The sequence below is a fragment of the Amblyomma americanum genome, chromosome 7, assembly GCF_052857255.1.
Source record: "Amblyomma americanum isolate KBUSLIRL-KWMA chromosome 7, ASM5285725v1, whole genome shotgun sequence".
In the NCBI taxonomy this organism is placed as follows: Eukaryota; Metazoa; Arthropoda; class Arachnida; order Ixodida; family Ixodidae; genus Amblyomma; species Amblyomma americanum.
The window spans coordinates 148,384,506-148,455,793 of NC_135503.1; positions in this window are offsets into that span (position 1 = coordinate 148,384,506).

Sequence of the window (71,288 nt, forward strand, 5' to 3'; positions counted from 1 at the left end):
TCGAACTGCACAGGTTTACAATCGCCATGCATGCAGGCAAAAATCGCCCTCCAAGTTCACAGCGTTAATATTTTCCGGCGCGCAGGCAAAGCTCGTCCTCCAATCAGCACAGCGTTACAATCGTTCTACGTGCAGGCGAAACTCGCCTTCCAAGTTCCCAGCGTAACTATTTCCCGGTGCGCAGGCAAAGTTCGTCCTCCAAACTGCACAGCGTTACAATCGCCCTGCGTGCAGGCAAAACTCGCCCTCCAAGTTCACAGCGTTACTATTTCTCTGCGTGCAGGCAAAGCTCGTCCTCCAACTGCACAGCGTTACAATCGCCCTGCGTGCAGGCAACACTCGCACTCCAATTTCACAGCGTTACTATTTCTCTGTGCGCAGGCAAAGCTCGTCCTCCAAACTGCTCGGAGTTAAAGTCGCCCTGCGTGCAGGCAAAACTCACCCTCCAAGTTAACAGCGTTAATATTTCCCTGCGCGCAGGAAAAGCTCGTCCTCCAAACTGCACGGAGTTAAAATCGCCCTGCGTGCAGGCAAAACTCGCCCTCCAAGTTCACAGCGTTACAATCACCCTGCGTGCAGGCGAAGCTCGACCTCCAAATTCACAGCGTTGCTACTTCCCTGCGCACAGTCAAAGCTCGTCCTTCAACTGCGCTGTTACAATAGCCCTGAGTGCAGGCGAAACTAGCTCTCTAAATTCACAGCGTTAGTATTTCCAGGCACGCAGGCGAAGCTCGTCCTCCAACTGCACAGCGTTACAATCACTGTGCGTACAGGCTAAACTCGCCCTGCAAGTTCACAGCGTTACTATTTCCCTGCGCACAGGCAAAACTCGTCCTCCAACTGCACAGCGTAACAATCGCCTTGCGTACATGCAAAACTCGCCCTCCAAGTTCACAGCGTTACTATTTCCCTGCGCGATTGGCTAAGCTCGTCCTCCAAACTGCACGGAGTTACAATCGCCCTGCGTGCAGGCAAACCTCGCCCTCCAAGTTCACAGCCTTACTATTTCTCTGCGCGCAGGCAAAGCTCGTCCTCCAAACTGCACGTAGTTACAATCGCCCTGCGTGCTGGCAAAACTCGCTCTCCAAGTTCAAAGCGTTTGTAATTCCCTGCGCGCATAAAAAGTTCGTATTCCAAGCTGCACAGCGTTACAATCGGTCTTTGTGCAGGCGAAACTCGCCCTCCAAATTTACAGCGTTAGCATTTCCCTGCGCGGAGAAAAAGTTCATATTCCAAGCTGCACAGCGTTACAATCAGTCTGTGTGCAGGCGAAACTCGCCCTCCAAATTAACTGCACAGCGTTACAATCGCTCTGCGTGCAGGCGAAACTCGCCCTCCAACTTCACAGCGTTACTATTTCCCTGCGCGCAGGCAAAGCTCGTCCTCCAACTGCACGGCGTTACAATCGCCCTGCATGGAGGCGAAGCTCGCCCTCCTTATTCACAGCTTTGCTACTTCCCTGTGCGCAGTCACAGGTCGTCCTTCAACTGCGCAGTTACAATCGCCCTGAGTGCAGCCGAAACTCGCTCTCTAAATTCACAGCGTTAGTATTTTCAGGCACGCAGGCAAAGCTCGTCCTCCAACTCTACAGCGTTACAATCGCTCTGAATACAGGCTAAACTCGTCCTCCAAGTTCACAGTGTTACTATTTCCCTGCGCGCAGGCAAAGCTTGTCCTCCTATCTGCACAGCGTTACAATCGCTCTGCGTACAGGCTAAATTCGCCCTCCAAATTCACAGCGTTACTTTTTCCCGGCGCGCAGGCAAAGCTCGTCCTCCAAACTGCACAGCGTTACAATCGCCCTGCATGCAGGCGAAACTCGCTCTCTAAATTCACAGCGTTAGTATTTCCCTGGACGCAGGCAAAGCTCGTCCTCCAAACTCCACAGCGTTACAATCGCCCAGCGTAGAGGCGAAACTCGCCCTCCAAATTCACAGCGTTAGTATTTCCCTGCGCGCAGAAAAAGTTCGTATTCCATGCTACACAGCGTTGCAATCGGTCTGTGTGCAGGCGAAACTCGCCCTCAAAATTAACTGCACAGCGTTACAATCGCTCCACGTGCAGGCGAAACTCGCCCTCCAAATTCACAGCGTTACTATTTCTCTGCGCGCAGGCAAAGCTCGTCCTCCAACTGCGCAGCGTCACAATCGCCCTGCAGGCAGGCGAAGCTCGCGCTCCAAATTCACAGCGTTGCTACTTCCCTGCGCACAGCCACAGCACGTCCTTCAACTGCGCAGATACAATTGCCCTGAGCGCAGGCGAAACTCCCTCTCTAAATTTACAGCGTTAGTATTTTCAGGCACGCAGGGAAAGCTCGTCCTCCAATCTGCACAGCGTTACAATCGCTCTGCGTACAGGCTAAACTCGCCCTCCAAGTTCACAACGTTACTATTTGCCGGCGCGCAGCAAAGCTCGTCCTCCAATCAGCACAGCGTTACAATCGTTCTGTGTGCAGGCGAAACTCGCCTTCTAAATTCCCAGAATAACTATGTCCCTGCGCGCAGGCAAAGCTCGTCCTCCAACTGCACAGCGTTACATTTGCCGTGCGTGCAGGCAAAAATCGCCCTCCAAGTTCACAGCGTTACTATTTTCCGGCGCGCTGGCAAAGCTTGTCCTCCAATCAGCACAGCGTTACAATCGTTCTACGTGCAGGCGAAACTCGCCTTCCAAGTTCCCAGCGTAACTATTTCCCTGTGAGCAGTCACAGCTCGTCCTTCAACTGCGCAGTTAAAATCGCCCTGAGTGCAGGCGAAACTCGTTCTCTAAATTCACAGGGTTAGTATTTTCAGGCACGCAGGCAAAGCTCGTCCTCCAACTGCACAGCGTTACAATCACTCTGCGTACATTCTAAACGCGCCCTTCAAGTTCACAGCGTTACTATTTCCCTGCCCACAGGCAAAGCTCGTCCTCGAAACTGCACGGAGTTACAATCGCCCTGCGTGCAGGCAAAACTCGCCCTCCAAGTTCACAGCGTTACAATCACCCTGCGTGCAGGCGAAGCTTGACCTCCAAATTCACAGCGTTGCTACTTCCCTGCGAGCAGTCAAAGCTCGTCCTTCAACTGCGCTGTTACAATCGCCCTGAGTGCAGGCGAAACTCGCTCTCTAAATTCACAGCGTTAGTATTTCCAGGCACGCAGGCGAAGCTCGTCCTCCAAATGCACAGCGTTACAATCGCTCTGCGTACAGGCTAAACTCGCCCTCCAAGTTGACAGCGTTACTATTTCCCTGCGCACAGGCAAAACTCGTCCTCCAACTGCACAGCGTTACAATCGGTCTGTGTGCAGGCGAAACTCGCTCTCCAACTTCACAGCGTTACTCTTTCCCTGCGCGCAAGCAAAGCTCGTCCTCCAAAGTGCACAGAGTTACAATCGCCCTGCGTACAGGCAAAACTCGCCCTCCAAGTTCACAGCGTTACTATTTTCCGGCGCGCAGGCAAAGCTCGTCCTCCAAACTGCACGGACTTACAATCGCCCTGCGTGCAGGCAAAACTCGCCCTCCAAGTTCACAGCCTTACTATTTCCCTGCGCGCAGGCAAAGCTCGTCCTCCAAACTGCACGTAGTTACATTCGCCCTGCGTGCTGGCAAAACTCGCCCTCCAAGTTCACAGCGTTAGTAATTCCCTGCGCGCAGAAAAAGTTCATTTTCCAAGCTGCACAGCGTTACAATCAGTCTGTGTGCAGGCGAAACTCGCCCTCCAAACTAACTGCACAGCGTTACAATCGCTCTGCGTGCAGGCGAAACTCGCCCTCCAACTTCACAGCGTTACTATTTCCCTGCGCGCAGGCAAAAGCTCGTAATCCAAAGTGCACAGAGTTACAATCGCCCTGCGTACAGGCAAATCTCGCCCTCCAAATTCACAGCGTTACTATTTTTCTGCGCGCAGGCAAAGCTCGTCCTCCAACTGCACGGCGTTACAATCGCCCTGCATGCAGGCGAAGCTCGCCCTCCTAATTCACAGCTTTGCTACTTCCCTGTGCGCAGTCACAGGTCGTCCTTCAACTGCGCAGTTACAATCGCCCTGAGTGCAGGCGAAACTCGCTCTCTAAATTCACAGCGTTAGAATTTTCAGGCACGCAGGCAAAGCTCGTCCTCCAACTGCACAGCGTTACAATCGCTCTGAATACAGGCTAAACTCGCCCTTCAAGTTCACAGTGTTACTATTTCCCTGCGCGCAGGCAAAGCTCGTCCTCATATCTGCACAGCGTTACAATCGCTCTGCGTACAGGCTAAACTCGCCCTCCAAGTTCGCAGCGTTACTATTTCGCGGCGCGCATTCAAAGCTCGTCCTCCAATCAGCACAGCGTTACATTCGTTCTACGTGCAGGCAAAAGTCGCCTCCCAAATTCCCAGCGTAACTATGTCCCTGCGCGCAGGCAAAGCTCAACCTCTAACTGCACAGCGTTACAATCGCTCTGCGTACAGGCTAAACTCGCCCTCCAAATTCACAGCGTTACTTTTTCCCGGCGCGCAGGCAAAGCTCGTCCTCCAAACTGCACAGCGTTACAATCGCCCTGCATGCAGGCGAAACTCGGTCTCTAAATTCACAGCGTTAGTATTTCCCTGGACGCAGGCAAAGCTCGTCCTCCAAACTCCACAGCGTTACAATCGCCCAGCGTAGAGGTGAAACTCGCCCTCCAAATTCACAGCGTTAGTATTTCCCTGCGCGCAGAAAAGTTCGTATTCCAAGCTACACAGCGTTACAATCGGTCTGTGTGCAGGCGAAACTCGCCCTCCAAATTAACTGCACAGCGTTACAATCGCTCCACGTGCAGGCGAAACTTGCCCTCCAAATTCACAGCGTTACTATTTCTCTGCGCGCAGGCAAAGCTCGTCCTCCATCTGCGCAGCGTTACAGTCGCCCTGCATGCAGGCGAAGCTCGCGCTCCAAATTTACAGCGTTGCTACTTCCCTGCGCACAGTCACAGCACGTCCTTCAACTGCGCAGTTACAATTGCCCTGAGCGCAGGCGAAACTCCCTCTCTAAATTTACAGCGTTAGTATTTTTAGGCACGCAGGGAAAGCTCGTCCTCCAATCTACACAGCGTTACAATCGCTCTGCGAACAGGCTAAACTCGCCCTCCAAGTTCACAGCGTTACTATTTCCCGGCGCGCAGCAAAGCTCGTCCTCCAATCAGCACAGCGGTGCAATCGTTCTGTGTGCAGGCGAAACTCGCCTTCCAAATTCCCAGAATAACTATGTCCCTGCGCGCAGGCAAAGCTCGTCCTCCAACTGCACAGCGTTACAATTGCTTTGCGCACAGGCTGAACTCGCCCTCCAAATTCACAGCGTTACTATTTCCCGGCGCGCAGGCAAAGCTCGTCCTCCAAACTGCACAGCGTTACAATCGGTCTGTGTGCAGGCGAAACTCTCCCTCCAAATTAAAATTACAGCCTTACAATCGCTCCACTTGCAGGCGAAACTCGCCCTCCAAATTCACAGCGTTACTATTTCCCTGCGCGCAGGCAAAGCTCGTCCTCCAACTGCACAGCGTTACAATCGCCCTGCATGCAGGCAGAGCTCGTGCTCCAAAATCACAGCGTTGCTACTTCCCTGCACGCAGTCACAGCTCGTCCTTCAACGGCCCAGTTATGATCGCCCTGAGTGCAAGCGAAACTCGCTCTCTAAATTCACAGCGTTAGTATTTCCAGGCACGCAGGCAAAGCTCGTCCTCCAACTGCACAGCGTTACAATCGCTCTGCGTACAGGCTAAACTCGCAATCCAAGTTCACAGCGTTACTATTTCCCTGCGCGCAGACAAAGCTCGTTCTCCAACTGCACAGCGTTACAATCGCCATGCGTGCAGGCAAAACTCGGCCTCCAAGTTCACAGCGTTACTATTTCCCTGCGCGCAGGCAAAGCTCTTCCTCTACCTGCACAGCGTTACAATCGCTCTGCGTGCAGGCAAAACTCGCCCTCCAAGTTCACAGCGTTAATATTTTCCGGCGCGCAGGCAAAGCTCGTCCTCCAATCAGCACAGCGTTACAATCGTTCTACGTGCAGGCGAAACTCGCCTTCCAAGTTCCCAGCGTAACTATTTCCCGGTGCGCAGGCAAAGTTCGTCCTCCAAACTGCACAGCGTTACAATCGCCCTGCGTGCAGGCAAAACTCGCCCTCCAAGTTCACAGCGTTACTATTTCTCTGCGTGCAGGCAAAGCTCGTCCTCCAACTGCACAGCGTTACAATCGCCCTGCGTGCAGGCAACACTCGCACTCCAATTTCACAGCGTTACTATTTCTCCGTGCGCAGGCAAAGCTCGTCCTCCAAACTGCACGGAGTTAAAATCTCCCTGCGTGCAGGCAAAACTCGCCCTCCAAGTTCACAGCGTTACAATCACCCTGCGTGCAGGCGAAGCTCGACCTCCAAGCTGCACGGAGTTACAATCGCCCTGCGTGCAGGCAAACCTCGCCCTCCAAGTTCACAGCCTTACTATTTCTCTGCGCGCAGGCAAAGCTCGTCCTCCAAACTGCACGTAGTTAAAATCGCCCTGCGTGCTGGCAAAACTCGCTCTCCAAGTTCACAGCGTTAGTAATTCCCTGCGCGCATCAAAAGTTCGTATTCCAAGCTGCACAGCGTTACAATCGGTCTTTGTGCAGGCGAAACTCGCCCTCCAAATTTACAGCGTTAGCATTTCCCTGCGCGGAGAAAAAGTTCATATTCCAAGCTGCACAGCGTTACAATCAGTCTGTGTGCAGGCGAAACTCGCCCTCCAAATTAACTGCACAGCGTTACAATCGCTCTGCGTGCAGGCGAAACTCGCCCTCCAACTTCACAGCGTTACTATTTCCCTGCGCGCAGGCAAAGCTCGTCCTCCAACTGCACGGCGTTACAATCGCCCTGCATGGAGGCGAAGCTCGCCCTCCTAATTCACAGCTTTGCTACTTCCCTGTGCGCAGTCACAGGTCGTCCTTCAACTGCGCAGTTACAATCGCCCTGAGTGCAGCCGAAACTCGCTCTCTAAATTCACAGCGTTAGTATTTTCAGGCACGCAGGCAAAGCTCGTCCTCCAACTCTACAGCGTTACAATCGCTCTGAATACAGGCTAAACTCGTCCTCCAAGTTCACAGTGTTACTATTTCCCTGTGCGCAGGCAAAGCTCGTCCTCCTATCTGCACAGCGTTACAATCGGTCTGCGTACAGGCTAAATTCGCCCTCCAAATTCACAGCGTTACTATTTCCCGGCGCGCAGGCAAAGCTCGTCCTCCAAACTGCACAGCGTTACAATCGCCATGCATGCAGGCGAAACTCGCTCTCTAAATTCACAGCGTTAGTATTTCCCTGGACGCAGGCAAAGCTCGTCCTCCAAACTCCACAGCGTTACAATCGCCCAGCGTAGAGGCAAAACTCGCCCTCCAAATTCACAGCGTTAGTATTTCCCTGCGCGCAGAAAAAGTTCGTATTCCAAGCTACACAGCGTTGCAATCGGTCTGTGTGCAGGCGAAACTCGCCCTCCAAATTAACTGCACAGCGTTACAATCGCTCCACGTGCAGGCGAAACTCGCCCTCCAAATTCACAGCCTTACTATTTCTCTGCGCGCAGGCAAAGCTCGTCCTCCAACTGCGCAGCATCACAATCGCCCTGCATGCAGGCGAAGCTCGCGCTCCAAATTCACAGCGTTGCTACTTCCCTGCGCACAGCCACAGCACGTCCTTCAACTGCGCAGATACAATTGCCCTGAGCGCATGCGAAACTCCCTCTCTAAATTTACAGCGTTAGTATTTTCAGGCACGCAGGGAAAGCTCGTCCTCCAAACTGCACAGCGTTACAATCGCTCTGCGTACAGGCTAAACTCGCCCTCCAAGTTCACAACGTTACTATTTGCCGGCGCGCAGCAAAGCTCGTCCTCCAATCAGCACAGCGTTACAATCGTTCTGTGTGCAGGCGAAACTCGCCTTCTAACTTCCCAGAATAACTATGTCCCTGCGCGCAGGCAAAGCTCGTCCTCCAACTGCACAGCGTTACAATTGCCGTGCGCGCAGGCAAAAATCGCCCTCCAAGTTCACAGCGTTACTATTTTCCGGCGCGCTGGCAAAGCTCGTCCTCCAATCAGCACAGCGTTACAATCGTTCTACGTGCAGGCGAAACTCGCCTTCCAAGTTCCCAGCGTAACTATTTCCCTGTGCGCAGTCACAGCTCGTCCTTCAACTGCGCAGTTAAAATCGCCCTGAGTGCAGGCGAAACTCGCTCTCTAAATTCACAGGGTTAGTATTTTCAGGCACGCAGGCAAAGCTCGTCCTCCAACTGCACAGCGTTACAATCACTCTGCGTACATTCTAAACGCACCCTTCAAGTTCACAGCGTTACTATTTCCCTGCCCACAGGCAAAGCTGGTCCTCGAGACTGCACGGAGTTGCAATCGCCCTGCGTGCAGGCAAAACTCGCCCTCCAAGTTCACAGCGTTACAATCACCCTGCGTGCAGGCGAAGCTCGACCTCCAAATTCACAGCGTTGCTACTTCCCAGCGTGCAGTCAAAGCTCGTCCTTCAACTGCGCTGTTACAATTGCCCTGAGTGCAGGCGAAACTCGCTCTCTAAATTCACAGCGTTAGTATTTCCAGGCACGCAGGCGAAGCTCGTCCTCCAAATGCACAGCGTTACAATCGCTCTGCGTACAGGCTAAACTCGCCCTCCAAGTTCACAGCGTTACTATTTTCCTGCGCACAGGCAAAACTCGTCCTCCAACTGCACAGCGTTACAATCGGTCTGTGTGCAGGCGAAACTCGCTCTCCAACTTCACAGCGTTACTCTTTCCCTGCGTGCAAGCAAAGCTCGTCCTCCAAAGTGCACAGAGTTACAATCGCCCGGCGTACAGGCAAAACTCGCCCTCAAAATTCACAGCGCTAATATTTCCATGCGCGCAGGCAAAGCTCGTCCTCCAAGTGCACAGCGTTACAATCGCCCTACATGCAGGCGAAGCTCGTCCTCAAAATTCACAGCGTTGCTACTTCCCTGCGCACAGTCACAGCACGTCCTTCAACTGCGCAGTTACAATTGCCCTGAGCGAAAGCGAAACTCCCTCTTTAAATTTACAGCGTTAGTATTTTCAGGCACGCAGGGAAAGCTCGTCCTCCAACTGCACAGCTTTACAATCGCTCTGCGTACAGGCTAAACTCGCCCTCTAAGTTCACAGCGGTACTATTTCCGTGCGCGTAGGCAAAGCTCGTCCTCCAATCTGCACAGCGTAACAATCACCCTGCGTGCAGGCAAAACTCGCCCTCAAAGTTCAAAGCGTTTCTATATACCGGTGCGCAGGCAAAGCTCGTCCTCCAAACTTCACGGAGTTACAATCGCCCTGCGTACAGGCAAAACTCGCCCTCCAAATTCACAGCGCTAATATTTCCATGCGCGCAGGCAAAGCTCGTCCTCCAAGTGCACAGCGTTACAATCGCCCTACATGCAGGCGAAGCTCGTCCTCAAAATTCACAGCGTTGCTACTTCCCTGCGCACACTCACAGCACGTCCTTCAACTGCGCAGTTACAATTGCCCTGAGCGAAAGCGAAACTCCCTCTTTAAATTTACAGCGTTAGTATTTTCAGGCACGCAGGGAAAGCTCGTCCTCCAACTGCACAGCGTTACAATCGCTCTGCGTACAGGCTAAACTCGCCCTTCAAGTTCACAGCGTTACTATTTCCCTGCGCACAGGCAAAACTCGTACTCCAACTGCACAGCGTAACAATCACCCTGCGTGCAGGCAAAACTCGCCCTCAAAGTTCAAAGCGTTTCTATATACCGGTGCGCAGGCAAAGCTCGTCCTCCAAACTTCACGGAGTTACAATCGCCCTGCGTGCAGGCAAAACCCGCCCTTCAAGTTCACAGCGATACTATTTCCCTGCGCGAATGGCTAAGCTCGTCCTCCAACTGCACAGCGTTACCATCGCCCTGCGTGCAGGCAAAACTCCCCTCCAAGTTCACAGCGTTACAATTTCCCTGCGCGCAGGCAAAGCTCGTCCTCCAAACTGCACGGAGCTACAATCGCCCTGCGTGCAGGCAAAACTCGCCCTCCAAGTTCACAGCGTTAGTATTTCTCTGCGCGCAGAAAAAGTTTGTATTCCAAGCTCAACAGCTTTACAATCGGTGTTTGTGCAAGCGAAACTCGCCCTCCAAATTCACAGCGTTAGCATTTTCCTGCGCGCAGAAAAAGGTCGTATTCCAAGCTGCACAGCGTTACAATCGGTCTGTGTGCAGGCGAAACTCGCCCTCCAAATTAACTGCACAGCGTTACAATCTCTGTACGTGCAGGCGATACTCGCTCTCCAAGTTCACAGCGTTACTATCTCCCTGCGCGCAGGAAAAGCTCGTCCTCCAAAGTGAACAGAGTTACAATCGCCCTGCGTACAGGCAAAACTCGCCCTCTAAATTCACAGCGTTATTATTTCCATGCGCACAGGCAAAGCTCGTCCTCCAAGTGCACAGCGTTACAATCGCCCTGCATGCAGGCGACGCTCGCCCTCCAAATTCACAGCGTTGCTACTTCCCTGCGCACAGTCACAGCACGTCCTTCAACTGCGCAGTTACAATTGCCCTGAGCGCAGGCGAAACTCCCTCTCTAAATTTACAGCGTTAGTATTTTCAGGCACGCTGGGAAAGCTCGTCCTCCAACTGCACGGCGTTACAATCGCTCTGCGTACAGGCTAAACTCGCCCTCCAAGTTCACAGCGTACCTATTTCCGTGCGCGTAGGCAAAGCTCGTCCTCCAATCTGCACAGCGTTACAATCAGTCTTTGTACAGGCTAAACTCGCCCTCCAAGTTCACAGCGTTATTATTTCCATGCGCGCAGGCAAAGCTCGTCCTCCAAGTGCACAGCGTTACAATCGCCCTGCATGCAGGCAAAACTCGCGCTCCAAATTCACAGCGTTGCTACTTCCCTGCGCGCGGTCACAGCTCGTCCGTCATCTGCGCAGTTAAAATCGCCCTGAGTGCAGGCAAAACTCGCTCTCTAAATTCACAGGGTTAGTATTTTCAGCCACGCAGGCAAAGCTTGTCCTCCAACTGCACAGCGTTACAATCGCTCTGCGTACATTCTAAACTCGCCCTCCAAGTTCACAACGTTACTATTTCCCGGCGCGCAGGCAAAGCTCGTCCTCCAAATTGCACGGAGTTACAATCGCCCTGCGTGCAGGCAAATCTCGCCCTCCAAGTTCACAGCGTTTCTATTTCCCTGCGCGAAGGGCAAAGCTCGTCCTCCAACTGCACAGCGTTACAATCGCCCTGCGTGCAGGCAAAACTCCCCTCCAAGTTCACAGCGTTACTATTTCTCTGCGCGCAGGCAAAGCTCGTCCTCCAATCAGCACGGCGTTACAATCGCCCTGCGTGCAGGCAAAACGCGCCCTCCAAGTTCACAGCGTTAGTATTTCCCTTCGCGCAGAAAAAATTCGTATTCCAGGCTCAACAGCCTTACAATCGGTCTTTGTGCAGGCGAAACTCGCCCTCCAAATCCACAGCGTTAGCATTTCCCTGCACGCAGAAAAAGTTCGTATTCCAAGCTGCACAGCGTTACAATCGGTCTGTGTGCAGGCGAAACTCGCCCTACAAAATAATCGCACAGCGTTACAATCGCTCTACGTGCAGGCAAAACTCGCCCTCTGAATTAACAGCGTTACTATTTCCCTGCGCGCAGGCAAAGCTCGTCCTCCAAAGTGCAGAGCGTTACAATAGCCGTGCATGCAGGCGAAGCTCGCCCTCCAAATTCACAGCGTTGCTAGTTCCCTGCGCACAGTCACAGCTCGTCCTTCAACTGCGCAGTTACAATTGCCCTGAGCGCAGGCGAAACTCCCTTTCTAAATTTACAGCGTTAGTATTTTCTGGCACGCTGGGAAAGCTCGTCCTCCAACTGCACAGCGTTACAATCGCTCTGCGTACAGGCTAAACTCGCTCTCCAAGTTCACAGCTTTACTATTTCTCTGCGCCTAGGCAAAGCTCGTCTTCCAATCTGCACAGCGTTACAATCACTCTTTGTACAGGCTAAACTCGCCCTCCAAGTTCACAGCGTTACTATATCCCGGCGCACAGGCAAAGCTCGTCCTCCAACTGCACAGCGTTACAAGCGCTCTGCGTACAGGCTAAACTCGCCTTCCAAGTTCACAGCGTTACTATTTCCCGGCGCGCAGGCAAAGCTCGTCCTCCAATCAGCACAGCGTTACAATCGTTCTGTGTGCAGGCGAAACTCGCCTTCCAAATTCCCAGCGTAACTATGTCCCGGCGCGCAGGCAAAGCTCGTCCTCCAAACTGCACAGCGTTACAATCGGTCTGGGTGCAGGCGGAACTCGCCCTCCAAATTAACCTTACAGCGTTATAATCGCTCCACGTGCATGCGAAACTCGCCCTCCAAATTCACTGCGTTACTATTTCCCTGCGCGCAGGCAAAGCTCGTCCTCCAACTGCACAGCATAACAATCGCACTGCATGCAGGCATAGCTCGCGCTCCAAATTCACAGCGTTGCTGCTTCCCTGCACGCAGTCACAGCTCGTCCTTCAACTGCCCAGTTACGATCGCCCTGAGTGCAGGCGAAACTCGCTCTCTAAATTCACAGCGTTAGTATTTCCAGGCACGCAGGCAAAGCTCGTCCTCCAAATGCACAGCGTTACAATCGCTCTGCGTACAGGCTAAACTCGCACTCCAAGTTCACAGCGTTACTATTTCCCTGCGCGCAGGCAAAGCTCGTCCTCCAACTGCAAAGCGTTACAATCGCCCTGCGTTCAGGCAAAAATCGCCTTCCGAGTTCACAGCGTTACTATTTTCCTGCGCGCAGGCAAAGCTCGTCCTCCAAACTGCACGGAGTTACAATCACCCTGCGTGCAGGCGAAGCTCGCCCTCCAAATTCACAGCGTTGCTACTTTTCTGCGCGCAGTCAAAGCTCGTCCTTCAACTGCGCAGTTACAATCGCCCTGAGTGCAGGCGAAACTCGCTCTCTAATTTCACAGCGTTTGTATTTCCAGGCACGCAGGCAAAGCTCGTCCTCCAACTGCACAGCGTTACAATCGCTCTGCGTACAGGCTAAACTCGCCCTTCAAGTTCACAGCGTTACTATTTCCCTGCGCACAGGCAAAACTCGTACTCCAACTGCACAGCGTAACAATCACCCTGCGTGCAGGCAAAACTCGCCCTCCAAGTTCACAGCGTTTCTATATACCGGTGCGCAGGCAAAGCTCGTCCTCCAAACTTCACGGAGTTACAATCGCCCTGCGTGCCGGCAAAACTCGCCCTTCAAGTTCACAGCGTTACTATTTCCCTGCGCGAATGGCTAAGCTCGTCCTCCAACTGCACAGCGTTACAATCACCCTGCGTGCAGGCAAAACTCCCCTCCAAGTTCACAGCGTTAGTATTTCCCTGCGCGCAGAAAAAGTTCGTATTCCAAGCTCAACAGCTTTACAATCGGTGTTTGTGCCGGCGAAACTCGCCCTCCAAATTCACAGCGTTAGCATATACCTGCGCGCAGAAAAAGTTCGTATTCCAAGCTGCACAGCGTTACAATCGGTCTGTGTGCAGGCGAAACTCGCCCTCCAAATTAACTGCACAGCGTTACTATCTCTGTATGTGCAGGCGATACTCGCTCTCCAACTTCACAGCGTTACTATTTCCCTGCGCGCAGGCAAAGCTCGTCCTCCAAAGTGAACAGAGTTACAATCGCCCTGCGTACAGGCAAAACTCGCCCACCAAATTCACAGCGTTATTATTTCCATGCGCGCAGGCAAAGCTCGTCCTCCAAGTGCACAGCGTTACAATCGCCCGGCATGCAGGCGAAGCTCGCCCTCCAAATTCACAGCTTTTCTACTTCCCTGCGCACAGTCACAGCACGTCCTTCAACTGCGCAGTTACAATTGCCCTGAGCGCAGGCGAAACTCCCTCTCTAAAAATTTACAGCGTTAGTATTTTCAGGCATGCAGGGAAAGCTCGTCCTCCAACTGCACGGCGTTACAATCGCTCTGCGTACAGGCTAAACTCGCCCTCCAAGTTCACAGCGTAACTATTTCCGTGCGCGTAGGCAAAGCTCGTCCTCCAATCTGCACAGCGTTACAATCAGTCTTTGTACAGGCTAAACTCGCCCTCCAAGTTCACAGCGTTACAATTTCCCGGCGCGCAGGCAAAGCTCGTCCTCCAATCAGCACAGCGTTACAATCGTTCTGTGTGCAGGCGAAACTCGCCTTCCAAATTCCCAGCGTAACTATGTCCCGGTGCGCAGGCAAAGCTCGTCCTCCAAATTGCACAGCGTTAAAATCGGTCTGTGTGCAGGCGGACCTCGCCCTCCAAATTAACCTTACAGCGTTACAATCACTCCACGTGCACGCGAAACTCGCCCTCCAAATTCACTGCGTTACTATTTCCCTGCGCGCAGGCAAAGCTCGTCCTCAATCTGCACAGCGTAACAATCGCACTGCATGCAGCAAAGCTCGCGCTCCAAATTCACAGCGTTGCTACTTCCCTGCACGCAGCCACAGCTCGTCCTTCAACTGCCCAGTTACGATCGCACTGAGTGCACGCGAAACTCGCTCTCTAAATTCACAGCGTTAGTATTTCCAGGTACGCAGGCAAAGCTCGTCCTCCAACTGCACAGCGTTACAATAGCTCTGCGTACAGGCTCAACTCGCACTCCAAGTTCACAGCGTTACTATTTCCCTGCGCGCAGGCAAAGCTCGTCCTCCAACAGCACAGCGTTACAATCACCCTGCGTGCAGGCGAAGCTCGCCGTCCAAATTCACAGCGTTGCTACTTTTCTCCGCGCAGTCAAAGCTCGTCCTTCAACTGCGCAGTTACAATCACCCTGCGTGCAGGCGAAACTCGCTCTCTAATTTCACAGCGTTTGTATTTCCAGGCACGGAGGCTGAGCTAGTCCTCCAACTGCACAGAGTTACAATCGCCCTGCGTACAGGCAAAACTCGCCCTCCAAATTCACAGCGTTATTATTTCCATGCGCGCAGGCAAAGCTCGTCCTCCAAGTGCACAGCGTTACAATCGCCCTGCATGCAGGCGAAGCTCGCCCTCCAATTTCACAGCGTTGCTACTTCCCTGCGCACAGTCACAGCACGTCCTTCAACTGCGCAGTTACAATTGCCCTGAGCGCAGGCGAAACTCGCTCTCTAATTTCACAGCGTTTGTATTCCCAGGCACGCAGGCAAAGCTCGTCCTCCAACTGCACAGCGTTACAATCGCTCTGCGTACAGGCTAAACTCGCCCTCCAAGTTCACAGCGTTACTATTTCTATGCGCACAGGCAAAACTCGTCCTCCAACTGCACAGCGTAACAATCGCCCTGCGTGCAGGCAAAACTCGCCCTCCAAGGTCACAGCGTTACTATATCCCGGCGCGCAGGCAAAGCTCGTCCTCCAAACTGCACGGAGTTACAATCGCCCTGCGTGCAGGCAAAACTTGCCCTCCAAGTTCACAGCGTTTCTATTTCCCTGCGCGAAGGGCAAAGCTCGTCCTCCAACTGCACAGCGTTACAATCGCCCTGCGTGCAGGCAAAACTCCCCTCCAAGTTCACAGCGTTACTATTTCTCTGCGCGCAGGCAAAGCTCGTCCTCCAATCAGCACAGCGTTACAATCGCCCTGCATGCAGGCAAAACTCGCCCTCCAAGTTCACAGCGTTATTATTTCCCTGCGCGCAGAAAAAGTTCGTATTCCAAGCTCAACAGCCTTATAATCGGTCTTTGTGCAGACGAAACTCGCCCTCCAAATTCACAGCGTTAGCATTTCCCTGCGCGCAGAAAAAGTTCGTATTCCAAGCAGCACAGCATTACAATCGGTCTGTGTGCAGGCGGAACTCGCCCTACAAAATAATCGCACAGCGTTACAATCGCTCTACGTGCAGGCAAAACTCGCCCTCCAAATTAACAGCGTTACTTTTTCCCTGCGCGCAGGCAAAGCTCGTCCTCCAAAGTGCAGAGCGTTACAATCGCCGTGCATGCAGGCGAAGCTCGCCCTCCAAAATCACAGCGTTGCTAGTTCCCTGCGCACAGTCACACCTCGTCCTTCAACTGCGCAGTTACAATTGCCCTGAGCGCATGCGAAACTCCCTCTCTAAATTTACAGCGTTAGTATTTTCTGGCACGCTGGGAAAGCTCGTCCTCCAACTGCACAGCGTTACAATCGCTCTGCGTACAGGCTAAACTCGCCCTCCAAGTTCACAGCTTTACTATTTCTCTGCGCCTAGGCAAAGCTCGTCTTCCAATCTGCACAGCGTTACAATCACTCTTTGTACAGGCTAAACTCGCCCTCCAAGTTCACAGCGTTACTATATCCCGGCGCGCAGGCAAAGCTCGTCCTCCAACTGCACAGCGTTACAATCGCTCTGCGTACAGGCTAAACTCGCCCTTTAAGTTCACAGCGTTACTATTTCCCGGCGCGCAGGCAAAGCTCGTCCTCCAATCAGCACAGCGTTACAATCGTTCTGTGTGCAGGCGAAACTCGCCTTCCAAATTCCCAGCGTAACTATGTCCCGGCGCGCAGGCAAAGCTCGTCCTCCAAACTGCACAGCGTTACAATCGGTCTGGGTGCAGGCGGAACTCGCCCTCCAAATTAACCTTACAACGTTATAATCGCTCCACGTGCATGCGAAACTCGCCCTCCAAATTCACTGCGTTACTATTTCCCTGCGCGCAGGCAAAGCTCGTCTTCCAACTGCACAGCATAACAATCGCACTGCATGCAGGCAAAAATCGCCTTCCGAGTTCACAGCGTTACTATTTTCCTGCGCGCAGGCAAAGCTCGTCCTCCAAACTGCACGGAGTTACAATCACCCTGCGTGCAGGCGAAGCTCGCCCTCCAAATTCACAGCGTTGCTACTTTTCTGCGCGCAGTCAAAGCTCGTCCTTCAACTGCGCAGTTACAATCGCCCTGAGTGCAGGCGAAACTCGCTCTCTAATTTCACAGCGTTTGTATTTCCAGGCACGCAGGCAAAGCTCGTCGTCCAACTGCACAGCGTTACAATCGCTCTGCGTACAGGCTAAACTCGCCCTTCAAGTTCACAGCGTTACTATTTCCCTGCGCACAGGCAAAACTCGTACTCCAACTGCACAGCGTAACAATCACCCTGCGTGCAGGCAAAACTCGCCCTCCAAGTTCACAGCGTTTCTATATACCGGTGCACAGGCAAAGCTCGTCCTCCAAACTTCACGGAGTTACAATTGCCCTGCGTGCAGGCAAAACTCGCCCTTCAAGTTCACAGCGTTACTATTTCCCTGCGCGAATGGCTAATCTCGTCCTCCAACTGCACAGCGTTACAATCACCCTGCGTGCAGGCAAAACTCCCCTCCAAGTTCACAGCGTTACAATTTCCCTGCGCGCAAGCAAAGCTCGTCCTCCAAACTGCACGGAGCTACAATCGCCCTGCGTGCAGGCAAAACTCGCCCTCCAAGTTCACAGCGTCAGTATTTCCCTGCGCGCAGAAAAAGTTCGTATTCCAAGCTCAACAGCTTTACAATCGGTGTTTGTGCAGGCGAAACTCGCCCTCCAAATTCACAGCGTTAGCATTTCCCTGCGCGCAGAAAAAGTTCGTATTCCAAGCTGCACAGCGTTACAATCGGTCTGTGTGCAGGCGAAACTCGCCCTCCAAATTAACTGCACAGCGTTACAATCTCTGTATGTGCAGGCGATACTCGCTCTCCAACTTCACAGCGTTACTATTTCCCTGCGCGCAGGCAAAGCTCGTCCTCCAAAGTGAACAGAGTTACAATCGCCCTGCGTACAGGCAAAACTCACCCACCGAATTCACAGCGTTATTTCCATGCGCGCAGGCAAAGCTCGTCCTCCAAGTGCACAGCGTTACAATCGCCCTGCATGCATGCGAAGCTCGCCCTCCAAATTCACAGCGTTGCTACTTCCCTGCGCACAGTCACAGCACGTCCTTCAACTGCGCAGTTACAATTGCCCTGAGCGCAGGCGAAACTCCCTCTCTAAAAATTTACAGCGTTAGTATTTTCAGCCATGCAGGGAAAGCTCGTCCTCCAACTGCACGGCGTTACAATCGCTCTGCGTACAGGTAAACTCGCCCTCCAAGTTCACAGCGTAACTATTTCCGTGCGCGTAGGCAAAGCTCGTCCTCCAATCTGCACAGCGTTACAATCGCTCTGCGTACAGGCTAAACTCGCCCTCCAAGTTCACAGCGTTACTATTTCCCGGCGCGCTGGCAAAGCTCGTCCTCCAATCAGCACAGCGTTACAATCGTTCTGTGTGCAGGCGAAACTCGCCTTCCAAATTCCCAGCGTAACTATGTCCCGGCGCGCAGGCAAAGCTCGTCCTCCAAACTGCACAGCGTTACAATCGGTCTGGGTGCAGGCGGAACTCGCCCTCCAAATTAACCTTACAGCGTTATAATCGCTCCACGTGCATGCGAAACTCGCCCTCCAAATTCACTGCGTTACTATTTCCCTGCGCGCAGGCAAAGCTCGTCCTCCAACTGCACAGCATAACAATCGCACTGCATGCAGGCAAAGCTCGCGCTCCAAATTCACAGCGTTGCTACTTCCCTGCACGCAGTCACAGCCTGACCTTCAACTGCCCAGTTACGATCGCCCTGAGTGCAGGCGAAACTCGCTCTCTAAATTCACAGCGTTAGTATTTCCAGGCACGCAGGCAAAGCTCGTCCTCCAAATGCACAGCGTTACAATCGCTCTGCGTACAGGCTAAACTCGCACTCCAAGTTCACAGCGTTACTATTTCCCTGCGCGCAGTCAAAGCTCGTCCTTCAACTGCGCAGTTACAATCGCCCTGAGTGCAGGCGAAACTCGCTCTCTAATTTCACAGCGGTTGTATTTCCAGGCACGCAGGCAAAGCTCGTCCTCCAACTGCACAGCGTTACAATCGCTCTGCGTACAGGCTAAACTCGCCCTTCAAGTTCACAGCGTTACTATTTCCCTGCGCACAGGCAAAACTCGTACTCCAACTGCACAGTGTAACAATCACCCTGCGTGCAGGCAAAACTCCCCTCCAAGTTCACAGCGTTACAATTTCCCTGCGCGCAAGCAAAGCTCGTCCTCCAAACTGCACGGAGCTACAATCGCCCTGCGTGCAGGCAAAACTCGCCCTCCAAGTTCACAGCGTTAGTATTTCCCTGCGCGCAGAAAAAGTTCGTATTCCAAGCTCAACAGCTTTACAATCGGTGTTTGTGCAGGCGAAACTCGCCCTCCAAATTCACAGCGTTAGCATTTCCCTGCGCGCAGAAAAAGTTCGTATTCCAAGCTGCACAGCGTTACAATCGGTCTGTGTGCAGGCGAAACTCGCCCTCCAAATTAACTGCACAGCGTTACAATCTCTGTATGTGCAGGCGATACTCGCTCTCGAACTTCACAGCGTTACTATTTCCCTGCGCGCAGGCAAAGCTCGTCCTCCAAAGTGAACAGAGTTACAATCGCCCTGCGTACAGGCAAAACTCGCCCACCGAATTCACAGCGTTATTATTTCCATGCGCGCAGGCGAAGCTCGTCCTCCAAGTGCACAGCGTTACAATCGCCCTGCATGCATGCGAAGCTCGCCCTCCAAATTCACAGCGTTGCTACTTCCCTGCGCACACTCACAGCACGTCCTTCAACTGCGCAGTTACAATTGCCCTGAGCGCAGGCGAAACTCCCTCTCTAAAAATTTACAGCGTTAGTATTTTCAGGCATGCAGGGAAAGCTCGTCCTCCAACTGCACGGCGTTACAATCGCTCTGCGTACAGGCTAAACTCGCCCTCCAAGTTCACAGCGTAACTATTTCTGTGCGCGTAGGCAAAGCTCGTCCTCCAATCTGCACAGCGTTACAATCAGTCTTTGTACAGGCTAAACTCGCCCTCCAAGTTCACAGCGTTACAATTTCCCGGCGCGCAGGCAAAGCTCGTCCTCCAATCAGCACAGCGTTACAATCGTTCTGTGTGCAGGCGAAACTCGCCTTCCAAATTCCCATAGTAGCTATGTCCCGGCGCGCAGGCAAATCTCCTCCTCCAAACTGCACAGCGTTACAATCGGTCTGTGTGCAGGCGGAAATCGCCCTCCAAATTAACCTTACAGCGGTATAATCGCTCCACGTGCATGTGAAACTCGCCCTCAAAATTCACTGCGTTACTATTTCCCTGCGCGCAGGCAAAGCTCGTCCTCCAACTGCACAGCGTAACAATCGCACTGCATGCAGGCGAAGATCGCGCGCCAAATTCACAGCGTTGCTACTTCCCTGCACGCAGCCACAGCTCGTCTTTCAACTGCCCAGTTACGATCGCCCTGAGTGCAGGCGAAACTCGCTCTCTAAATTCACAGCCTTAGTATTTCCAGGCACGCAGGCAAAGCTCGTCCTCCAACTGCACAGCGTTACAATCGCTCTGCGTACAGGGTAAACTCGCACTCCAAGTTCACAGCGTTACTATTTCCCTGCGCGCAGGCAAAGCTCGTCGTCCACTGCGCAGCGTTACAATCGCCCTCCGTTCAGGCAAAAATAGCCTTCCGAGTTCACAGCGTTACTATTTTCCTGCGCGCAGGCAAAGCTCGTCCTCCAAACTGCACGGAGTTACAATCACCCTGCGTGCAGGCGAAGCTCGCCGTCCAAATTTACAGCGTTGCTACTTTTCTCCGCGCAGTCAAAGCTCGTCCTTCAACTGCGCAGTTACAATCGCCCTGCGTGCTGGCGAAACTCGCTCTCTAATTTCACAGCGTTTGTATTTCCAGGCACGCAGGCTAAGCTAGTCCTCCAACTGCACAGAGTTACAATCGCCCTGCGTACAGGCAAAACTCGTCCTCCAAATTCACAGCGTTATTATTTCCATGCGCGCAGGCAAAGCTCGTCCTCCAAGTGCACAGCGTTACAATCGCCCTGCATGCAGGCGAAGCTCGCGCTCCAAATTCACAGCGTTGCTACTTCCCTGCACGAAGTCACAGCTCGTCCTTCAACTGCCCAGTTACGATCGCCCTGAGTGCAGGCGAAACTCGCTCTCTAAATTCACAGCGTTAGTATTTCCAGGCACGCAGGCAAAGCTCGTCCTCCAACTGCACAGCGTTACAATCTCTGTACGTGCAGGCGATACTCGCTCTCCAAGTTCACCGCGTTACTATCTCCCTGCGCGCAGGCAAAGCTCGTCCTCCAAAGTGAACAGAGTTACAATCGCCCTGCGTACAGGCAAAACTCGCCCTCTAAATTCACAGCGTTATTATTTCCATGCGCACAGGCAAAGCTCGTCCTCCAAGTGCACAGCGTTACAATCGCCCTGCATGCAGGCGAAGCTCGCCCTCGAAATTCACAGCGTTGCTACTTCCCTGCGCACAGTCACAGCACGTCCTTCAACTGCGCAGTTACAATTGCCCTGAGCGCAGGCGAAACTCCCTCTCTAAATTTACAGCGTTAGTATTTTCAGGCACGCAGGGAAAGCTCGTCCTCCAACTGCACGGCGTTACAATCGCTCTGCGTACAGGCTAAACTCGCCCTCCATGTTCACAGCGTACCTATTTCCGTGCGCGTAGGCAAAGCTCGTCCTCCAATCTGCACAGCGTTACAATCAGTCTTTGTACAGGCTAAACTCGCCCTCCAAGTTCACAGCGTTATTATTTCCATGCGCGCAGGCAAAGCTCGTCCTCCAAGTGCACAGCGTTACAATCGCCCTGTATGCAGGAAAAACTCGCGCTCCAAGTTCACAGCGTTGCTACTTCCCTGCGCGCAGTCACAGCTCGTCCTTCATCTGCGCAGTTAAAATCGCCCTGAGTGCAGGCGAAACTCGCTCTCTAAATTCATAGCGTTAGTATTTCCAGGCACGCAGGCAAAGCTCGTCCTCCAACTGCACAGCGTTACAATCGCTCTGCGTACAGGCTAAACTCGCACTCCAAGTTCACAGCGTTACTATTTCCCGGCGCGCAGGCAAAGCTCGTCCTCCAAACTGCACGGAGTTACAATCGCCCTGCGTGCAGGCAAATCTCGACCTCCAAGTTCACAGCGTTTCTATTTCCCTGCGCGAAGGGCAAAGCTCGTCCTCCAATCAGCACGGCGTTACAATCGCCCTGCGTGCAGGAAAAACGCGCCCTTCCAAGTTCACAGCGTTAGTATTTCCCTTCGCGCAGAAAAATTTCGTATTCCAGGCTCAACAGCCTTACAATCGGTCTTTGTGCAGGCGAAACTCGCCCTCCAAGTCCACAGCGTTAGCATTTCCCTGCACGCAGAAAAAGTTCGTATTCCAAGCTGCACAGCGTTACAATCGGTCTGTGTGCAGGCGAAACTCGCCCTACAAAATAATCGCACAGCGTTACAATCGCTGTACGTGCAGGCAAAACTCGCCCTCTAAATTAACAGCGTTACTATTTCCCTGCGCGCAGGCAAAGCTCGTCCTCCAAAGTGCAGAGCGTTACAATCGCCGTGCATGCAGGCGAAGCTCGCCCTCCAAATTCACAGCGTTGCTAGTTCCCTGCACACAGTCACAGCTCGTCCTGCAACTGCGCAGTTACAATTGCCCTGAGCGCAGGCGAAACTCCCTCTCTAAATTTACAGCGTTAGTATTTTCTGGCACGCTGGGAAAGCTCGTCCTCCAACTGCACAGCGTTACAATCGCTCTGCGTACAGGCTAAACTCGCCCTCCAAGTTCACAGCGTTACTATTTCCCTGCGCGTAGGCAGAGCTCGTCCTCCAATCTGCACAGCGTTACAATCGCTCTTTGTACAGGCTAAACTCGCCCTCCAAGTTCACAGCGTTACTATATCCCGGCGCACAGGCAAAGCTCGTCCTCCAACTGCACAGTGTTACAATCGCTCTGCGTACAGGCTAAACTCGCCCTCCAAGTTCACAGCGTTACTATTTCCCGGCGCGCTGGCAAAGCTCGTCCTCCAATCAGCACAGCGTTACAATCGTTCTGTGTGCAGGCGAAACTCGCCTTCCAAATTCCCAGCGTAACTATGTCCCGGCGCGCAGGCAAAGCTCGTCCTCCAAACTGCACAGCGTTACAATCGGTCTGGGTGCAGGCGGAACTCGCCCTCCAAATTAACCTTACAGCGTTATAATCGCTCCACGTGCATGCGAAACTCGCCCTCCAAATTCACTGCGTTACTATTTCCCTGCGCGCAGGCAAAGCTCGTCCTCCAACTGCACAGCATAACAATCGCACTGCATGCAGGCAAAGCTCGCGCTCCAAATTCACAGCGTTGCTACTTCCCTGCACGCAGTCACAGCCTGACCTTCAACTGCCCAGTTACGATCGCCCTGAGTGCAGGCGAAACTCGCTCTCTAAATTCACAGCGTTAGTATTTCCAGGCACGCAGGCAAAGCTCGTCCTCCAAATGCACAGCGTTACAATCACTCTGCGTACAGGCTAAACTCGCACTCCAAGTTCACAGCGTTACTATTTCCCTGCGCGCAGTCAAAGCTCGTCCTTCAACTGCGCAGTTACAATCGCCCTGAGTGCAGGCGAAACTCGCTCTCTAATTTCACAGCGGTTGTATTTCCAGGCACGCAGGCAAAGCTCGTCCTCCAACTGCACAGCGTTACAATCGCTCTGCGTACAGGCTAAACTCGCCCTTCAAGTTCACAGCGTTACTATTTCCCTGCGCACAGGCAAAACTCGTACTCCAACTGCACAGTGTAACAATCACCCTGCGTGCAGGCAAAACTCCCCTCCAAGTTCACAGCGTTACAATTTCCCTGCGCGCAAGCAAAGCTCGTCCTCCAAACTGCACGGAGCTACAATCGCCCTGCGTGCAGGCAAAACTCGCCCTCCAAGTTCACAGCGTTAGTATTTCCCTGCGCGCAGAAAAAGTTCGTATTCCAAGCTCAACAGCTTTACAATCGGTGTTTGTGCAGGCGAAACTCGCCCTCCAAATTCACAGCGTTAGCATTTCCCTGCGCGCAGAAAAAGTTCGTATTCCAAGCTGCACAGCGTTACAATCGGTCTGTGTGCAGGCGAAACTCGCCCTCCAAATTAACTGCACAGCGTTACAATCTCTGTATGTGCAGGCGATACTCGCTCTCGAACTTCACAGCGTTACTATTTCCCTGCGCGCAGGCAAAGCTCGTCCTCCAAAGTGAACAGAGTTACAATCGCCCTGCGTACAGGCAAAACTCGCCCACCGAATTCACAGCGTTATTATTTCCATGCGCGCAGGCGAAGCTCGTCCTCCAAGTGCACAGCGTTACAATCGCCCTGCATGCATGCGAAGCTCGCCCTCCAAATTCACAGCGTTGCTACTTCCCAGCGCACAGTCACAGCACGTCCTTCAACTGCGCAGTTACAATTGCCCTGAGCGCAGGCGAAACTCCCTCTCTAAAAATTTACAGCGTTAGTATTTTCAGGCATGCAGGGAAAGCTCGTCCTCCAACTGCACGGCGTTACAATCGCTCTGCGTACAGGCTAAACTCGCCCTCCAAGTTCACAGCGTAACTATTTCTGTGCGCGTAGGCAAAGCTCGTCCTCCAATCTGCACAGCGTTACAATCAGTCTTTGTACAGGCTAAACTCGCCCTCCAAGTTCACAGCGTTACAATTTCCCGGCGCGCAGGCAAAGCTCGTCCTCCAATCAGCACAGCGTTACAATCGTTCTGTGTGCAGGCGAAACTCGCCTTCCAAATTCCCATAGTAGCTATGTCCCGGCGCGCAGGCAAATCTCCTCCTCCAAACTGCACAGCGTTACAATCGGTCTGTGTGCAGGCGGAACTCGCCCTCCAAATTAAGCTTACAGCGTTATAATCGCTCCACGTGCATGTGAAACTCGCCCTCAAAATTCACTGCGTTACTATTTCCCTGCGCGCAGGCAAAGCTCGTCCTCCAACTGCACAGCGTAACAATCGCACTGCATGCAGGCGAAGATCGCGCGCCAAATTCACAGCGTTGCTACTTCCCTGCACGCAGCCACAGCTCGTCTTTCAACTGCCCAGTTACGATCGCCCTGAGTGCAGGCGAAACTCGCTCTCTAAATTCACAGCCTTAGTATTTCCAGGCACGCAGGCAAAGCTCGTCCTCCAACTGCACAGCGTTACAATCGCTCTGCGTACAGGGTAAACTCGCACTCCAAGTTCACAGCGTTACTATTTCCCTGCGCGCAGGCAAAGCTCGTCGTCCACTGCGCAGCGTTACAATCGCCCTCCGTTCAGGCAAAAATAGCCTTCCGAGTTCACAGCGTTACTATTTTCCTGCGCGCAGGCAAAGCTCGTCCTCCAAACTGCACGGAGTTACAATCACCCTGCGTGCAGGCGAAGCTCGCCGTCCAAATTTACAGCGTTGCTACTTTTCTCCGCGCAGTCAAAGCTCGTCCTTCAACTGCGCAGTTACAATCGCCCTGCGTGCTGGCGAAACTCGCTCTCTAATTTCACAGCGTTTGTATTTCCAGGCACGCAGGCTAAGCTAGTCCTCCAACTGCACAGAGTTACAATCGCCCTGCGTACAGGCAAAACTCGTCCTCCAAATTCACAGCGTTATTATTTCCATGCGCGCAGGCAAAGCTCGTCCTCCAAGTGCACAGCGTTACAATCGCCCTGCATGCAGGCGAAGCTCGCCCTCCAATTTCACAGCGTTGCTACTTACCTGCGCACAGTCACAGCACTTCCTTCAACTGCGCAGTTACAATTGCCCTGAGCGCAGGCGAAACTCGCTCTCTAATTTCACAGTGTTTGTATTCCCAGGCACGCAGGCAAAGCTCGTCCTCCAACTGCACAGCCTTACAATCGCTCTGCGTACAGGCTAAACTCGCCCTCCAAGTTCACAGCGTTACTATTTCCCTGCGCACAGGCAAAACTCGTCCTCCAACTGCACAGCGTAACAATCGCCGTGCGTGCAGGCAAAACTCGCCCTCCAAGGTCACAGCGTTACTATATCCTGGCGCGCAGGCATAGCTCGTCCTCCAAACTGCACGGAGTTACAATCGCCCTGCGTGCAGGCAAAACTCGCCCTTAAAGTTCACAGCGTTTCTATTTCCCTGCGCGAAGGGCAAAGCTCGTCCCCCAACTGCACAGCGTTACAATCTCCCTGCGTGCAGGCAAAACTCCCCTCCAAGTTCACAGCGTTACTATTTCTCTGCGCGCAGGCAAAGCTCGTCCTCAAATCAGCACAGCGTTACAATCGCCCTGCGTGCAGGCAAAACTCGCCCTCCAAATTCACAGCGTTAGTATTTCCCTGCGCGCAGAAAAAGTTCGTATTCCAAGCTCAACAGCCTTATAATCGGTCTTTGTGCAGGCGAAACTCGCCCTCCAAATTCACAGCGTTAGCATTTCCCTGCGCGCAGAAAAAGTTCATATTCCAAGCAGCACAGCGTTACAATCGGTCTGTGTGCAGGCGAAACTCGCCCTACAAAATAATCGCACAGCGTTACAATCGCTATACGTGCAGGCGAAGCTCGCCCTCCAAATTCACAGCGTTGCTACATCCCTGCGCACAGAAAAAGTTCGTATTCCAAGCTCAACAGCCTTATAATCGGTCTTTGTGCAGGCGAAACTCGCCCTCCAAATTCACAGCGTTAGCATTTCCCTGCGCGCAGAAAAAGTTCATATTCCAAGCAGCACAGCGTTACAATCTGTCTGTGTGCAGGCGAAACTCGCCCTACAAAATAATCGCACAGCGTTACAATCGCTATACGTGCAGGCGAAGCTCGCCCTCCAAATTCACAGCGTTGCTACATCCCTGCGCACAGTCACAGCTTGTCCTTCAACTGCGCAGTTACAATTGCCCTGAGCGCAGGCGAAGCTCCCTCTCTAAATTTTCGGCGTTAGTATTTTCTGGCATGCTGGGAAAGCTCGTCCTCCAACTGCTCAGCGTTACAATCGCTCTGCGTACAGGCTAATCTCACCCTCCAAGTTCACAGCGTTACAATTTCCCGGCGCGCAGGCAAAGCTCGTCCTCCAATCAGCACAGCGTTACAATCGTTCTGTGTGCAGGCGAAACTCGCCTTCCAAATTCCCATAGTAACTATGTCCCGGCGCGCAGGCAAAGCTCCTCCTCCAAACTGCACAGCGTTACAATCGGTCTGTGTGCAGGCGGAACTCGCCCTCCAAATTAACCTTACAGCGTTATAATCGCTCCACGTGCATGCGAAACTCGCCCTCAAAATTCACTGCGTTACTATTTCCCTGCGCGCAGGCAAAGCTCGTCCTCCAACTGCCCAGTTACGATCGCCCTGAGTGCAGGCGAAACTCGCTCTCTAAATTCAAAGCGTTAGTATTTCCAGGCACGCAGGCAAAGCTCGTCCTCCAACTGCACAGCGTTACAATCGCTCTGCGTACAGGCTAAACTCGCACTCCAAGTTCACAGCGTTACTATTTCCCTGCGCGCAGGCAAAGCTCGTCCTCCAACTGCACAGCGTTACAATCGGTCTGTGTGCAGGCGAAACTCACCCTACAAAGTAATCGCGAGCGTTACAATCGCTCTGCGTGCAGGCAAAACTCGCCGTCCAAATTAACAGCGTTATTATTTCCCTGCGCGCAGGCAAAGCTCGTGCTCCAAAGTGCACAGCGTTACAATCGCCCTGCATGCAGGCGAAGCTCGCCCTCCAAATTCACAGCGTTGCTACTTCCCTGCGCACAGTCACAGCTCGTCCTTCAACTGCGCAGTTACAATTGCCCTGAGCGCAGGCGAAACTCCCTCTCTAAATTTACAGCGTTAGTATTTTCTGGCACGCTGGGAAAGCTCGTCCTCCAACTGCACAGCGTTAAAATCGCTCTGCGTACATTCTAAACTAGCCCTCCAAGTTCACAACATTACTATTTCCCCGCGCGCAGGCAATGCTCGTCCTCTAATCTGCACAGCGTTACAATCGCTCTGCGTACAGGCAAAACTCGCCCTCCAAGTTCACAGCGTTACTATTTCCCTGCGCGCAGGCAAATCTCGTCCTCCAACTACCCTGCGTTACAATCGCCCTGCATGCAGGCGAAGCTCGCCCTCCAAGTTCACAACGTTACTATTTCCCCGCGTGCAGGCAATGCTAGTCCTCCAATCTGCACAGCGTTACAATCGCTCTGCGTACAGGCTAAGCTCGCCCTCCAAGTTCACAGCGTTACTATTTCCCGGCGCGCAGGCAAGGCTCGTCCTCCAATCAGCACAGCGTTACAATCGTTCTGTGTGCAGGCGAAACTCGCCTTCCAAATTCCCAGCGTAACTATGTCCCGGCGCGCAGGCAAAGCTCGTCCTTTAAACTGCACAGCGTTACAATCGGTCTGTGTGCAGGCGGAACTCGCCCTCCAAATTAACCTTACAGCGTTACAATCGCTCCACGTGCAGGCGAAAGTCGCCCTCCAAATTCACAGCGTTACTATTTCCCGGCGCGCAGGCAAAGCTAGTATTCCAACTGCACAGCGTGACAATCGGCCTGCAAGAAGGCAAAGCTCGCGCTCCAAATTCACAGCGTTGCTACTTCCCTGCACGCAGTCACAGCTCGTCCTTCAACTGCCCAGTTACGATCGCCCTGAGTGCAGGCGAAACTCGTTCTCTAAATTCACAGCGTTAGTATTTCCAGGCACGCAGGCAAAGCTCGTCCTCCAACTGCACAGCGTTACAATCGCTCTGCGTACAGGCTAAACTCGCACTCCAAGTTCACAGCGTTACTATTTCCCTGCGCACAGACAAAACTCGTCCTCCAACTGCACAGCGTAACAATCGCCCTGCGTGCAGGCAAAACTCGCCCTCCAAGTTCACAGCGTTACTATTTCCCGGCGCGCAGGCAAAGCTCGTCCTCCAAACTGCACGGAGTTACAATCACCCTGCGTGCAGGCGAAGCTCGCCCTCCATTTTCACAGCGTTGCTACTTATCTGCGCGCAGTCAAAGCTTGTCCTTCAACTGCGCAGTTACAATCGCCCTGAGTGCAGGCGAAACTCGCTCTCTAATTTCACAGTGTTTGTATCTCCAGGCACGCAGGCAAAGCTCGTCCTCCAACTGCACAGCGTTACAATCGCTCTGCGTACAGGCTAAACTCGCCCTCCAAGTTCACAGCGTTACTATTTCCCTGCTCACAGGCAAAACTCGTCCTCCAACTGCACAGCGTAACAATCGCCCTGCGTGCAGGCAAAACTCGCCCTCAAAGTTCACAGCGTTACTATATCCCGGTGCGCAGGCAAAGCTCGTCCTCCAAACTGCACGGAGTTACAATCGCACTGCGTGCAGGCAAAACTCGCCCTTCAAGTTATCAGCGTTACTATTTCCCTGCGCGAATGGCTAAGCTCGTCCTCCAACTGCACATCGTTACAATCGCCCTGCGTGCAGGCAAAACTCCCCTCCAAGTTCACAGCGTTACTCTTTCCCTGCGCGCAGGCAAAGCTCGTCCTCCAAACTGCACGGAGCTACAATCGCCCTGCGTGCAGGCAAAACTCGCCCTCCAAGTTCACAGCGTTAGTATTTCCCTGCGTGCAGAAAAGTTCGTATCCCAAGCTGCACAGCGTTACAATCGGTCTGTGTGCAGGCGAAACTCGACCTACAAAACAATCGCGCAGCGTTACAATCGCTCTGCGTGCAGGCAAAACTCGCCCTCCAAATTCACAGCGTTCCTACTTCCCTGCGCACAGTCACAGCTCGTCCTTCAACTGCGCAGTTACAATTGCCCTGAGCGCAGGCGAAACTTCCTCTCTAAATTTACAGCGTTAGTATTTTCTGGCACGCTGGGAAAGCTCGTCCTCCAACTGCACAGCGTTAAAATCGTTCTGCGTACAGGCTAAACTCGCCCTCCAAGTTCACAGCGTTGCTATTTCCCGGCGCACAGGCAAAGCTCGTCCTCCAACTGCGCAGTTACAATTGGCCTGAGCGCAGGCGAAACTCCCTCTCTACGTTTACAGCGTTAGTATTTTCTGGCATGCTGGGAAAGCTTGTCCTCCAACTGCACAGCGTTACAATCGCTCTGCGTACAGGCTAAACTCGCCCTCTAAGTTCACAGCATTACTATTTCCCTGCGCTTAGGCAAAGCTCGTCTTCAATCTGCACAGCATCACAATCACTCTTTGTTCAGGCTAAACTCGCCCTCCAAGTTCACAGCGTTACTACTTCCCGGCGCGCAGGCAAAGCTCGTCCTCCAACTGCAAAGCGTTACAATAGCTCTGCTTACAGGCGAAACTCGCACTCCACGTTCACAGCGTTACTATTTCTCTGCGCGCAGGAAAAGCGCGTCCTCCAACTGCACAGCGTTACAATCGCTCTGCGTACATTCTAAACTTGTCCTCCAAGTTCACAACTTTACTATTTCCCCGCGCGCAGGCAATGCTCGTCCTCTAATCTGCACAGCGTTACAATCGCTCTGCGTACAGGCAAAACTCGCGCTCCAAGCTCACAGCGTTACTGTTTCCCTGCGCGGAGGCAAAGCTCGTCCTCCAACTACCCTGCGTTACTATCGCCCTGCATGCAGGCGAAGCTCGCCCTCCAAATTCACAGCGTTGCTACTTCCCTGCGCGCAGTCACATCTCATCCTTCAACTGCGCAGTTAAAACCGCCCTGAGTGCAGGCGAAACTCGCTCTCTAAATTCACAGCGTTAGTATTTTCAGGCACGCAGGAAAACCTCGTCCTCCAACTGCACAGCGCTACAATCGCTCTGCGTGCATTCTAAACTCGCCCTCCAAGTTCACAACGTTACTATTTTCCCGCGTGCAGGCAATGCTCGTCCTCCAAACTGCACAGCGTTACAATCGCTCTGCCTACAGGCTAAACTCGCCCTCCAAGTTCACAGCGTTACTATTTCCCGGCGCGCAGGCAAGGCTCGTCCTCCAATCAGCACAGCGTTACAATCGTTCTGTGTGCAGGCGAAACTCGCCTTCCAAATTCCCAGCGTAACTATGTCCCGGCGCGCAGGCAAAGCTCGTCCTCCAAACTGCACAGCGTTACAATCGGTCTGTGTGCAGGTGGAACTCGCCCTCCAAATTAACCTTACAGCGTTACAATCGCTCCACGTGCAGGCGAAAGTCGCCCTCCAAATTCACAGCGTTACTATTTCCCGGCGCGCAGGCAAAGCTAGTATTCCAACTGCACAGCGTAACAATCGCCCTGCAAGCAGGCAAAGCTCGCGCTCCAAATTCACAGCGTTGCTACTTCCCTGCACGCAGTCACAGCTCGTCCTTCAACTGCCCAGTTACGATCGCCCTGAGTGCAGGCGAAACTGGCTCTCTAAATTCACAGCGTTAGTATTTCCAGGCACGCAGGCAAAGCTCGTCCTCCAACTGCACAGCGTTACAATCGCTCTGCGTACAGGCTAAACTCGCACTCTAAGTTCACAGCGTTACTATTTTCCTGCGCGCAGGCAAAGCTCGTCCTCTACCTGCACAGCGTTACAATCGCCCTGCGTTCAGGCAAAACTCGCGCTCCGAGTTCACAGCATTACTATTTTCCTGCGCGCAGGCAAAGCTCGTCCTCCAAAGTGCACGGAGTTACAATCGCCATGCGTGCAGGCAAAACTCGCCCTCCAAGTTCACAGCGTTACTTTTTCCCTGCGCGCAGGCAAAGCTCGTCCTCTACCTGCACAGAGTTACAATCGCCCTGAGTGCAGGCGAAACTCGCTCTCTAATTTCGCAGCGTTTGTATTTCCAGGCACGCAGGAAAAGCTCGTCCTCCAACTGCACAGCGTTACAATCGCTCTGCGTACAGGCTTAACTCGCCCTCCAAGTTCGCAGCCTTACTATTTCCCTGCGCACAGACAAAACTCGTCCTCCAACTGCACAGCGTAACAATCGCCCTGCGTGCAGGCAAAACTCGCCCTCCAAGTTCACAGCGTTACTATTTCCCGACGCACAGGCAAAGCTCGTCCTCCAAACTGCACGGAGTTACAATCGCTCTGCGTGCAGGCAAAACTCGCCCTCCAAGTTCACAGAGTTACAATTTCCCTGCGCGAAGGGCAAAGCTCGTCCTCCAACTGCACGGAGTTACAATCACCCTGCGTGCAGGCGAAGCTCGCCCTCCAAATTCACAGCGTTGCTACTGATCTGCGCGAAGTCAAAGCTTGACCTTCAACTGCGCAGTTACAATCGCCCTGAGTGCAGGCGAAACTCGCTCTCTAATTTCACAGCGCTTGTATCTCCAGGCACGCAGGCAAAGCTCGGCCTCCAACTGCACAGCGTTACAATCGCTCTGCGTACAGGCTAAACTCGCCCTCCAAGTTCACAGCGTTACTATTTCCCTGCTCACAGGCAAAACTCGTCCTCCAACTGCACAGCGTAACAATCGCCCTGCGTGCATCAAAACTCGCCCTCTAAGTTCACAGCGTTGCTATTTACCGGTGCGCAGGCAAAGCTCGTCCTCCAAACTGCACGGAGTTACAATCGCCCTGCGTGCAGGCAAAACTCGCCCTTCAAGTTCACAGCGTTACTATTTCCCTGCGCGAATGGCTAAGCTCGTCCTCCAACTGCACAGCGTTACAATCGCCCTGCGTGCAGGCAAAACTCCCCTCCAAGTTCACAGCGTTACTCTTTCCCTGCGCGCAGGCAAAGCTCGTCCTCCAAACTGCACGGAGCTACAATCGCGCTGCGTGCAGGCAAAACTCGCCCTCCAAGTTCACAGCGTTAGTATTTCCCTGCGTGCAAAAAAAGTTCGTATTCCAAGCTGCACAGCGTTACAATCGGTCTGTGTGCAGGCGAAACTCGCCCTACAAAACAATCGCGCAGCGTTACAATCGCTCTGCGTGCAGGCAAAACTCGCCCTCCAAATTAACAGCGTTACTATTTCCCTGAGCGCAGGCAAAGCTCGTCCTCCAAAGTGCACAGCGTTACAATCGCCCTGCATGCAGGCGAAGCTCGCCCTCCAAATTCACAGCGTTGCTACTTCCCTGCGCACAGTCACAGCTCGTCCTTCAACTGCGCAGTTACAATTGCCCTGAGCGCAGGCGAAACTCCCTCTCTAAATTTACAGCGTTAGTATTTTCTGGCACGCTGGGATAGCTCGTCCTCCAACTGCACAGCGTTAAAATCGCTCTGCGTACAGGCTAAACTCACCCTCCAAGTTCACAGCGTTACTATTTTCCTGCGCTTAGGCAAAGCTCGTCTTCAATCTGCACAGCGTCACAATCACTCTTTGAACAGGCTAAACTCGCCCTCCAAGTTCACAGCGTTACTACTTCCCGGCGCGCAGGCAAAGCTCGTCCTCCAACTGCAAAGCGTTACAATAGCTCTGCGTACAGGCGAAACTCGCACTCCACGTTCACAGCGTTACTATTTCTCTGCGCGCAGGAAAAGCTCGTCCTCCAACTGCACAGCGTTACAATCGCTCTGCGTACATTCTAAACTCGCCCTCCAAGTTCACAACTTTACTATTTCCCCGCGCGCAGGCAATGCTCGTCCTCCAACTACCCTGCGTTACAATCGCCCTGCATGCAGGCGAAGCTCGCCCTACAAATTCACAGCGTTGCTACTTCCCTGCGCACAGTCACATCTCGTCCTTCAACTGCGCAGTTAAAATCTCCCTGAGTGCAGGCGAAACTCGCTCTCTAAATTCACAGCGTTAGTATTTTCAGGCACGCAGGGAAACCTCGTCCTCCAACTGCACAGCGCCACAATCGCTCTGCGTACATTCTAAACTCGCCCTCCAATTTCACAACGTTACTATTTCCCCGCGTGCAGGCAATGCTCGTACTCCAATCTGCACAGTGTTACAATCGCTCTGCGTACAGGCTAAACTCGCCCTCCAAGTTCACAGCGTTACTATTTCCCGGCGCGCAGGCAAAGCTCGTCCTCCAATCAGCCCAGCGTTACAATCATTTTGTGTGCAGGCGAAACTCGCCTTCCAAATTCCCAGCGTAACTATGTCCCGGCGCGCAGGCAAAGCTCGTCCTCCAAACTGCACAGCGTTACAATCGGTCTGTGTGCAGGCGGAACTCGCCCTCCAAATTAACCCTACAGCGTTACAATCGCTCCACGTGCAGGCGAAAGTCGCCCTCCAAATTCACAGCATTACTATTTCCCTGCGCGCAGGCAAAGCTAGTATTCCAACTGCACAGCGTAACAATCGCCCTGCAAGCAGGCAAAGCTCGCGCTCCAAATTCACAGCGTTGCTACTTCCCTGCACGCAGTCACAGCTCGTCCTTCAACTGCCCAGTTACGATCGCCCTGAGTGCAGGCGAAACTCGCTCTCTAAATTCACAGCGTTAGTATTTCCAGGCACGCAGGCAAAGCTCGTCCTCCAACTGCACAGCGTAACAATCGCCCTGCGTGCAGGCAAAACTCGCCCTCCAAGTTCACAGCGTTACTATTTCCCGGCGCGCAGGCAAAGCTCGTCCTCCAAACTGCACGGAGTTACAATCGCCCTGCGTGCAGGCAAAACTCGCCCTCCAAGTTCACAGCGTTGCAATTTCCCTGCGCGAAGGGCAAAGCTCGGCCTCGAACTGCGCGGAGTTACAATCACCCTGCGTGCAGGCGAAGTTCGCCCTCCAAATTCACAGCGTTGCTACTTTTCCGCGCGCAGTCAAAGCTTGTCCTTCAAGTGCGCAGTTACAATCGCCCTGAGAGCAGGCGAAACTCGCTCTCTAATTTCACAGCGTTTGTATTTTCAGGCACGCAGGAAAACCTCGTCCTCCAACTGCACAGCGCTACAATCGCTCTGCGTGCATTCTAAACTCGCCCTCCAAGTTCACAACGTTACTATTTTCCCGCGTGCAGGCAATGCTCGTCCTCCAAACTGCACAGCGTTACAATCGCTCTGCGTACAGGCTAAACTCGCCCTCCAAGTTCACAGCGTTACTATTTCCCGGCGCGCAGGCAAGGCTCGTCCTCCAATCAGCACAGCGTTACAATCGTTCTGTGTGCAGGCGAAACTCGCCTTCCAAATTCCCAGCGTAACTATGTCCCGGCGCGCAGGCAAAGCTCGTCCTCCAAACTGCACAGCGTTACACTCGGTCTGTGTGCAGGTAGAACTCGCCCTCCAAATTAACCTTACAGCGTTACAATCGCTCCACGTGCAGGCGAAAGTCGCCCTCCAAATTCACAGCGTTACTATTTCCCGGCGCGCAGGCAAAGCTAGTATTCCAACTGCACAGCGTAACAATCGCCCTGCAAGCAGGCAAAGCTCGCGCTCCAAATTCACAGCGTTGCTACTTCCCTGCACGCAGTCACAGCTCGTCCTTCAACTGCCCAGTTACGATCGCCCTGAGTGCAGGCGAAACTGGCTCTCTAAATTCACAGCGTTAGTATTTCCAGGCACGCAGGCAAAGCTCGTCCTCCAACTGCACAGCGTTACAATCGCTCTGCGTACAGGCTAAACTCGCACTCTAAGTTCACAGCGTTACTATTTCCCTGCGCGCAGGCAAAGCTCGTCCTCTACCTGCACAGCGTTACAATCACCCTGCGTTAAGGCAAAACTCGCGCTCCGAGTTCACAGCATTACTATTTTCCTGCGCGCAGGCAAAGCTCGTCCTCCAAAGTGCACGGAGTTACAATCGCTATGCGTGCAGGCAAAACTCGCCCTCCAAGTTCACAGCGTTACTTTTTCCCTGCGCGCAGGCAAAGCTCGTCCTCTACCTGCACAGAGTAACAGTCGCCCTGAGTGCAGGCGAAACTCGCTCTCTAATTTCGCAGCGTTTGTATTTCCAGGCACGCAGGAAAAGCTCGTCCTCCAACTGCACAGCGTTACAATCGCTCTGCGTACAGGCTTAACTCGCCCTCCAAGTTCGCAGCCTTACTATTTCCCTGCGCACAGACAAAACTCGTCCTCCAACTGCACAGCGTAACAATCGCCCTGCGTGCAGGCAAAACTCGCCCTCCAAGTTCACAGCGTTACTATTTCCCGGCGCACAGGCAAAGCTCGTCCTCCAAACTGCACGGAGTTACAATCGCTCTGCGTGCAGGCAAAACTCGCCCTCCAAGTTCACAGAGTTACAATTTCCCTGCGCGAAGGGCAAAGCTCGTCCTCCAACTGCACGGAGTTACAATCACCCTGCGTGCAGGCGAAGCTCGCCCTCCAAATTCACAGCGTTGCTACTGATCTGCGCGAAGTCAAAGCTTGACCTTCAACTGCGCAGTTACAATCGCCCTGAGTGCAGGCGAAACTCGCTCTCTAATTTCACAGCGCTTGTATCTCCAGGCACGCAGGCAAAGCTCGGCCTCCAACTGCACAGCGTTACAATCGCTCTGCGTACAGGCTAAACTCGCCCTCCAAGTTCACAGCGTTACTATTTCCCTGCTCACAGGCAAAACTCGTCTTCCAACTGCACAGCGTAACAATCGCCCTGCGTGCAGGCAAAACTCGCACTCCAAGTTCACAGCGTTACTATATCCCGGCGCGCAGGCAAAGCTCGTCCTCCAAACTGCACGGAGTTACAATCGCCCTGCGTGGAGGCATAACTCGCCCTCCAAGTTCACAGCGGTACTATTTCCCTGCGCACAGGCAAAACTCGTCGTCCAACTGCACAGCGTAACAATCGCCCTGCGTGCAGGCAAAACTCGCCCTCCAAGTTCACAGCGTTACTATATACCGGTGCGCAGGCAAAGCTCGTCCTCCAAACTGCACGGAGTTACAATCGCCCTGCGTGCAGGCAAAACTCGCCCTTCAAGTTCACAGCGTTACTATTTCCCTGCGCGAATGGCTAAGCTCGTCCTCCAACTGCACAGCGTTACAATCGCCCTGCGTGCAGGCAAAACTCCCCTCCAAGTTCACAGCGTTACTCTTTCCCTGCGCGCAGGCAAAGCTCGTCCTCCAAACTGCACGGAGCTACAATCGCGCTGCGTGCAGGCAAAACTCGCCCTCCAAGTTCACAGCGTTACAATTTCCCTGCGCGAAGGGCAAAGCTCGGCCTCGAACTGCGCGGAGTTACAATCACCCTGCGTGCAGGCGAAGTTCGCCCTCCAAATTCACAGCGTTGCTACTTTTCCGCGCGCAGTCAAAGCTTGTCCTTCAAGTGCGCAGTTACAATCGCCCTGAGTGCAGGCGAAACTCGCTCTCTAATTTCGCAGCGTTTGTATTTCCAGGCACGCAGGAAAAGCTCGTCCTCCAACTGCACAGCGTTACAATCGCTCTGCGTACAGGCTTAACTCGCCCTCCAAGTTCGCAGCCTTACTATTTCCCTGCGCACAGACAAAACTCGTCCTCCAACTGCACAGCGTAACAATCGCCCTGCGTGCAGGCAAAACTCGCCCTCCAAGTTCACAGCGTTACTATTTCCCGGCGCACAGGCAAAGCTCGTCCTCCAAACTGCACGGAGTTACAATCGCTCTGCGTGCAGGCAAAACTCGCCCTCCAAGTTCACAGAGTTACAATTTCCCTGCGCGAAGGGCAAAGCTCGTCCTCCAACTGCACGGAGTTACAATCACCCTGCGTGCAGGCGAAGCTCGCCCTCCAAATTCACAGCGTTGCTACTGATCTGCGCGAAGTCAAAGCTTGACCTTCAACTGCGCAGTTACAATCGCCCTGAGTGCAGGCGAAACTCGCTCTCTAATTTCACAGCGCTTGTATCTCCAGGCACGCAGGCAAAGCTCGGCCTCCAACTGCACAGCGTTACAATCGCTCTGCGTACAGGCTAAACTCGCCCTCCAAGTTCACAGCGTTACTATTTCCCTGCTCACAGGCAAAACTCGTCTTCCAACTGCACAGCGTAACAATCGCCCTGCGTGCAGGCAAAACTCGCACTCCAAGTTCACAGCGTTACTATATCCCGGCGCGCAGGCAAAGCTCGTCCTCCAAACTGCACGGAGTTACAATCGCCCTGCGTGGAGGCATAACTCGCCCTCCAAGTTCACAGCGTTACTATTTCCCTGCGCACAGGCAAAACTCGTCCTCCAACTGCACAGCGTAACAATCGCCCTGCGTGCAGGCAAAACTCGCCCTCCAAGTTCACAGCGTTACTATATACCGGTGCGCAGGCAAAGCTCGTCCTCCAAACTGCACGGAGTTAAAATCGCCCTGCGTGCAGGCAAAACTCGCCCTTCAAGTTCACAGCGTTACTATTTCCCTGCGCGAATGGCTAAGCTCGTCCTCCAACTGCACAGCGTTACAATCGCCCTGCGTGCACTCAAAACTCCCCTCCAAGTTCACAGCGTTACTCTTTCCCTGCGCGCAGGCAAAGCTCGTCCTCCAAACTGCACGGAGCTACAATCGCGCTGCGTGCAGGCAAAACTCGCCCTCCAAGTTCACAGCGTTAGTATTTCCCTGCGTGCAAAAAAAGTTCGTATTCCAAGCTGCACAGCGTTACAATCGGTCTGTGTGCAGGCGAAACTCGCCCTACAAAACAATCGCGCAGCGTTACAATCGCTCTGCGTGCAGGCAAAACTCGCCCTCCAAATTCACAGCGTTGCTACTTCCCTGCGCACAGTCACAGCTCGTCCTTCAACTGCGCAGTTACAATTGCCCTGAGCGCAGGCGAAACTCCCTCTCTAAATTTACAGCGTTAGTATTTTCTGGCACGCTGGGAAAGCTCGTCCTCCAACTGCACAGCGTTAAAATCGCTCTGCGTACAGGCTAAACTCACCCTCCAAGTTCACAGCGTTACTATTTTCCTGCGCTTAGGCAAAGCTCGTCTTCAATCTGCACAGCGTCACAATCACTCTTTGTACAGGCTAAACTCGCCCTCCAAGTTCACAGCGTTACTACTTCCCGGCGCGCAGGCAAAGCTCGTCCTCCAACTGCAAAGCGTTACAATAGCTCTGCGTACAGGCGAAACTCGCACTCCACGTTCACAGCGTTACTATTTCCCCGCGCGCAGGCAATGCTCGTCCTCCAACTACCCTGCGTTACAATCGCCCTGCATGCAGGCGAAGCTCGCCCTACAAATTCACAGCGTTGCTACTTCCCTGCGCGCAGTCACATCTCGTCCTTCAACTGCGCAGTTAAAATCTCCCTGAGTGCAGGCGAAACTCGCTCTCTAAATTCACAGCGTTAGTATTTTCAGGCACGCAGGGAAACCTCGTCCTCCAACTGCACAGCGCCACAATCGCTCTGCGTACATTCTAAACTCGCCCTCCAATTTCACAACGTTACTATTTCCCCGCGTGCAGGCAATGCTCGTACTCCAATCTGCACAGTGTTACAATCGCTCTGCGTACAGGCTAAACTCGCCCTCCAAGTTCACAGCGTTACTATTTCCCGGCGCGCAGGCAAAGCTCGTCCTCCAATCAGCCCAGCGTTACAATCATTTTGTGTGCAGGCGAAACTCGCCTTCCAAATTCCCAGCGTAACTATGTCCCGGCGCGCAGGCAAAGCTCGTCCTCCAAACTGCACAGCGTTACAATCGGTCTGTGTGCAGGCGGAACTCGCCCTCCAAATTAACCCTACAGCGTTACAATCGCTCCACGTGCAGGCGAAAGTCGCCCTCCAAATTCACAGCATTACTATTTCCCTGCGCGCAGGCAAAGCTAGTATTCCAACTGCACAGCGTAACAATCGCCCTGCAAGCAGGCAAAGCTCGCGCTCCAAATTCACAGCGTTGCTACTTCCCTGCACGCAGTCACAGCTCGTCCTTCAACTGCCCAGTTACGATCGCCCTGAGTGCAGGCGAAACTCGCTCTCTAAATTCACAGCGTTAGTATTTCCAGGCACGCAGGCAAAGCTCGTCCTCCAACTGCACAGCGTAACAATCGCCCTGCGTGCAGGCAAAACTCGCCCTCCAAGTTCACAGCGTTACTATTTCCCGGCGCGCAGGCAAAGCTCGTCCTCCAAACTGCACGGAGTTACAATCGCCCTGCGTGCAGGCAAAACTCGCCCTCCAAGTTCACAGCGTTACAATTTCCCTGCGCGAAGGGCAAAGCTCGGCCTCGAACTGCGCGGAGTTACAATCACCCTGCGTGCAGGCGAAGTTCGCCCTCCAAATTCACAGCGTTGCTACTTTTCCGCGCGCAGTCAAAGCTTGTCCTTCAAGTGCGCAGTTACAATCGCCCTGAGAGCAGGCGAAACTCGCTCTCTAATTTCACAGCGTTTGTATTTCCAGGCACGCAGGCAAAGCTCGTCCTCCAACTGCACAGCGTTACAATCGCTCTGCGTACAGGCTAAACTCGCCCTCCAAGTTCACAGCGTTACTATTTCCCTGCGCACAGGCAAAACTCGTCCTCCAACTGCACAGCGTTACAATCGCCCTGCGTGCAGGAAAAACTCGCCCTCCAAGTTCACAGCGTTACCATATCCCGGTGCGCAGGCAAAGCTCGTCCTCCAAACTGCACGGAGTTACAATCGCCCTGCGTGCAGGCAAAACTCGCCCTTCAAGTTCACAGCGTTACTATTTCCCTGCGCGAATGGCTAAGCTCGTCCTCCAACTGCACAGCGTTACAACCGCCCTGCGTGCAGGCAAAACTCCCCTCCAAGTTCACAGCGTTACTCTTTCCCTGCGCGCAGGCAAAGCTCGCCTCCAAACTGCACGGAGCTACAATCACTCAGCGTACAGGCTAATCTCGCCTTCCAAGTTCACAGCGTTACTATTCCTCGGCCTGTAGGCAAATCTCGTCCTCCAATCAGTACAGCGTTACAATCGTTCTGTGCGCAGGCGAAACTCGCCTTCCAAATTCCCAGCTTAACTATGTCCCGGCGCGCAGGCAAAGCTCGTCCTCCAAACTGCACAGCGTTACAATCGGTCTGTGTGCAGGCGGAACTCGCCCTCCAAATTAAACTTACAGCGTTACAATCGCTCCACGTGCAGGCGAAACTCGCCCTCCAAGTTCACAGCGTTACTATTTCCCGGCGCGCATGCAAAGCTCGTCCTCCAATCAGCACAGCGTTACAATCGTTTTGTGTGCAGGCGAAACTCGCCTTCCAAATTCCCAGCGTAACTATGTCCCGGCGCGCAGGCAAAGCTCGTCCTCCAAACTGCACAGCGTTACAATCGGTCTGTGTGCAGGCGGAAGTCGCCCTCCAAATTAACCTTACAGCGTTACAATCGCTCCACGTGCAGGCGAAAGTCGCCCTCCAAATTCACAGCGTTACTATTTCCCTGCGCGCAGGCAAAGCTAGTATTCCAACTGCACAGCGTAACAATCGCGCTGCAAGCAGACAAAGCTCGCGCTCCAAATTCACAGCGTTGCTACTTCCCTGCACGCAGTCACAGCTCGTCCTTCAACTGCCCAGTTACGATCGCCCTGAGTGCAGGCGAAACTCGCTCTCTAAATTCACAGCGTTAGTATTTCCAGGCACGCAGGCAAAGCTCGTTCTCCAACTGCACAGCGTTACAATCGCTCTGCGTACAGGCTAAACTCGCCCTCCAAGTTCACAGCGTTACTATATCCCGGCGCGCAGGCAAAGCTCGTCCTCCAAACTGCACGGAGTTACAATCGCCCTGCGTGCAGGCATAACTCGCCCTCCAAGTTCACAGCGTTACTATTTCCCTGTGCACAGGCAAAACTCGTCCTCCAACTGCACAGCGTTACAATCTCCCTGCGTACAGGCAAAACTCGCCCTCCAAGTTCACAGCGTTACTATATCCCGGTGCGCCGGCAAAGCTCGTCCTCCAAACTGCACGGAGTTACAATCGCCCTGCGTGCAGGCAAAACTCGCCCTTCAAGTTCACAACGTTACTATTTCCCTGCGCGAATGGCTAAGCTCGTCCTCCAACTGCACAGCGTTACAATCGCCCTGCGTGCAGGCAAAACTCCCCTCCAAGTTCACAGCGTAACTCTTTCCCTGCGCGCAGGCAAAGCTCGTCCTCCAAACTGCACGGAGCTACAATCGCCCTGCGTGCAGGCAAAACTCGCCCTCCAAGTTCACAGCGTTAGTATTTCCCTGCGCGCAGAAAAAGTTCGTATTCCAAGATGCACAGCGTTACAATCGGTCTGTGTGCAGGCGAAAGTCGCCCTCCAAATTAACTGCACAGCGTTACAATCGCTGTTCGTGCAGGCGAAACTCGCTCTCCAACTTCACAGCGTTACTATTTCCCTGCGCGCAGGCAAAGCTCGTCCTCCAAAGTGCACAGCGTAACAATCGCCCTGCAAGCAGGCAAAGCTCGCGCTCCAAATTCACAGCGTTGCTACTTCCCGGCACGCAGTCACAGCTCGTCCTTCAACAGCCCAGTTACGATCGCCCTGAGTGCAGGCGAAACTCGCTCTCTAATTTCACAGCGTTTGTATTTCCAGGCACGCAGGCAAAGCTCGTCCTCCAACTGCACAGCGTTACAATCGCTCTGCGTACAGGCTAAACTCGCCCTCCAAGTTCACAGCGTTACTATTTCCCTGCGCACAGGCAAAACTCGTCCTCCAACTGCACAGCGTTACAATCGCCCTGCGTGCAGGAAAAACTCGCCCTCCAAGTTCACAGCGTTACCATATCCCGGTGCGCAGGCAAAGCTCGTCCTCCAAACTGCACGGAGTTACAATCGCCCTGCGTGCAGGCAAAACTCGCCCTTCAAGTTCACAGCGTTACTATTTCCCTGCGCGAATGGCTAAGCTCGTCCTCCAACTGCACAGCGTTACAACCGCCCTGCGTGCAGGCAAAACTCCCCTCCAAGTTCACAGCGTTACTCTTTCCCTGCGCGCAGGCAAAGCTCGCCTCCAAACTGCACGGAGCTACAATCACTCAGCGTACAGGCTAATCTCGCCTTCCAAGTTCACAGCGTTACTATTCCTCGGCCTGTAGGCAAATCTCGTCCTCCAATCAGTACAGCGTTACAATCGTTCTGTGCGCAGGCGAAACTCGCCTTCCAAATTCCCAGCTTAACTATGTCCCGGCGCGCAGGCAAAGCTCGTCCTCCAAACTGCACAGCGTTACAATCGGTCTGTGTGCAGGCGGAACTCGCCCTCCAAATTAAACTTACAGCGTTACAATCGCTCCACGTGCAGGCGAAACTCGCCCTCCAAGTTCACAGCGTTACTATTTCCCGGCGCGCAGGCAAAGCTCGTCCTCCAATCAGCACAGCGTTACAATCGTTTTGTGTGCAGGCGAAACTCGCCTTCCAAATTCCCAGCGTAACTATGTCCCGGCGCGCAGGCAAAGCTCGTCCTCCAAACTGCACAGCGTTACAATCGGTCTGTGTGCAGGCGGAAGTCGCCCTCCAAATTAACCTTACAGCGTTACAATCGCTCCACGTGCAGGCGAAAGTCGCCCTCCAAATTCACAGCGTTACTATTTCCCTGCGCGCAGGCAAAGCTAGTATTCCAACTGCACAGCGTAACAATCGCGCTGCAAGCAGACAAAGCTCGCGCTCCAAATTCACAGCGTTGCTACTTCCCTGCACGCAGTCACAGCTCGTCCTTCAACTGCCCAGTTACGATCGCCCTGAGTGCAGGCGAAACTCGCTCTCTAAATTCACAGCGTTAGTATTTCCAGGCACGCAGGCAAAGCTCGTTCTCCAACTGCACAGCGTTACAATCGCTCTGCGTACAGGCTAAACTCGCCCTCCAAGTTCACAGCGTTACTATATCCCGGTGCGCAGGCAAAGCTCGTCCTCCAAACTGCACGGAGTTACAATCGCCCTGCGTGCAGGCATAACTCGCCCTCCAAGTTCACAGCGTTACTATTTCCCTGTGCACAGGCAAAACTCGTCCTCCAACTGCACAGCGTTACAATCGCCCTGCGTACAGGCAAAACTCGCCCTCCAAGTTCACAGCGTTACTATATCCCGGTGCGCCGGCAAAGCTCGTCCTCCAAACTGCACGGAGTTACAATCGCCCTGCGTGCAGGCAAAACTCGCCCTTCAAGTTCACAACGTTACTATTTCCCTGCGCGAATGGCTAAGCTCGTCCTCCAACTGCACAGCGTTACAATCGCCCTGCGTGCAGGCAGAACTCCCCTCCAAGTTCACAGCGTAACTCTTTCCCTGCGCGCAGGCAAAGCTCGTCCTCCAAACTGCACGGAGCTACAATCGCCCTGCGTGCAGGCAAAACTCGCCCTCCAAGTTCACAGCGTTAGTATTTCCCTGCGCGCAGAAAAAGTTCGTATTCCAAGATGCACAGCGTTACAATCGGTCTGTGTGCAGGCGAAAGTCGCCCTCCAAATTAACTGCACAGCGTTACAATCGCTGTTCGTGCAGGCGAAACTCGCTCTCCAACTTCACAGCGTTACTATTTCCCTGCGCGCAGGCAAAGCTCGTCCTCCAAAGTGCACACCGTAACAATCGCCCTGCAAGCAGGCAAAGCTCGCGCTCCAAATTCACAGCGTTGCTACTTCCCGGCACGCAGTCACAGCTCGTCCTTCAACTGCCCAGTTACGATCGCCCTGAGTGCAGGCGAAACTCGCTCTCTAATTTCACAGTGTTTGTATCTCCAGGCACGCAGGCAAAGCTCGTCCTCCAACTGCACAGCGTTACAATCGCTCTGCGTACAGGCTAAACTCGCCCTCCAAGTTCACAGCGTTACTATTTCCCTGCTCACAGGCAAAACTCGTCCTCCAACTGCACAGCGTAACAATCGCCCTGCGTGCAGCCAAACTCGCCCTCAAAGTTCACAGCGTTACTATATCCCGGTGCGCAGGCAAAGCTCGTCCTCCAAACTGCACGGAGTTTCAATCGCCCTGCGTGCAGGCAAAGCTCGCCCTTCAAGTTCACAGCGTTACTATTTCCCTGCGCGAATGGCTAAGCTCGTCCTCCAACTGCAAAGCGTTACAATCGCCCTGCGTGCAGGCAAAACTCCCCTCCAAGTTCACAGCGTTACTCTTTCCCTGCGCGCAGGCAAAGCTCGTCCTAAAAACTGCACGGAGCTACAATCGCCCTGCGTGCAGGCAAAACTCGCCCTCCAAGTTCACAGCGTTAGTATTTCCCTGCGTGCAGAAAAAGTTCGTATTCCAAGCTGCACAGCGTTACAATCGGTCTGTGTGCAGGCGAAACTCGCCCTACAAAACAATCGCGCAGCGTTACAATCGCTCTGCGTGCAGGCAAAACTCGCCCTCCAAATTAACAGCGTTACTATTTCCCTGCGCGCAGGCAAAGCTCGTCCTCCAAAGTGCACAGCGTTACAATCGCCCTGCATGCAGGCGAAGCTCGCCCTCCAAATTCACAGCGTTCCTACTTCCCTGCGCACAGTCACAGCTCGTCCTTCAACTGCGCAGTTACAATTGCCCTGAGCGCAGGCGAAACTTCCTCTCTAAATTTACAGCGTTAGTATTTTCTGGCACGCTGGGAAAGCTCGTCCTCCAACTGCACAGCGTTACAATCGTTCTGCGTACAGGCTAAACTCGCCCTCCAAGTTCACAGCGTTACTATTTCCCGGCGCACAGGCAAAGCTCGTCCTCCAACTGCGCAGTTACAATTGGCCTGAGCGCAGGCGAAACTCCCTCTCTACATTTACAGCGTTAGTATTTTCTGGCATGCTGGGAAAGCTTGTCCTCCAACTGCACAGCGTTACAATCGCTCTGCGTACAGGCTAAACTCGCCCTCCAAGTTCACAGCATTACTATTTCCCTGCGCTTAAGCAAAGCTCGTCTTCAATCTGCACAGCGTCACAATCACTCTTTGTACAGGCTAAACTCGCCCTCCAAGTTCACAGCGTTACTACTTCCCGGCGCGCAGGCAAAGCTCGTCCTCCAACTGCAAAGCGTTACAATAGCTCTGCGTACAGGCGAAACTCGCACTCCACGTTCACAGCGTTACTATTTCTCTGCGCGCAGGAAAAGCGCGTCCTCCAACTGCAGAGCGTTACAATCGCCCTGCATGCAGGCGAAGCTCGCCCTCCAAATTCACAGCGTTGCTACTTCTCTGCGCGCAGTCACATCTCCTCCTTCAACTGCGCAGTTAAAATCGCCCTGAGTGCAGGCGAAACTCGCTCTCTAAATTCACAGCGTTAGTATTTTCAGGCACGCAGGAAAACCTCGTCCTCCAACTGCACAGCGCTACAATCGCTCTGCGTGCATTCTAAACTCGCCCTCCAAGTTCACAACGTTAGTATTTTCCCGCGTGCCGGCAATGCTCGTCCTCCAATCTGCACAGCGTTACAATCGCTCTGCGTACAGGCTAAACTCGCCCTCCAAGTTCACAGCGTTACTATTTCCCGGCGCGCAGGCAAGGCTCGTGCTCCAATCAGCACAGCGTTAAAATCGTTCTGTGTGCAGGCGAAACTCGCCTTCCAAATTCCCAGCGTAACTATGTCCCGGCCCGCAGGCAAAGCTCGTCCTCCAAACTGCACAGCGTTACAATCTCCCTGCAAGCAGGCAAAGCTCGCGCTCCAAATTCACAGCGTTGCTACTTCCCTGCACGCAGTCACAGCTCGTCCTTCAACTGCCCAGTTACGATCGCCCTGAGTGCAGGCGAAACTGGCTCTCTAAATTCACAGCGTTAGTATTTCCAGGCACGCAGGCAAAGCTCGTCCTCCAACTGCACAGCGTTACAATCGCTCTGCGTACAGGCTAAACTCGCACTCCAAGTTCACAGCGTTACTATTTCCCTGCGCGCAGGCAAAGCTCGTCCTCTACCTGCACAGCGTTACAATCGCCCTGCGTTCAGGCAAAACTCGCGCTCCGAGTTCACAGCGTTACTATTTTCCTGCGCGCAGGCAAAGCTCGTCCTCCAAAGTGCACAGAGTTACAATCGCCATGCGTGCAGGCAAAACTCGCCCTCCAAGTTCACAGCGTTACTTTTTCCCTGCGCGCAGGCAAAGCTCGTCGTCCAACTGCACAGCGTTACAATCGCCATGCGTGCAGGCAAAACTCGCCCTCCAAGTTCACAGCGTTACTATTTCCCTGCGCGCAGGCAAAGCTGGTCCTCTACCTGCACAGAGTTACAATCGCCCTGAGTGCAGGCGAAACTCGCTCTCTAATTTCGCAGCGTTTGTATTTCCAGGCAAGCAGGAAAAGCTCGTCCTCCAACTGCACAGCGTTACAATCGCCCGGCGCGCAGGCAAAGCTCGTCCTCCAAACTGCACGGAGTTACAATCGCTCTGCTTGCAGGCAGAACTCGCCCTCCAAGTTCACAGAGTTACAATTTCCCTGCGCGCAGTCAAAGCTTGTCCTTCAACTGCGCAGTTACAATCGCCCTGAGTGCAGGCGAAACTCGCTCTCTAATTTCACAGCGTTTGTATTTCCAGGCACGCAGGCAAAGCTCGTCCTCCAACTGCACAGCGTTAAAATCGCTCTGCGTACAGGCTAAACTCGTCCTCCAAGTTCACAGCGTTACTATTTCCCTGCGCGAAGGGCAAAGCTCCTCCTCCAACTGCACAGCGTTACAATCGCCCTGCGTGCAGACAAAACTCCCCTCCAAGTTCACAGCGTTACTATTTCTCTGCGCGCAGGCAAAGCTCGTCCTCCAATCAGCACAGCGTTACAATCGGTCTGTGTGCAGGCGAAACTCGCCCTACAAAGTAATCGCGAGCGTTACAATCGCTCTGCGTGCAGGCAAAACTCGCCCTCCAAGTTAACAGCGTTACTATTTCCCTGCGCGCATGCAAAGCTCGTCCTCCAAACTGCATGGAGTTACAATCGCCCTGCGTGCAGCCAGAACTCGCCCTCCAAGTTCACAGCGTTACTATTTCCCTGCGCACAGGCAAAACTCGTCCTCCAACTGCACAGCGTAACAATCGCTCTGCGTGCAGTTAAAACTCGCCCTCCAAGTTCACAGCGTTACTATATCCCGGTGCGCAGGCAAAGCTCGTCCTCCAAACTGCACGGAGTTACAATCGCCCTGCGTGCAGGCAAAACTCGCCCTCCAAGTTCACAGCGTTACAATTTCCCTGCGCGAAGGGCAAAGCTCGTCCTCCAACTGCACGGAGTTACAATCACGCTGCGTGCTGGCGAAGCTCGCCCTCCAAATTCACAGCGTTGCTACTTTTCTGCGCGCAGTCAAAGCTTGTCCTTCAAGTGCGCAGTTACAATCGCCCTAAGTGCAGGCGAAACTCGCTCTCTAATTTCACAGCGTTTGTATTTCCAGGCACGCAGGCAAAGCTCGTCCTCCAACTGCAGAGCGTTACAATCGCTCTGCGTACAGGCTAAACTCGCCCTCAAAGTTCACAGCGTTACTATTTTCCTGCGCACAGGCAAAACTCGCCCTCCAAGTTCACAGCGTTATTATATCCCGGCGCGCAGGGAAAGCTCGTCCTCAAAACTGCACGGAGTTACAATCGCCCTGCCTGAGGGCATAACTCGCCCTCCAAATTCACAGCCTTATTATTTCCCTGCGCACAGGCAAAACTCTTCCTCCAACTGCACAGCGTTACAATCGCCCTGCGTGCGGGCAAAACTCGCCCTCCAAGTTCACAGCGTTACTATATCCCGGTGCGCAGGCAAAGCTCGTCGTCCAAACTGAACGGAGTTACAATCGCCCTGCGTGCAGGCTAAACTCGTGCTTCAAGTTCACAGCGTTACTATTTCTCTGCGCGAATGGCTAAGCTCGTCCTCCAACTGCACAGCGTTACAATCGCCCTGCGTGCAGGTAAAACTCGCCCTCCAAGTTCACAGCGTTAGTATTACCCTGCGCGCAGAAAAAGCTCGTATTCCAAGCTGCACAGCGTTACAATCGGTCTGTGTGCGTGCGAAAGTCGCCCTCCAAATTAACTGCACAGCGTTACAATTGCTATACGTGCAGGCGAAACTCGCTCTCCAACTTCACAGCGTTACTATTTCCCTGCGCGCAGGCAAAGCTCGTCCTCCAAAGTGCACAGCGTAACAATCGCCCTGCGTACAGGCAAAACTCACCCTCCAAATTCACAGCGTTATTATTTCAATGCGCGCAGGCAAAGCTCGTCCTCCAAGTGCACAGCGTTACAAACGCCCTGCATGCAGGCGAAGCTCGCCCTCCAAATTCACAGCGTTGCTACTTCCCTGCGCACAGTCACAGCACGTCCTTCAACTGCGCAGTTACAATTGCCCTGAGCGCAGGCGAAACTCCCTCTCTAAATTTACAGCGTTAGTATTTTCAGGCATGCAGGGAAAGCTAGTCCTCCAACTGCACGGCGTTACAATCGCTCTGCGGACAGGCTAAACGCCCTAGAAGTTCACAACGTTACTATTTCCCCGCGCGCAGGCAATGCTCGTCCTCCAATCTGCACAGCGTTACAATCGCTCGGCGTACAGGCTAAACTCGCCCTCCAAGTTCACAGCGTTACTATTTCTCGGCGCGCAGGCAAAGCTCGTCCTCCAATCAGCACAGCGTTACAATCGTTCTGTGAGCAGGCGAAACTCGCCTTCCAAATTCCCAGCGTAACTATGTCCCGGCGCGCAGGCAAAGCTCGTCCTTCAACTGCCCAGTTACGACCGCCCTGAGTGCAGGCGAAACTCGCACTCTAAATTCAAAGCGTTAGTATTTCCAGGCACGCAGGCAAAGCTCGTCCTCCAACTGCACAGCGTTACAATCGCTCTGCGTACAGGCTAAACTCGCACTCCAAGTTCACAGCGTTACTATTTCCCGGCACGCAGGCAAAGCTCGTCCTCCAACTGCACAGCGTTACAATCGCCCTGCGTTCAGGCAAAACTCGCCTTCCGAGTTCACAGCGTTACTATTTTCCAGCGCGCAGGCAAAGCTCGTCCTCCAAACTGCACGGAGTTACAATCACCCTGCGTGCAGGCGAAGCTCGCCCTCCAAATTCACAGCGTTGCTACTTTTCAGCGCGCAGTCAAAGCTCGTCCTTCAACTGCGCAGCGTTACAATCGCTCTGCGTACAGGCTAAACTCGCCCTCCAAGTTCACAGCGTTACTATTTCTCTGCGCACAGGAAAACTGGTCCTCCAACTGCACAGCGTAACAATCGCCCTGCGTGCAGGCAAAACTCGCCCTCCAATTTCACAGCGTTACTATATCCCTGCGCGAAGGGCAAAGCTCGTCCTCCAAACTGCACTGAGTTACAATCGCCCTGCGTGCAGGCAAAACTCGCCCTCCAAGTTCACAGCGTTACTATTTCTCTGCGCGCAGGCAAAGCTCGTCCTCCAATCAGCACAGCGTTACAATCGGTCTGTGTGCAGGCGAAACTCGCCCTACAAAATAATCGCGCAGCGTAACAATCGCTCTGCGTGCAGGCAATTCTCGCCCTCCAAATTAACAGCGTTACTATTTCCCTGCGCGCAGGCAAAGCTCGTGCTCCAAAGTGCACAGCGTTACAATCGCCCTGCATGCAGGCGAAGCTCGCCCTCCAAATTCACAGCGTTACTATTTCTCTGCGCGCAGGCAAAGCTCGTCCTCCAACTAGCCTGCGTTACAATCGCCCTGCATGCAGGCGAAGCTCGCCCTCCAAGTTCACAACGTTACTATTTCCCCGCGTGCAGGCAATGCTCGTCCTCCAATCTGCACAGCGTTACAATCGCTCTGCGTACAGGCTAAACTCGCCCTCCAAGTTCACAGCGTTACTATTTCCCGGCGCGCAGGCAAGGCTCGTCCTCCAATCAGCACAGCGTTAAAATCGTTCTGTGTGCAGGCGAAACTCGCCTTCCAAATTCCCAGCGTAACTATGTCCCGGCGCGCAGGCAAAGCTCGTCCTCCAAACTGCACAGCGTTACAATCGCCCTGCGGGCAGGAAAAACTCGCCCTCCAAGTTCACAGCGTTACTATATCCCGGTGCGCAGGCAAAGCTCGTCCTCCAAACTGCACGGAGTTACAATCGCCCTGCGTGCAGGCAAATCTCGCCCTTCAAGTTCACAGCGTTACTATTTCCCTGCGCGAATGGCTAAGCTCCTCCTCCAACTGCACAGCGTTACAACCGCCCTGCGCGCAGGCAAAGCTCGTCCTCCAAACTGCACGGAGCTACAATCGCCCTGAGTGCAGGCAAAACTCGCCCTCCAAGTTCACAGCGTTTGTATTTCCCTGCGCGCAGAAAAAGTTCGTATTCCAAGCTGCACAGCGTTACAATCGGTCTGTGTGCAGGCGAAAGTCACCCTCCAAATTAACTGCCTAGTGTTACAATCGCCCTGCATGCAGGCGAAGCTCGCCCTCCAAATTCACAGCGTTGCTACTTCCCTGCGCGCAGTCACATCTCGTCCTTCAACTGCGCAGTTAAAATCGCCCTGAGTGCAGGCGAAACTCGCTCTCTAAATTCACAGCGTTAGTATTTTCAGGCACGCAGGAAAACCTCGTCCTCCAACTGTACAGCGCTACAATCGCTCTGCGTACATTCTAAACTCGCCCTCCAATTTCACAACGTTACTATTTCCCCGCGTGCAGGCAATGCTCGTACTCCAATCTGCACAGCGTTACAATCGCTCTGCGTACAGGCTAAACTCGCCCTCTAAGTTCACAGCGTTACTATTTCCCGGCGCGCAGGCAAAGCTCGTTTTCCAATCAGCACAGCGTTACAATCGTTCTGTGTGCAAGCGAAACTCGCTCTCTAAATTCACAGCGTTAGTATTTTCAGGCACGCAGGAAAAGCTCGTCCTCCAAATGCACAGCGTTACAATCGCTCTGCGTACATTCTAAACTCGCCCTCCAAGTTCACAACGTTACTATTTCCCCGCGTGCAGGCAATGCTCGTCCTCCAATCTGCACAGCGTTACAATCGCTCTGCGTACACGCTAAACTCGCCCTCCAAGTTAACAGCGTTACTATTTCCCGGCGCGCAGGCAAAGCTCGTCCTCCAATCAGCAAAGCGTTACAATCGTTTTGTGTGCAGGCGAAACTCGCCTTCCAAATTCCCAGCGTAACTATGTCCCGGCGCGCAGGCAAAGCTCGTCCTCCAAACTGCACAGCGTTACAATCGGTCTGTGTGCAGGCGGAACTCGCCCTCCAAATTAACCTTACAGCGTTACAATCGCTCCACGTGCAGGCGAAAGTCGCCCTCCAAATTCACAGCGTTACTATTTCCCTGCGCACAGGCAAAGCTAGTATTCCAACTGCACAGCGTAACAATCGCCCTGCAAGCAGGCAAAGCTCGCGCTCGAAATTCACAGCGTTGCTACTTCCCTGCACGCAGTCACAGCTCGTCCTTCAACTGCCCAGTTACGATCGCCCTGAGTGCAGGCGAAACTCGCTCTCTAAATTCACAGCGTTAGTATTTCCAGGCACGCAGGCAAAGCTCGTCCTCCAACTGCACAGCGTTACAATCGCTCTGCGTACATGCTAAACTCGCCCTCCAAGTCACGGCGTTACTATATCCCGGCGCCCAGGCAAAGCTCGTTCTCCAAACTGCACGGAGTTACAATCGCCCTGCGTGCAGGCATAACTCGCCCTCCAAGTTCACAGCGTTACTATTTCCCTGCGCACAGGCAAAACTCGTCCTCCAACTGCACAGCGTTACAATCGCCCTGCGTGCAGGAAAAACTCGCCCTCCAAGATCACAGCGTTACTATATCCCGGTGCGCAGGCAAAGCTCGTCCTCCAAATTGCACGGAGTTACAATCGCCCTGCGTGCAGGCAAAACTCACCCTTCAAGTTCGCAACGTTACTATTTCCCTGCGCGAATGGCTAAGCTCGTCCTCCAACTGCACAGCGTTACAATCGCCCTGCGTGCAGGCAAAACTCCCCTCCAAGTTCACAGCGTTACTCTTTCCCTGCGCGCAGGCAAAGCTCGTCCTCCAAACTGCACGGAGCTACAATCGCCCTGCGTGCAGACAAAACTCGCCCTCCAAGTTCACAGCGTTAGTATTTCCCTGCGCGCAGAAAAAGTTCGTATTCCAAGCTGCACAGCGTTACAATCGGTCTGTGTGCAGGCGATAGTCGCCCTCCAAATTAACTGCACAGCGTTACAATCGCTGTTCGTGCAGGCGAAACTCGCTCTCCAACTTCACAGGGTTACTATTTCCCTGCGCGCAGGCAAAGCTCGTCCTCCAAAGTGCACAGCGTAACAATCGCCCTGCGTACAGGCAAAACTCACCCTCCAAGTTCACAGCGTTATTATTTCCATGCGCGCAGGCAAAGCTCGTCCTCCAAGTGCACAGCGTTACAATCGCCCTGCATGCAGGCGAAGCTCGCCCTCCAAATTCACAGCGTTGCTACTTCCCTGCGCACAGTCACAGCACATCCTTCAACTGCGCAGTTACAATTGCCTTGAGCACAGGCGAAACTCCCTCTCTAAATTTACAGCGTTAGTATTTTCAGGCACGCAGGGAAAGCTCGTCCTCCAACTGCACGGCGTTACAATCACTCTGCGTACAGGCTAAACTCGCCCTCCAAGTTCACAGCGTAACTATTTGCGTGACGGTAGGCAAAGCTCGTCCTCCAATCTGCACAGCGCAACAATCACTCTTTGTACAGGCTAAACTCGCCCTCCAAGATCACAGCGTTACTATATCCCTGCGCGCAGGCAAAGCTCGTCCTCCAAACTGCACGCGAGTTAAAATCGCCCTGCGTGCAGGCAAAACTCGCGCTAAATGTTCACAGCGTTGCTACTTCCCTGCGCGCAGTCACAGCTCGTCCTTCAACTGCGCAGTTAAAATCGCCCTGAGTGCAGGCGAAACTCGCTCTCTAAATTCACAGGGTTAGTATTTTCAGGCACGCAGGCAAAGCTCGTCCTCCAACTTCACAGCGTTACAATCGCTCTGCGTGCATTCTAAACTCGCCCTCCAAGTTCACAATATTACTATTTCCCCGCGCGCAGGCAATGCTCGTCCTCCAATCTGCACAGCGTTACAATCGCTCTGCGTACAGGCTAAACTCGCCCTCCAAGTTCACAGCGTTACTATTCCTCGGCCTGTAGGCAAATCTCGTCCTCCAATCAGCACAGCGTTACAATCGTTCTGTGTGCAGGCGAAACTCGCCTTCCAAATTCCCAGCTTAACTTTGTCCCGGCGCGCAGGCAAAGTTCGTCCTCCAAACTGCACAGCGTTACAATCGGTCTGTGTGCAGGCGGAACTCGCCCTCCAAATTAACCTTACAGCGTTACAATCGCTCCACGTGCAGGCGAAAGTCGCCCTCCAAATTCACAGCGTTACTATTTCCCTGCGCGCAGGCAAAGCTAGTATTCCAACTGCACAGAGTAACAATCGCTCTGCAAGCAGGCAAAGCTCGCGCTCCAAATTCACAGCGTTGCTACTTCCCGGCACGCAGTCACAGCTCGTCCTTCAACTGCCCAGTTACGATCGCCCTGAGAGCAGGCGAAACTCGCTCTCTAAATTCACAGCGTTACTATATCCCTGCGCGCAGGCAAAACGTCCTCCAAACTGCACGAGAGTTAAAATCGCCCTGCGTGCAGGCAAAACTCGCGCTCCAAGTTCACAGCGTTGCTACTTCCCTGCGCGCAGTCACAGCTTGTCCTTCAACTGCGCAGTTAAAATCGCCCTGAGTGCAGGCGAAACTCGCTCTCTAAATTCACAGGGTTAGTATTTTCAGGCACGCAGGCAAAGCTCGTCCTCCAACTGCACAGCGTTACAATCGCTCTGCGTGCATTCTAAGCTCGCCCTCCAAGTTCACAGCGTTACTATTTTTTGGCGTGCAGGCAAATCTCGTCCTCCAATCAGCACAGCGTTACAATCGTTCTGTGTGCAGGCGAAACTCGCCTTCCAAATTAACCTTACAGCGTTATAATCGCTCCACGTGCATGCGAAACTCGCCCTCCAAATTCACTGCGTTACTATTTCCCTGCGCGCAGGCAAAGCTCGTCCTCCAACTGCACAGCGTAAAAATCGCACTGCATGCAGGCAAAGCTCGCGCTCCAAATTCACAGCGTTGCTACTTCCCTGCACGCAGCCAAAGCTCGTCCTTCAACTGCCCAGTTACAATCGCCCTGAGTGCAGGCAAAACTCGCTCTCTAAATTCAAAGCGTTAGTATTTCCAGGCACGCAGTCAAAGCTCGTCCTTCAACAGCGCAGTTACAATCGCCCTGAGTGCAGGCGAAACTCGCTCTCTAATTTCACAGCGTTTGTATTTCCAGGCACGCAGGCAAAGCTCGTCCTCCAACTGCACAGCGTTACAATCGCTCTGCGTACAGGCTAAACTCGCCCTCCAAGTTCACAGCGTTACTATTTCCCAGCGCACAGGCAAAATTCGTCCTCCAACTGCACAGCGTAACAATCGCTCTGCATGCAGGCGAAGCTCGCCCTCCAAATTCACAGGTTGCTACTTCCCTGCGCACAATCACAGCTCGTCCTTCATCTGCGCAGTTACAATTGCCCTGAGCGCAGGCGAAACTCCCTCTCTACATTTACAGCGTTAGTATTTTCTGGAACTCTGGGAAAGCTCGTCCTCCAACTGCACAGCGTTACAATCGCACTGCATACAGGCTAAACTCGCCCTCCAAGTTCACAGCATTACTATTTCCCTGCGCTTTGGCAAAGCTCGTCTTCCAATCTGCACTGCGTTACAATCACTCTTTGTACAGGCTAAACTCGCCCTCCAAGATCACAGCGTTACTATTTCCCGGCGCGCAGGCAAAGCTCGTCCTCCAACTGCACAGCGTTACAATAGCTCTGCGTACAGGCTAAACTCGCCCTCTAAGTTCACAGCGTTACTATTTCCCGGCGCGCAGGCAAAGCTCGTTTTCCAATCACCACAGCGTTACAATCGTTCTGTGTGCAAGCGAAAGTCGCCTTCCAAATTCACAGCGTTGGTATTTCCAGGCACGCAGGCAAAGCTCGTCCTCTACCTGCACAGCGTTACAATCGCCCTGCGTGCAGGCAAAACTCGCAATCCAAGTTCACAGCGTTACTATTTCCCGGCGCGCAGGCAAAGCTCGTCCTCCAAGTGCACAGCGTTACAATCGCCCTGCATGCAGGCGAAGCTCGCCGTCCAAATTCACAGCGTTGCTACTTCCCTGCCCACAGTCACAGCACGTCCTTCAACTGCGCAGTTAAAATCGCCCTGAGTGCAGGCGAAACTCGCTCTCTAAATTCACAGCGTTAGTATTTTCAGGCACGCAGGAAAAGCTCGTCCTCCAAATGCACAGCGTTACAATCGCTCTGCGTACATTCTAAACTCGCCCTCCAAGTTCACAACGTTACTATTTCCCCGCTTGCAGGCAATGCTCGTCCTCCAATCTGCACAGCGTTACAATCGCTCTGCGTACACGCTAAACTCGCCCTCCAAGTTAACAGCGTTACTATTTCCCGGCGTGCAGGCAAAGCTCGTCCTCCAATCAGCAAAGCGTTACCATCGTTTTGTGTGCAGGCGAAACTCGCATTCCAAATTCCCAGCGTAACTATGTCCCGGCGCGCAGGCAAAGCTCGTCCTCCAAACTGCACAGCGTTACAATCGGTCTGTGTGCAGGCGGAACTCGCCCTCCAAATTAACCTTACAGCGTTGCAATCGCTCCACGTGCAGGCTAAACTCGCCCTCCAAGATCACAGCGTTACTATTTCCCGGCGCGCAGGCAAAGCTCGTCCTCCAACTGCACAGCGTTACAATAGCTCTGCGTACAGGCTAAACTCGCCCTCTAAGTTCACAGCGTTACTATTTCCCGGCGCGCAGGCAAAGCTCGTTTTCCAATCACCACAGCGTTACAATCGTTCTGTGTGCAAGCGAAAGTCGCCTTCCAAATTCACAGCGTTGGTATTTCTAGGCACGCAGGCAAAGCTCGTCCTCTACCTGCACAGCGTTACAATCGCCCTGCGTGCAGGCAAAACTCGCAATCCAAGTTCACAGCGTTACTATTTCCCGGCGCGCAGGCAAAGCTCGTCCTCCAAGTGCACAGCGTTACAATCGCCCTGCATGCAGGCGAAGCTCGCCGTCCAAATTCACAGCGTTGCTACTTCCCTGCCCACAGTCACAGCTCGTCCTTCAACTGCCCAGTTACGATCGCCCTGAGTGCAGGCGAAACTCGCTCTCTAAATTCACAGCGTTAGTATTTCCAGGCACGCAGGCAAAGCTCGTCCTCCAACTGCACAGCGTTACAATCGCTCTGCGTACAGGCTAAACTCGCCCTCCAAGTTCACGGCGTTACTATATCCCGGCGCGCAGGCAAAGCTCGTTCTCCAAACTGCACGGAGTTACAATCGCCCTGCGTGCAGGCATAACTCGCCCTCCAAGTTCACAGCGTTACTATTTCCCTGCGCACAGGCAAAACTCGTCCTCCAACTGCACAGCGTTACAATCGCCCTGCGTGCAGGAAAAACTCGCCCTCCAAGATCACAGCGTTACTATATCCCGGTGCGCAGGCAAAGCTCGTCCTCCAAACTGCACGGAGTTACAATCGCCCTGCGTGCAGGCAAAACTCACCCTCCAAGTTCACAGCGTTACTCTTTCCCTGCGCGCAGGCAAAGCTCGTCCTCCAAACTGCACGGAGCTACAATCGCCCTGCGTGCAGGCAAAACTCGCCCTCCAACTTCACAGCGTTAGTATTTCCCTGCGCGCAGAAAAAGTTCGTATTCCAAGCTGCACAGCGTTACAATCGGTCTGTGTGCAGGCGAAAGTCGCCCTCCAAATTAACTGCACAGCGTTACAATCGCTGTTAGTGCAGGCGAAACTCGCTCTCCAACTTCACAGCGTTACTATTTCCCTGCGCGCAGGCAAAGCTCGTCCTCCAAAGTGCACAGCGTAACAATCGCCCTGCGTACAGGCAAAACTCACCCTCCAAGTTCACAGCGTTATTATTTCCATGCGCGCAGGCAAAGCTCGTCCTCCAAGTGCACAGCGTTACAATCGCCCTGCATGCAGGCGAAGCTCGCCCTCCAAATTCACAGCGTTGCTACTTCCCTAGCACAGTCACAGCACGTCCTTCAACTGCGCAGTTACAATTGCCTTGAGCACAGGCGAAACTCCCTCTCTAAATTTACAGCGTTAGTATTTTCAGGCACGCAGGGAAAGCTCGTCCTCCAACTGCACGGCGTTACAATCACTCTGCGTACAGGCTAAACTCGCCCTCCAAGTTCACAGCGTAACTATTTGCGTGAGCGTAGGCAAAGCTCGTCCTCCAATCTGCACAGCGCAACAATCACTCTTTGTACAGGCTAAACTCGCCCTCCAAGATCACAGCGTTACTATATCCCTGCGCGCAGGCAAAGCTCGTTCTCCAAACTGCACGCGAGGTAAAATCGCCCTGCGTGCAGGCAAAACTCGCGCTAAATGTTCACAGCGTTGCTACTTCCCTGCGCGCAGTCACAGCTCGTCCTTCAACTGCGCAGTTAAAATCGCCCTGAGTGCAGGCGAAACTCGCTCTCTAAATTCACAGGGTTAGTATTTTCAGGCACGCAGGCAAAGCTCGTCCTCCAACTGCACAGCGTTACAATCGCTCTGCGTGCATTCTAAACTCGCCCTCCAAGTTCACAATATTACTATTTCCCCGCGCGCAGGCAATGCTCGTCCTCCAATCTGCACAGCGTTACAATCGCTCTGCGTACAGGCTAAACTCGCCCTCCAAGTTCACAGCGTTACTATTCCTCGGCCTGTAGGCAAATCTCGTCCTCCAATCAGCACAGCGTTACAATCGTTCTGTGTGCAGGCGAAACTCGCCTTCCAAATTCCCAGCTTAACTTTGTCCCGGCGCGCAGGCAAAGCTCGTCCTCCAAACTGCACAGCGTTACAATCGGTCTGTGTGCAGGCGGAACTCGCCCTCCAAATTAACCTTACAGCGTTACAATCGCTCCACGTGCAGGCGAAAGTCGCCCTCCAAATTCACAGCGTTACTATTTCCCTGCGCGCAGGCAAAGCTAGTATTCCAACTGCACAGAGTAACAATCGCCCTGCAAGCAGGTAAAGCTCGCGCTCCAAATTCACAGCGTTGCTACTTCCCGGCACGCAGTCACAGCTCGTCCTTCAACTGCCCAGTTACGATCGCCCTGAGAGCAGGCGAAACTCGCTCTCTAAATTCACAGCGTTAGTATTTCCAGGCACGCAGGCAAAGCTCGTCCTCCAACTGCACAGCGTTACAATCGCTCTGCGTACAGGCTAAACTCGCCCTCCAAGTTCACAGCGTTACTATATCCCGGTGCGCAGGCAAAACTCGTCCTCCAAACTGCACGGAGTCACAATCTCCCTGCGTGCAGGCAAAACTCGCCCTTCAAGTTCACAACGTTACTATTTCCCTGCGCGAATGGCTATGCTCGTCCTCCAACTGCACAGCGTTACAATCGCCCTGCGTGCAGGCAAAACTCCCCTCCAAGTTCACAGCGTTACTCTTTCCCTTCGCGCAGGCAAAGCTCGTCCTCCAAACTGCACGGAGCTACAATCGCCCTGCGTGCAGGCAAAACTCGCCCTCCAACTTCACAGCGTTAGTATTTCCCTGCGCGCAGAAAAAGTTCGTATTCCAAGCTGCACAGCGCTAAAATCGGTCTGTGTGCAGGCGAAGCTCGCCCTCCAAATTCACAGCGTTGCTACTTCCCTGCACACAGTCACAGCACGTCCTTCAACTGCGCAGTTACAATTGCCTTGAGCGCAGGCGAAACTCCCTCTCTAAATTTACAGCGTTAGTATTTTCAGGCACGCAGGGAAAGCTCGTCCTCCAACTGCACGGCGTTACAATCACTCTGCGTACAGGCTAAACTCGCCCTCCAAGTTCACAGCGTAACTATTTCTGTGGGCGTAGGCAAATCTCGTCCTCCAATCTGCACAGCGTTACAATCACTCTTTGTACAAGCTAAACTCGCCCTCTAAGTTCACAGCGTTACTATATCCCTGCGCGCAGGCAAAACGTCCTCCAAACTGCACGCGAGTTAAAATCGCCCTGCGTGCAGGCAAAACTCGCGCTCCAGTTCACAGCGTTGCTACTTCCCTGCGCGCATTCACAGCTCGTCCTTCAACTGCGCAGTTAAAATCGCCCTGAGTGCAGGCGAAACTCGCTCTCTAAATTCACAGGGTTAGTATTTTCAGGCACGCAGGCAAAGCTCGTCCTCCAACTGCACAGCGTAACAATCGCTCTGCGTGCATTCTAAACTCGCCCTCCAAGATCACAGCGTTACTATTTTTTGGCGCGCAGGCAAATCTCGTCCTCCAATCAGCACAGCGTTACAATCGTTCTGTGTGCAGGCGAAACTCGCCTTCCAAATTAACCTTACAGCGTTATAATCGCTCCACGTGCATGCGAAACTCGCCCTCCAAATTCACTGCGTTGCTACTTCCCTGCACGCAGCCAAAGCTCGTCCTTCAACTGCCCAGTTACAATCGCCCTGAGTGCAGGCGAAACTCGCTCTCTAAATTCAAAGCGTTAGTATTTCCAGGCACGCAGTCAAAGCTCGTCCTTCAACTGCGCAGTTACAATCGCCCTGAGTGCAGGCGAAACTCGCTCTCTAATTTCACAGCGTTTGTATTTCCAGGCACGCAAGCAAAGCTCGTCCTCCAACTGCACAGCGTTACAATCGCTCTGCGTACAGGCTAAACTCGCCCTCCAAGTTCACAGCGTTACTATTTCCCTGCGCACAGGCAAAACTCGTCCTCCAACTGCACAGCGTAACAATCGCCCTGCATGCAGGCGAAGCTCGCCCTCCAAATTCACAGGTTGCTACTTCCCTGCGCACAATCACAGCTCGTCCTTCATCTGCGCAGTTACAATTGCCCTGAGCGCAGGCGAAACTCCCTCTCTACATTTACAGCGTTAGTATTTTCTGGAACGCTGGGAAAGCTCGTCCTCCAACTGCACAGCGTTACAATCGCTCTGCATACAGGCTAAACTCGCCCTCCAAGTTCACAGCATTACTATTTCCTTGCGCTTTGGCAAAGCTCGTCTTCCAATCTGCACAGCGTTACAATCACTCTTTGTACAGGCTAAACTCGCCCTCCAAGATCACAGCGTTACTATTTCCCGGCGCGCAGGCAAAGCTCGTCCTCCAACTGCACAGCGTTACAATAGCTCTGCGTACAGGCGAAACTCGCACTCCACGTTCACAGCGTTACTATTTCTCTGCGCGCAGGAAAAGCTCGTCCTCCAACTGCGCAGCGTTACAATCGCTATGCGTGCATTCTAAACTCGCCCTCCAATTTCACAACGTTACTATTTCCCCGCGTGCAGGCAATGCTCGTACTCCAATCTGCACAGCGTTACAATCGCTCTGCGTACAGGCTAAACTCGCAATCCAATTTCACAGCGTTACTATTTCCCGGCGCACAGGCAAAGCTGGTCCTCCAATCAGCACAGAGTTACAATCGTTCTACGTGCAGGCGAAACTCGCCTTCCAAGTTCCCAGCGTTACTATTTCCCTGCGCGCAGGCAAAGCTCGTCCTCCAACTGCACAGCGTAACAATCGCCCTTCGTGCAGGCAAAACTCGCCCTCCAAGTTCACAGCGTTACTATATCCCGGCGCGCAGGCAAAGCTCGTCCTCCAAACTGCACGGAGTTACAATCGCCCTGCGTGCAGGCAAAACTCGCCCTCCAAGTTCACAGCGTTACTAGTTCCCTGCACGAAGGGCAAAGCTCGTCCTCAAACTGCACAGCGTTACAATCGCCCTGCGTGCAGGCGAAACTCCCCTCCAAGTTCACAGCGTTACTATTTCTCTGCGCGCAGGCAAAGCTCATCCTCCAAACTGCACGGAGATACAATCGCCCTGCGTGCAGGCAAAACTCGCCCTCCAAGTTCACAGCGTTAGTATTTCCCTGCGCGTAGAAAAAGTTCGTCTTCCAAGCTCAACAGCTTTACAATCGGTCTTTGTGCAGGCGAAACTCGCCCTCCAAATTCACAGCGTTAGCATTTCCCTGCGCGCAGAAAAAGTTGGTATTCCAGACTGCACAGCGCTACAATCGGTCTGTGTGCAGGCGAAACTCGCCCTACAAAATAATCGCACAGCGTTACAATCGCTCTACGTGCAGGCAAAACTCGCCCTCCAAATTAACAGCGTTACTATTTCCCTGCGCGCAGGCAAAGCTCGTCCTCCAAAGTGCACAGCGTTACAATCGCCCTGCATGCAGGCGAAGCTCGCCCTCCAAATTCACAGCGTTGCTAGTTCCCTGCGCACAGTCACAGCTCGTCCTTCAACTGCGCAGTTAAAATCGCCCTGAGTGCAGGCGAAACTCGCTCTCTAAATTCACAGCGTTAGTATTTTCAGGCACGCAGGAAAAGCTCGTCCTCCAACAGCACAGCGTTACAATCTCTCTGCGTACATTCTAAACTCGCCCTCCAAGTTCACAACGTTACTATTTCCCCGCATGCAGGCAATGCTCGTCCTCCAATCAGCACTGCGTTACAATCCTTCTGTGTGCAGGCGAAACTCGCCTTCCAAATTCCCAGCGTAACTATGTCCCGGCGCGCAGGCAAACCTCGTCCTCCAAACTGCACAGCGTTACAATCGGTCTGTGTGCAGGCGGAACTCGCCCTCCAAATTAACCTTACAGCGTTACAATCGCCCAGCATGCAGGCAAAGCTCGCGCTCCAAATTCACAGCGTTGCTACTTCCCTGCACGCATTCACAGCTCTTACTTCAACTGCACAGTTACGATCGCTCTGAGTGCAGGCGAAACTCGCTCTCTAAATTCACAGCGTTAGTATTTCCAGGCACGCAGGCAAACTCGTCCTCCAACTGCAAAGCGTTACAATCGCTCTGCGTACAGGCTAAACTTGCACTCCAAGTTCACAGCGTTACTATTTCCCTGCGCGAAGGCAAAGCTCGTCCTCTACCTGCACAGCATTACTATCGCCCTGCGTTTCGGCAAAACTCGACCTCCGAGTTCACAGGGTTACTATTTTCCTGCGCGCAGGCAAAGCTCGTCCTCCAAACTGCACGGAGTTACAATCCAATCAAGGCGGAAAGCTGGGCTAGTTGGTGTTTCATCATGAATTAAAAGACTAGCGCATATAACAAAGACACAGACATAGAAGTAGACAGGACGAGCGCTCGTCCTGTCTACTTTTATGTCTGTTTCTTTGTTATATGCGCTAGTCTTTTAATTCATGAGTTACAATCGCCATGCGTGCAGGCAAAACTCGCCCTCCAAGTTCACGGCGTTACTATTTCTCTGCGCGCAGGCAAAGCTCGTCGTCCAACTGCACAGCGTTACAATCGCCATGCGGGCAGGCAAAACTCGCCCTCCAAGTTCACAGCTTTAGTATTTCACTGCGCGCAGAAAAAGTTCGTATTCCAAGCTCAACAGCGTTACAATCGGTCTGTGTGCAGGCGAAACTCGCCCTACAAAATATTCGCACAGCGTTATAATCGCTCTACGTGCAGGCAAAACTCGCATCCAAATTAACAGCGTTACTATTTCCCTGCGCGCAGGCAAAGCTCGTCCTCCAAAGTGCAAAGCGTTACAATCGCCCTGCATGCAGGCAAAGCTCGACCACCAAATTCACAGCGTTGCTACTTCCCTGCGCACAGTCAGAGCTCGTCCTTCAACTGCGCAGTTACAATTGCCCTGAGCGCAGGTGTAACCCCCTCTCTAAATTTACAGAGTTAGTATTTTCTGGCACGCTGGGAAAGCTCGTCCTCCAACTGCACAGCGTTAAAATCGCTCTGCGTACAGGCTAAACTCGCCCTCCAAGTTCACAGCGTTACTATTTCCCGGCGCGCAGGCAAAGCTCGTCCTCCAACTGCACAGCGTTACAATCGCTCTGCGTACAGGCTAAACTCGCCCTCCAAGTTCACAGCTTTACTATATCCCGGTGCGCAGGCAAAGCTCGTCCTCCAAACTGCACGGAGTCACAATCTCCCTGCGTGCAGGCAAAACTCGCCCTTCAAGTTCACAACGTTACTATTTCCCTGCGCGAATGGCTATGCTCGTCCTCCAACTGCACAGCGTTACAATCGCCCTGCGTGCAGGCAAAACTCCCCTCCAAGTTCACAGCGTTACTCTTTCCCTTCGCGCAGGCAAAGCTCGTCCTCCAAACTGCACGGAGCTACAATCGCCCTGCGTGCAGGCAAAACTCGCCCTCCAACTTCACAGCGTTAGTATTTCCCTGCGCGCAGAAAAAGTTCGTATTCCAAGCTGCACAGCGCTAAAATCGGTCTGTGTGCAGGCGAAGCTCGCCCTCCAAATTCACAGCGTTGCTACTTCCCTGCACACAGTCACAGCACGTCCTTCAACTGCGCAGTTACAATTGCCTTGAGCGCAGGCGAAACTCCCTCTCTAAATTTACAGCGTTAGTATTTTCAGGCACGCAGGGAAAGCTCGTCCTCCAACTGCACGGCGTTACAATCACTCTGCGTACAGGCTAAACTCGCCCTCCAAGTTCACAGCGTAACTATTTCTGTGGGCGTAGGCAAATCTCGTCCTCCAATCTGCACAGCGTTACAATCACTCTTTGTACAAGCTAAACTCGCCCTCTAAGTTCACAGCGTTACTATATCCCTGCGCGCAGGCAAAACGTCCTCCAAACTGCACGCGAGTTAAAATCGCCCTGCGTGCAGGCAAAACTCGCGCTCCAGTTCACAGCGTTGCTACTTCCCTGCGCGCAGTCACAGCTCGTCCTTCAACTGCGCAGTTAAAATCGCCCTGAGTGCAGGCGAAACTCGCTCTCTAAATTCACAGGGTTAGTATTTTCAGGCACGCAGGCAAAGCTCGTCCTCCAACTGCACAGCGTTACAATCGCTCTGCGTGCATTCTAAACTCGCCCTCCAAGCTCACAGCGTTACTATTTTTTGGCGCGCAGGCAAATCTCGTCCTCCAATCAGCACAGCGTTACAATCGTTCTGTGTGCAGGCGAAACTCGCCTTCCAAATTAACCTTACAGCGTTATAATCGCTCCACGTGCATGCGAAACTCGCCCTCCAAATTCACTGCGTTACTATTTCCCTGCGCGCAGGCAAAGCTCGTCCTCCAACTGCACAGCGTAAAAATCGCACTGCATGCAGGCAAAGCTCGCGCTCCAAATTCACAGCGTTGCTACTTCCCTGCACGCAGCCAAAGCTCGTCCTTCAACTGCCCAGTTACAATCGCCCTGAGTGCAGGCGAAACTCGCTCTCTAAATTCAAAGCGTTAGTATTTCCAGGCACGCAGTCAAAGCTCGTCCTTCAACTGCGCAGTTACAATCGCCCTGAGTGCAGGCGAAACTCGCTCTCTAATTTCACAGCGTTTGTATTTCCAGGCACGCAAGCAAAGCTCGTCCTCCAACTGCACAGCGTTACAATCGCTCTGCGTACAGGCTAAACTCGCCCTCCAAGTTCACAGCGTTACTATTTCCCTGCGCACAGGCAAAACTCGTCCTCCAACTGCACAGCGTAACAATCGCCCTGCATGCAGGCGAAGCTCGCCCTCCAAATTCACAGGTTGCTACTTCCCTGCGCACAATCACAGCTCGTCCTTCATCTGCGCAGTTACAATTGCCCTGAGCGCAGGCGAAACTCCCTCTCTACATTTACAGCGTTAGTATTTTCTGGAACGCTGGGAAAGCTCGTCCTCCAACTGCCCAGCGTTACAATCGCTCTGCATACAGGCTAAACTCGCCCTCCAAGTTCACAGCATTACTATTTCCCTGCGCTTTGGCAAAGCTCGTCTTCCAATCTGCACAGCGTTACAATCACTCTTTGTACAGGCTAAACTCGCCCTCCAAGATCACAGCGTTACTATTTCCCGGCGCGCAGGCAAAGCTCGTCCTCCAACTGCACAGCGTTACAATAGCTCTGCGTACAGGCGAAACTCGCACTCCACGTTCACAGCGTTACTATTTCTCTGCGCGCAGGAAAAGCTCGTCCTCCAACTGCGCAGCGTTACAATTGCTATGCGTGCATTCTAAACTCGCCCTCCAATTTCACAACGTTACTATTTCCCCGCGTGCAGGCAATGCTCGTACTCCAATCTGCACAGCGTTACAATCGCTCTGCGTACAGGCTAAACTCGCAATCCAATTTCACAGCGTTACTATTTCCCGGCGCACAGGCAAAGCTGGTCCTCCAATCAGCACAGAGTTACAATCGTTCTACGTGCAGGCGAAACTCGCCTTCCAAGTTCCCAGCGTTACTATTTCCCTGCGCGCAGGCAAAGCTCGTCCTCCAACTGCACAGCGTAACAATCGCCCTTCGTGCAGGCAAAACTCGCCCTCCAAGTTCACAGCGTTACTATATCCCGGCGCGCAGGCAAAGCTCGTCCTCCAAACTGCACGGAGTTACAATCGCCCTGCGTGCAGGCAAAACTCGCCCTCCAAGTTCACAGCGTTACTAGTTCCCTGCACGAAGGGCAAAGCTCGTCCTCAAACTGCACAGCGTTACAAACGCCCTGCGTGCAGGCGAAACTCCCCTCCAAGTTCACAGCGTTACTATTTCTCTGCGCGCAGGCAAAGCTCATCCTCCAAACTGCACGGAGATACAATCGCCCTGCGTGCAGGCAAAACTCGCCCTCCAAGTTCACAGCGTTAGTATTTCCCTGCGCGTAGAAAAAGTTCGTCTTCCAAGCTCAACAGCTTTACAATCGGTCTTTGTGCAGGCGAAACTCGCCCTCCAAATTCACAGCGTTAGCATTTCCCTGCGCGCAGAAAAAGTTGGTATTCCAGACTGCACAGCGCTACAATCGGTCTGTGTGCAGGCGAAACTCGCCCTACAAAATAATCGCACAGCGTTACAATCGCTCTACGTGCAGGCAAAACTCGCCCTCCAAATTAACAGCGTTACTATTTCCCTGCGCGCAGGCAAAGCTCGTCCTCCAAAGTGCACAGCGTTACAATCGCCCTGCATGCAGGCGAAGCTCGCCCTCCAAATTCACAGCGTTGCTAGTTCCCTGCGCACAGTCACAGCTCGTCCTTCAACTGCGCAGTTAAAATCGCCCTGAGTGCAGGCGAAACTCGCTCTCTAAATTCACAGCGTTAGTATTTTCAAGCACGCAGGAAAAGCTCGTCCTCCAACAGCACTGCGTTACAATCTCTCTGCGTACATTCTAAACTCGCCCTCCAAGTTCACAACGTTACTATTTCCCCGCATGCAGGCAATGCTCGTCCTCCAATCAGCACTGCGTTACAATCCTTCTGTGTGCAGGCGAAACTCGCCTTCCAAATTCCCAGCGTAACTATGTCCCGGCGCGCAGGCAAACCTCGTCCTCCAAACTGCACAGCGTTACAATCGGTCTGTGTGCAGGCGGAACTCGCCCTCCAAATTAACCTTACAGCGTTACAATCGCCCAGCATGCAGGCAAAGCTCGCGCTCCAAATTCACAGCGTTGCTACTTCCCTGCACGCATTCACAGCTCTTACTTCAACTGCACAGTTACGATCGCTCTGAGTGCAGGCGAAACTCGCTCTCTAAATTCACAGCGTTACTATTTCCCTGCGCGAAGGCAAAGCTCGTCCTCTACCTGCACAGCATTACTATCGCCCTGCGTTTCGGCAAAACTCGACCTCCGAGTTCACAGCGTTACTATTTTCCTGCGCGCAGGCAAAGCTCGTCCTCCAAACTGCACGGAGTTACAATCCAATCAAGGCGGAAAGCTGGGCTAGTTGGTGTTTCATCATGAATTAAAAGACTAGCGCATATAACAAAGACACAGACATAGAAGTAGACAGGACGAGCGCTCGTCCTGTCTACTTCTATGTCTGTGTCTTTGTTATATGCGCTAGTCTTTTAATTCATGAGTTACAATCGCCATGCGTGCAGGCAAAACTCGCCCTCCAAGTTCACGGCGTTACTATTTCTCTGCGCGCAGGCAAAGCTCGTCGTCCAACTGCACAGCGTTACAATCGCCATGCGGGCAGGCAAAACTCGCCCTCCAAGTTCACAGCTTTAGTATTTCACTGCGCGCAGAAAAAGTTCGTATTCCAAGCTCAACAGCGTTACAATCGGTCTGTGTGCAGGCGAAACTCGCCCTACAAAATATTCGCACAGCGTTATAATCGCTCTACGTGCAGGCAAAACTCGCATCCAAATTAACAGCGTTACTATTTCCCTGCGCGCAGGCAAAGCTCGTCCTCCAAAGTGCAAAGCGTTACAATCGCCCTGCATGCAGGCAAAGCTCGCCCACCAAATTCACAGCGTTGCTACTTCCCTGCGCACAGTCAGAGCTCGTCCTTCAACTGCGCAGTTACAATTGCCCTGAGCGCAGGTGAAACCCCCTCTCTAAATTTACAGAGTTAGTATTTTCTGGCACGCTGGGAAAGCTCGTCCTCCAACTGCACAGCGTTAAAATCGCTCTGCGTACAGGCTAAACTCGCCCTCCAAGTTCACAGCGTTACTATTTCCCGGCGCGCAGGCAAAGCTCGTCCTCCAACTGCACAGCGTTACAATCGCTCTGTGTAGAGGCGAAACTCGCACTCCAAATTCACAGCGTTACTATTTCTCTGCGCGCAGGAAAAGCTCGTCCTCCAACTGCACAGCGTTACAATCGCTCTGCGTACATTCTAAACTCGCCCTCCAAGTTCACAACGTTACTATTTCCCCGCGTGCAGGCAATGCTCGTCCTCCAATCTGCACAGCGTTACAATCGTTCTGTGTGCAGGCGAGACTCGCCTTCCAAATTCCCAGCGTAACTATGTCCCGGCGCGCAGGCAAAGCTCGTCCTCCAAACTGCACAGCGTTACGATCGGTCTGTGTGCAGGCGGAACTCGCCCTCCAAATTAACCTTAAAGCTTTACAATCGCTCCACGTGCAGGCGAAAGTCACAATCCAAAATCACAGCTTTACTATTTCCCTGCGCGCAGGCAAAGCTAGTCCTCCAACTGTACAGCGTAACAATCGCCCTGCATGCAGGCAAAGCTCGCGCTCCAAATTCACAGCGTTGCTACTTCCCTGCACGCAGCACAGCTCGTAGTTCAACTCCCCAGTTACGATCGCCCTGAGTGCAGGCGCAACTCGCTCTCTAAATTCACAGCGTTAGTATTTCCAGGCACGCAGGCAAACTCGTCCTCCAACTACACAGCGTTACAATCGCTCTGCTTACAGGCTAAACTCGCACTCCAAGTTAACAGCGTTACTATTTCCCCGCGCGAAGTCAAAGCTCGTCCTCTACCTGCACAGCATTACTATCGCCCTGCGTTAAGGAAAAACTCGCCCTCCGAGTTCACAGCGTTACTATTTTTCTGCGCGCAGGCAAAGCTCGTCCTCCAAACTGCACGGAGTTACAATCGCCATGCGTGCAGGCAAAACTCGCCCTCCAAGTTCACAGCGTAAATATTTCCCTGCACGCAGGCAAAGCTCGTCCTCTACCTGCACAGCGTTACAATCGCCCTGCGTGCAGGCAAAACTCGCAATCCAAGTTCACAGCGTTACTGTTTCCTGGCGCGAGGGCAAAGCTCGTCCTCCAATCAGCACAGCGTTACAATCGTTCTACGTGCAGGCGAAACTTGCCTTCCAAGTTCCCAGCGTAACTATTTCCCGGTGCGCTGGCAAAGCTCGTCCTCCAAACTGCACAGCGTTACAATCGCCTTGCGTGCAGGCAAAACTCTCCCTCCAAGTTGAAAGCGTTACAATCACCCTGCGTGCAGGCGAAGCTCGCCCTCCAAATTCACAGCGATGCTGCTTCCCTGCGCGCCGTCAAAGCTCGTCCTTCAACTGCGCAGTTACAATCGCCCCTAGTGCAGGCGAAACTCGCTCTCTAAATTCACAGCGTTAGTATTTCCAGGCACGGAGGCAAAGCTCGTCCTCCAACTGCACAGAGCTACAATCGCTCTGCGTACAGGCTAAACTCGCCGTCCAAGTTCACAGCGTTACTATTTCCCTGCGCACAGGCAAAACTTGTCCTCCAACTGCACAGCGTAACAATCGCCCTGCGTGCATGCAAAACTCGGCCTCCAAGTTCACAGCGTGACTATAACCCGGCGCGCAGGCTAAGCTCGTCCTCCACACTGCACGGAGTGACAATCGCCCTGCGTGCAGGCAAAACTCACCCTCCAAGTTCACAGCGTTAATATTTCCCTGCGCGAAGGGCAAAGCTCGTCCTCCAACTGCACGGCGTTACAATCGCCCTGCGTGCAGGCATAACTTCCCTCCAAGTTCACAGCGTTACTATTTCCCGGCGCGCAGGCAAAGCTCGTCCTCCAAAGTGTACGGAGCAACAATCGCCCTGCGTGCAGGCAAAACTCGCCCTCCAAGTTCACAGCGTTACTATTTCCCTGCGCGCAGAAAAAGTTCGTATTCCAAGCTCCACAGCTTTACAAGCGGTCTTTGTGCAGGCGAAACTCGCCCTCCAAATTCGCAGCGTTAGCATTTCCCTGAGCGCAGAAAAAGTTCGTATTCCAAGCTGCACAGCGTTACAATCGGTCTGTGTGCAGGCGAAACTCGCCCTACAAAATAATCGCACAGCGTTACTATCGTTCTGTGTGCAGGCGAAACTCGCCTTCCAAATTCCCAGCTTAACTATGTCCCGGCGCGCAGGCAAAGCTCGTCCTCCAAACTGCACAGCGTTACGATCAGTCTGTGTGCAGGCGGAACTCGCCCTCCAAATTAACCTTACAGCGTTACAATCGCTCCACGTGCAGGCGAAACTCGCCCTCCAAATTCACAGCGTTGCTACTTCCCTGCGCACAGTCACAGCTCGTCCTTCAACTGCGCAGTTACAATTGCCCTGAGCGCAGGCGAAACTCCCTCTCTAAATTTACAGCGTTAGTATTTTCTGGCACGCTGGGAAAGCTCGTCCTCCAACTGCACAGCTTTACAATCGCTCTGCGTACAGGCTAAACTCGCCCTCCAAGTTCACAGCGTTACTATTTACCTGCGCTTATGCAAAGCTCGTCCTCAAATCTGCACAGCGTTACAATCACTCTTTGTACAGGCTAAACGAGCCCTCCAACTTCACAGCGTTACTATTTCCTGGCGCGCAGGCAAAGCTCGTCCTCCAACTAACTGCACAGCATTACAATAGCTCTCCGTACAGGCGAAACTCGCACTCCAAGTTCACAGCGTTACTATTTCCTGCGCGCAGGAAAAGCTCGTCCTCCAACTGCACAGCGTTACAATCGCTCTGCGTACAGGCAAAGCTCGCCCTCCAAATTCACAGCGTTACTAGTTCCCTGTGCGCAGTCGCAGCTCGTCCTTCAACTGCGCAGTTAAAATCGCCCTGAGTGCAGGCGAAACTCGCTCTCTAAATTCACAGCGTTAGTATTTTCAGGCACGCAGGAAAAGCTCAGTCCTCCAACTGCACAGCGTTACAATCACACTGCGTGCAGACAAAACTCGCCCTTTAAGTTCACAGCGTTACTATTTCCCTGCGTGCAGGCGAAGCTAGCGCTCCAAATTCACAGCGTTGCTACTTCCCTGCGCGTAGTCAAAGCTCGTCCTCGAACTGCACAGGGTTACAATCGTCATGCGTGCAGGCAAAACTCGCCCTCCAAGTTCACAGCGTTACTATTTCCCTGCGCGAAGGGCAAAGCTCGTCCTCCAACTGCACGGCGTTACAATCGCCCTGCGTGCAGGCAAAACTCCCCTCCAAGTTCACAGCGTTACTATTTCCCTGCGCGCAGGCAAAGCTCGTCCTCCAAAGTGTACGGAGCTGCAATCGCCCTGCGTGCAGGCAAAACTCGCCCTCCAAGTTCACAGCCTTAGTATTTCTCTGCGCGCAGAAAAAGTTCGTATTCCAAGCTCCACAGGTTTACAATCTGTCTTTGTGCAGGCGAAACTCGCCCTCCAAATTCACAGCGTTGGCATTTCTCTGCGCGCAGAAAAAGTTCGTATTCCAAGCTGCCCAGCGTTACAATCGGTCTGTGTGCAGGCGAAACTCGCCCTCCAAAGTAACTGCACAGCGTTACAATCGCTCTGCGTGCAGGCGAAACTCGCCCTCCAACTTCACAGCGCTACTATTTCCCTGCGCGCAGGCAAAGCTCGTCCTCAAAAATGCACAGAGTTACAATCGCCCTGCGTACAGGCAAAACTCGCCCTCCAAATTCACAGCGTTACTATTTCCATGCGCGCAGGCAAAGTTCGTCCTCCAACTGCACAGCGTTACAATAGCCCTGCATGCAGGCGAAGCTCGCCCCCCAAATTCACAGCATTGCTACTTCCCTGCGCACAGTCACAGATCGTCCTT